This window comes from Anthonomus grandis, chromosome 3, assembly GCF_022605725.1.
Source record: "Anthonomus grandis grandis chromosome 3, icAntGran1.3, whole genome shotgun sequence".
NCBI classification, from domain to species: Eukaryota; Metazoa; Arthropoda; class Insecta; order Coleoptera; family Curculionidae; genus Anthonomus; species Anthonomus grandis.
The window spans coordinates 16,940,089-17,004,279 of NC_065548.1; the positions used below are offsets into that span (position 1 = coordinate 16,940,089).

Below are 64,191 nucleotides of genomic sequence, written 5' to 3' on the forward strand. Positions count from 1 at the left end.
AGATTCGTTTCGTCATAGTTCCAAATACAATTTGGCGGAACATCCTTAAGTTCTTCCTCCAAATTATTAAAATAATAAGATTAAACACACATTAAAACATTCTTCATCAGTGAAGAAAGGAACATCTCTTACTCAATAGTTTTATAAAACATAATTTCTTCACCGAAAAAACAAAGGTTCAAAAGAACATAGTATGCCTCTATCTTAATCTAGATATACAATTATTAAAAATCCTTATAAACTAAACAGAACCCTCAATGAAAGTACAAATAAAAAAAACACTATTACAATATATAATAAGTACTAAACAAACTTACACATAAATACTTCATAAAGCGTAGGATATTTTAGCTTGGCAAGTTTAGAAAAAAAATCATTATGACAGTCTAAAGGATTATCTAGAAGAGTTAAATTTTCAATTTAAATTTAATCACACTGTCAACTTCTTTTATGCTCTTTATTGGTAATTTATTAAATGCCTTGGGCGCCGCAAAAATTGCGCTCTTTTCGAGTAGGACCGACTTATGTTTCAAAATGCTAAAGTTATGCTGAGGTCTAGTTTGCAGACCTCCACTGTAATCTGAGTTCCTTGCGAAATGAAGACTGCAGGTTTTTGCAAATTTTAAGAGTCTATATTTGCAAAATATAAACTCTTAAACTAAATCGAATATACTGTCATTATAGTCGATTATTTTAAGTTACTTACAATGGTACTGCATGATCCAGAAAATCGGCACCGTCTAGTTTTCTGATCATTCGTTTTTGAAGAAACAGTAATCGCTCTAGATCTGAAGATGTTTCCCAATTAATATGATGACATATGAGCGTCGACTTTGGATATGCCCATGAATAAAAAGTCTAACTACACTCGTGATTACCATACGTGTTAAGTTACTCACCACAAAGCAGGATGTTGCCAAAACTTTTGCTAGGTAGTCGATGTGGGTATTCCATGACAGCTTGGTATCAATTTGAAAGAAGAATTTTGTACAGTTTTCATTTTTTATTGACTGAGTGTCAGTTCTTATAAGAGAACTTTGGCTGTTTGTAATAATTGAGTCATTATTTTTAAAATGAAGAACAGTAGACTTTTCAGCGTTTAATAATAATCCGTTGTCTTTGCACCAGCTTACAAAATTCATAGAAACTTCGTGGCAGATAGAGACTGCATCGGTGTTGGATGGTTGTCACACTATGATTGAGGTGTCGTCATCATGAGATGTCTCCATCTGTTATTGTCTGCGTGCAGCATTTTATAATTTCTGTTCTAAAAAAAAGATCGCAGATTGCCTTATGTATATACCATTTTTATTGATGTTTCTTGTTTTGTTGTTGTATATGTGTTATCTGTATATGTGCAATGCCTCCATTGCACATCTAGTTATGTTATGCACATTCTAGCACTGTTAGTCATAAGTTTTACGAAAACCTATACATTTTTTATATTACCCTTGATAAAGACGAAAAATATATATCGTGGAAACGTCGGCCAATTAAAAACTTGAGGTTTGATATGTTGTCTCTAATCCCGCTACCTACATTTTCACCATAGCATCTTTATTATTTAAAAAAAAGAAATAAATCCAAAATATACATACGCACTAAGGTTAAAATATTTTTAGAAATAAATGTATCCTGCCAAGTTTCATGTGGTTTTTGTTAACACATTTTTTTTTGTAAAATAAAAAAAAGAATTACCCCAAAATATGAAACCTTACCTAATTCTGGATTGTACAAATGCAATATGCGCTAACAATGCAGCATCCCTACCTACATTTTTTAAAATTTTGGAAGAAAAGCATGATCTGTCTTATTGCCAAAAATTATATAGACACTGCGTTTGGGATACATTTAGAAGGAGATCTTGACATGTAAAATACTAGTTACATCCGATAACTTATTTGTATATAATATATACATTAGAAGACCCAAGATAGAGCCCTTTCACTTCTTTAAAATATCCAGCTTTCCTGAAGTGATATTTCTATCTAAAGATTCTTTTTTAACAACTTGTTGGGTACGATTCAATAAACTCTCGCTTTACCCACTTCTTAGTAAAAAAAATTTCGTACATTAAACATGTGTAAAATCCCCTTTTCTTATTCATGGGAATTGTCGACAAATTGACAAATTTCCCCTTCATAAAAAAGGATGATCAATAATCCTGTTATAGTTGCCCTTTCAAATATTTTGCCCAAATAAAAATTTATTAGCTTTTAGTTGCTTGATGAACTTCTTATCTTTTTTTTTTGTAGCATCCATGAGTAAGTTGCATATTTAGTATCATACACTCTGTGATCGACATTCAGATTGATATTAAATTTCTGATTAGCCAATTAACAATTGATACAGTCCTTACCTATATTTTGAATACGCATTTGCCTCATGTTCATAGCTGACACAATTACCGCAAGTTTCTATTTTTTACAGTCTTTTACAGCATGACTAGATCTTTTTTAGTTTAAGAATCTAAGTATACCTATATATTCATAGCATCTGCATGACTTACATCCAAGAAATATTTTATTTTCTTTTCTGTAAATGACACTTGTATATGTTATAATTATTTGGAAAATATTTACCACTTTATTTAAAGCAAGCAGCTGAATTTTACTTTCCTTAGTTACAAGATTAGGATTTTACAGTTTTATTTTTTCAACTAATTCATGCTGATTAAATTGCTCCTCAAGTCGTAATTTTTATATTTTTTTTGTTCGGGATAAACGTTTAACAAATATTGCCAATTTTTGATTATATATACGCTGCATCAATCTTTCTGCTTCTTGTTCATCTCTGTACTGTAGCCTCACATCACGATCTTTAGCATTTGATATTTTTAATTTCAATGACGAGTCTTACCGGATTTACTTGCTCTTTTATTACGATTTATGTCTGCTTACTTTTGCATGCTGTAGTAGGCTTTACAACCACTACTATTTCTTTAATATCCTTTTCATAGTTATTAAAACCAAACTCTGACTTTTCGAGTTTTTGCTTACATGATTTAATTTCTCCAATTGTTTCCATTACCACATGGGTTTTTGCTTCCACCTTATTTTTTTTTGCAAGTACTAAATGTTAGACTATACAACCACCAAATAGCCATCATGTTTTGACATTTAATGACCATTTTTGCAACAGTCTCCTTTATTTCAGTACACTTTCTTTTGCGAAACAAATACTGTACAAACTTGTTGTTGTTAACAATAAAATTGTACAATTATCTTCCGATTATCATTATCACTTATTATCCGATTTAAATGACATTCCGGCAACATTGATCGTCAACAGTTAAAGTTCAACAATAGCGCGCACAAAACAACTGACCAAAAACTACAATGTTTATAATATCACTTTAGGCTAATTTAAGTATGTAGGGTCAAGAAGAACAATCAATATTCACACTCGTGTGAGAGTAATTTGGCCCCAAAATAGTTACATATTTGACTATATAACATATTTTAAAAAAAAGTTAAATACTCAAAAATTCCGTTAAAAGAATAATATTCGTTGGTGTTTGCAAGACCTGACAACGCTGCCAACTTTTAGTTTCTAAATTACTTTAGAAATAAACACCTAAAATATTTCTCATTTTACGCGTAAATAAAATTTCTTGGAGGATCGTAGGGTCGTTAGTAAAGGATTATTAATTAGGGCAGTCTAGTTGGGTGTATTTTTGCAACTGTAACGGTGAAGGAGAAGTAAACATGTTTTAACGATTTAAATTCACGGTTAATAAATTATATAAATTTTAAAAAAAGTCCTGTTATTCTAATTTTTCCGATAAGTTTTATTCAATTTATTGTTTCATTTAATTATAATTTTAATTAGATCCTAAATAATTTGTAATTTTGACAAAATTTAAAGTTTTCTGTACAGAAAGTATATCAAGGTTTCGACCATCAATAACAATTCATCAACATATTTTTTTAAATTTTTATCATTAGATTTTCTTTTCTTTTAAGTTTCTTATTCTTAATATTTGCAAAAAGAACTAATATGAACATTAATAAACCACTATTATTAAGGCCTATACAGTTTTATATTATTTTGATTAATATAATCTAACTATACCTAATTCCACAAATTATAAGAGAAAAGGCCATAAAAGCGACCGAAAATCTTTTGCCAGTTAAATCAAGGCAACAGTATGATCGGGAGTATGGCATATTTGGAAAGATGCCAACGCAATTGTTCAAATAACCGAAACCGTTCTAATGGCATATTTTCAGGAACTGGTAAGTTATTGATTTTATTTTAATAGGTACATATGTTTAACAAATTTTAATATTTTTAGTCGGAAAAATACAGTCCGAACTCTTTCTGGACCAAGTATTCTACCCTAAGGTCTACGTTAATGATCTATAAAAATATAGACATCTCGCAATACCATCGTCTCATATCTTTTTTAAAAGTTAAGTCGAACGGATATGTCCCGAAGAAGTCTAAAGTTTTGGAAGGAGAACAAATAATAAAATTTATTAAGAAGGCTCCTGATGATATCTACTTGGTACACAAAGTCATATTGGTAATGGGTGTTTTTGGAGGTTTAAGACGAGTTGAGTTGGTCAAAATGACCATTGATGATATTGAAGATAGAGGAACGGTCTTGGTTATAAAGGTATCAGAAACTAAAACTTCAACTTCAAAAAGTTTTACTATCATTGAAGAAGATTTAGGCGCTTTAAATTTAATAAAAAAGTACGCAGCATTAAGACCAGCTGGAATAAAGGAGCGAAGATTCTTTCTTACCTATAGAAAGAGTCGCTGTACAGTACAACCTGTTGGAAAAAATACCATAGGAAGCGTCCGAACATTGATCGCAAAATTTTTAAAACTGGATAATGCAGAAGCTTATACCGGCCACTGTTTGCGTCGCACATCGTCAACTTTACTTGTTGAGGCAGGTGCTTCGTTTAAAATGCTAAAACAACATGGGAAATGGAAAAGCTCTTCAGTAGCTGAAGGATATATAAAAGAAAGTATTTCATCCAAAAATAAAGTAGCCAAAATGATTGCCAATTCAGTTAATTTCGAGGTTAATTCCGTATCGACTATTGAAAATTCTTTAATGGACAATTTACAAACTATACAAAATAGCGTTAGTGCTGCCACCTCTACCATCACAAAAAACACCGACCATTCTATAGTGGGATCAGCTACATTTTCCGGGAGATTTCAAAATTGTAATTTTTATTTTGGAAATAAAGTTTAATTTTTAGTATTTAAAGAAACATTATTTTTTGTATAAAATGGATGTTTATTCTTTATTATGAGAGAAATAAAATTGGATAAGCAATAAAATTTCCCGGCATTATCATAATGCCCGCTTATAATGCCCTAGGTGTGATAGCAGGTATTATTGCTACATATTCCGTTTCTAAGGTATTATAAATCAATAATAGATAGGTAAAACATAAATAGCTAAAAACGCATATTTTATCGTTTTATCGTCTATTTAATAGCGCTATAGAGTAAGGGACAAGTAAGAACTTTTGTAATTTAGAATTTTACGATTACGTTAAAAATTCACGTATACTCTCTACTATTGCGCTTCCCGGTCTTGCATTTATTGCTAGAACTCTTATACCTATACTCACAGCAGCTTTAGCCTTTCCAGGGAGTGAATATCCTGTTTTACTTGCATTTTTCGGTTTTATGCCTTTTTAAGGGCTATGGAAATTGACTTAACATTTCACCATTGATGTAATGAGCTACTTATTGGGAATATCAGAATAAGAGGGAATTTAATTATTGTAAATATTAATATATATATTTCATAATTTGGATATAAAATATATTTGTGAAATTTCCTTATATACATATTATGTTGGCAGTTATTTGTGTTACATTTTTAATTTTCGGCATTTCAAGTTTTTGGTAATTTGATCTAGGACAAATATATATGTATATATATTGATTAAATGTTTTAATTAAACATTTTTAATTCTTGTTTATATAACATTTACTTCTTTTTAATTTTTGAAGAAAAAACACTGAGATTTATCTAAAGTGAAAGTATTGAAATTAAATTAAGCACTTCAGTTTTTTTTTTTTTGATTATGGGTACCTTGTTTGTAATGTTTTTCCTTAGAAAGTAATATATAGGGTGGTGAAAAGAAGTATAAAAACTTTTTAGGACGAAGTGCATATAGAGTTATTTCTGGAACTTATTTCGGTGCGGCGTACACATAATTAGTGTTATATTAGTAGTAATTTGGGAACTATAGTATAAAATGGAAACTTTTATTATTCTATCAAATATTTTAGTACCATGTTTCACTATTTTATAGAATATGCGTTATCATCTTATTTTTTAAAACTTTTCAAGCATTCTTTCTCTACTGCAGCTGGCTGATAATATACCTATAGTAAAAGCACCGTGTAAAATCAATATTGCATTTTAAAAAACAGGCAAAAATATAATTTATGTTTCACTAGAGATTTATATTTTGGCGCTTTATACCGAAAAATATTAAAGTCACGTTTTACGTACCTCGAGAAGTGGAAAGCCCATAATGAATTATTGCATTATATGCCAGAATTCAACGGGCTTATCATGGCGCTTAGAGGCTTATTGGCACCTAGAATTGACAAATTATATGAAATAATTATTGTAATATTAGAAATGGCAACTATCAAGGTATAAATTATCATATTTTTTTTAGTAAATTGAGATGATGATTTGAACAATAGCGATATTAACATTGTTGTATATATACACACCCCACAAAAATTATTGCATCACTTATTATTTTTTAAATATTTTAAATTTTTTGCCTGTTTTTTAGAAATTTTATTGGTATTGATAATTAAATCACCAAATAATACGACTTTTGTAACATTTATTTTAAATCAGTTCATTCTACAGAGGACAAACATTTTGATTTACCAAAATGTTTATGAATGTTTATGAACTTTATTTAAGCCAATGAATTTCTAATAGCGTGTGTCCACCCCTGGCTCTAATTACAGCTTCCATTCGTCTTCGAAGGCTTCTAAACAGGTTCTGGAGGTATTCTTGCAGCACGTTTGCCCAGAAGTCAAAAAGAACATTTTGAAGATCATCTAGTGTTCTTATTGGTGCTGGATGTTGCTAAATTTGCCATCCTAGATGGTCCCAGACATGTTCTATCGGATTAAGGTCCGGGCTACGTGCAGGCCAAGTTAGGGTGGGTATCTCGACCTCTTCTAAGTATTGCCGAACAACTCTAGCAGCATGTGCACGAGCATTATCATGCATTAGCACAGAATTATCACCGATATATGGCATATAGGGCACTAAATGGGGTTCTAGGATATCGGTTATGTACCTGTCAGCATTTAGTATTCCATCATTCACTGGTACTAGCTCCATGCGAGCCTCAAAAGAAATTCCTCCCCAAACCATGATAGAGCCACCACCAAAGCTTTCAGTTTGACAAAAATTAACCTGATCGTGCCGTTCACCACGTCGCCTCCTACTGATACATGCCTATCTGATGAATATAGACAAAATCTTGATTGATCCGTGAATAAAATATTGGACCAATCTTGAATATTCCAATTTGCGTGTTCTCTAGCAAATTGCAATCTTGCTACTCGATGTTCTCTGGTAAGACGTGGACCTCTAGCTGGCTCTCTAGCTCGTAAACCTGCTTCTCTCAGCCTATTTCGAACTGTCTGTAGGCTTATTCGGACATTACGAGCAGCCAACAGATCTGTTTGCAGTCTAGAGATGGTATGCCTAATTCTTAAAGCCGTTAACCTTAAGTAACGATCATCTACTGCCGAAGTTACCCTTCTGCGGCCTTGTCCGGGTCGTCTGGATAGTTGTCCTGTTTCTTGGTACCGATTAACAGCTCTGGATATGGTGCTTTGTTGAATTCCCATTATCTGAGCGACGTATCTTTGACTGCGGCCATCTTCTATGAGCGCAATGATTCTAGCGGCTTCTTCATTAGTCACATCCATTATTAACAATAAATTTAAATTTTCACTTTAGAATAACACTATTTGCTTAAAACGTTTTCGATCTCAATGCATTCGCCAACACAGGAATAATCTATGCGAGCATTTTTGCTTCAAAAAAATATGTAAGAAATTCCCATGATTTTTTATTCATGATAAGAAACCAGAAATATCTTTTAAGTTGATACATATACAGATTGTCCCAAAAAATATTAAAAATATCTTAAAATACTAGTGATGCGATAATTTTTGTGGAGTGTGTATAATTTTCTAATAATCCGTGTTTTATACCGCAAAAAAAGTAAACATAAAAAATATCAGCGTTCTCATAGTGATTGTGCAGATTATCATGAGTTTAGTAATTTAAGAGAAAATTGAAGAAAATTAAGGCAAGAGTGCTAGAGATATTATTTTTTAACTATAAAGAAACAACTTTTACTAATAATTCAAAATTTAATATCAAATATGGTTATAAATAATTCAGTTGCTGATAATGGTCAAGAGTTTGTTTACTTGTTTGCTACTTATTTGCTTAATACAATAAAACTTAAATACAATGTTAAAATTTCGAGTATATCCATACAGTCATATGTCTATATCCTTCTATATACCAGTCAAAAGTATTTGTCCAACCCTAACGAAATCCGAACTATAGGCGATGATACGGGTATATCACGTGTTGCTTCTATAAAAAAAAATGGCTCCTAACGATAATATACGAAACAAAAAGTAAGCCGAGCATAGACGGTTTATTAAACATAAACAACAATCGGTCGTAAAAAAGGGTCTAAATTTTCATGGTTTTAAGTGCACTTGCGGTAGGACGGCATTTCGCCGCCTTCACAAATAGTGGAAAAATCTAGGTTTTAAAGGCTTTTATGTTAGTTTATTTTATAATGATACATTATGTTTATTGAGGCGTTTATTAAAAAGTTATCTGATGGAAGCACATCTGCGGTATATAGGATATGCTAGTTTTGCATGCATGCACTAAGAAAATTGTTTGTTTTTGTCAGTAAGGAAATCTTAGGTTGGAAGGCTTTCTATAACATCACAGAGTATAGGAATGAATTTCATTAATAATTTTGTTTCTGTTTTATTCATTTTTAGAGAAATTATCTAGTGGGCAGTTGAGAAGAGATTTTATGGTCTTATAGATTTTAAATTTAATATAAATACATAGTTAGGATTTTAACTCTTATTAATAATACTTGCTAAATATCTTTTAATGATAAAATGTGTACTTTTTCTAAAAAGTAAAGATAATTTGAATATCATAAATTGTTAATACCTATATTTGACGTCTTGTGCATGCACATATGTTGCACGATATATACTGATTTTGATATTTCAAAAATTGTGAACATCTACAAATAAACTAACTAATAATTAATTACAGAGTTGACGTTTTAAATAAAAAAATAAAAATATCACTCTCATAACAGATGTATTATTGGGAATTATTTAGTAATTACTTTGTTTTCGTAAAAGCAATAATAATTACAGTTAAATATTCTTATTATTATAAATTACATATTTTATGCTTATATATACTAACAACCATCTGGTGGCCAAAAAGCAGTATAATACATAATAATAACATATTGTAAGTCATTAATATTTTAAGCCTAAAAAATGCCTGAACATACTAAGATACCAAGAAAAGATATCACTGGTATGTTATTGAATCTTATACGAACAAGTGCACTGAATAAATTATACCGTATTTTTTAATTTTATAACAAACTTAACTCTCCACTTATTTTATTTACATCCTCCTCTGGTCCAAATAAACTTAAAACTGTAATTGATCCACTTGGAATTTGAGTGTGACCCGCATCTCTCACTATGTACGCCGGCACTTTTGCTGCTTTTGCCTTTTCATATAACTCCAAAAGATGGTCTGCACTATTACCCTTCAGAACAATTTTCTTCTCCCTAAGAATTGCATTTTTATTTTTAATTTAACAATTAAAATCATACAGTTATTTACCCAACTTCTTCCCACTGACTTAATTCTGCTTCAAGATTTGCTCCCAACATTTGTCTATATAAACCTAAGCAAGCGTGACCTACTTGGGCAGCTATTTTTCCTGTGCCCATTTTTAGTGAGATATTTACTACAAATGTCATTTTTTGATAGGGAACGTCTTCATCTTCCCATTCTTCATCATCTCCTTCTACTGATGTAACTTTCACATTTGCTTGACCTGAAATATAGGGACTGATAATTTTTTAATTCCCAGTAATATTATTAATAAAATAAAAGATTAATTAAACTCGAACTTAGAGATTATATACACTTACTTATTTCTGATGGCTGTGAAGGTATATTTGGCATACCACCATCATCGTTACTAAAGATAAAATTTACTGCATCATCTATTTTGTTTCCAGTGCAAAATAATGCCTAAAAAGAGAACAAGTTATAGAAAAGTTTGTTATTTAATATACTATAATATACATTGTTAGTTATTGGGACTTTGATGTGTATGTTTTTTCCAAGTTAATAAATTTTCATATATGCATCTGGCCTTACTAAATTCACTTAAGGCTGGTTAAAAATAAGAGCCTGGAAATAAATACCTCTATATTAATCAAATAAGGGTTGGATAGTAAGCACTTGGAATTTAAACTACTTTCAATTTTTTTGATAGAAATTTAAGTGGGTGTAATATGCTATGAATATAAAGTTTATTTTTTATTATCTTAGAAAAATTACATTCGAAAACGTTATTTTATGATTTTACCTCATGATAATTATCTTCTTAAAAAGAACAACACTTATTGTAGTAGGTTTGTAAAGAAACTATAAAAGATATAAATTAATTTTAGTTGTCAATCACATAAATGTTTTAATTTTTTTTACAGAACTAATTTTGTAATAATTGGGTAGGTAGGTACTTACTGTTTGGGTAATAATTTGATACGTCTACACTTCTCTTATAACATTAGAGCAATAATTGAACATATACTGATCGATAATGTATTTACAAATATACAGAAAAATCATTCAAACTGCAGTAACTATACTACCAGTTTCTCGGATCATTATGATTCAAAATATGATGCTTTTTCAAGCACTTTCCAATATTATTTTCATCAAGCATATCCTCTGTGTTCTTCAAGAGTTAAAAATCCTTCACAGCAATAGGTCAATTCTGACATAAAAGGGTTCAAAAATTATATTACCGATTTGTATATTTGGGCAAAACGAACTAAATCAGAAGTTGCTCATCAGCATTATAAAAGTGAAAGAAAGAATTACCGCAGGTTTTTATCTAATTATAAGAAGTCAATAAACAACAGCAGGATTACAAACTCAAAAAATAAGAATAAAACAGCTGGGTCAATCATAAATTCTCAATCAAATAAAAGTAAAAAATCGCAACCAACCAAACTCAGAATTAGATCAAAATCAGAATCGGGTGAATTGGTAGTTGATCCGGAAGGATTGCGGAGGCTTTCTCTCAGCATTTTAAATTAAACCCTGATCCCGGCAACAAGGTTCGTGGGCAGATAGTGGATGATGTGCTATGTCCGGACACTTTATACCTGTTTCCTACAAGTGAACAAAAAAATCTTCAATATTATTATGCATTTACTCAATAAATATTCGTCAGGACTGGACGAAGTACCTGTTTTCTTACTAAAAAAGTTGCTAGCCTTATCAAAAAGCCATTAAATGTAATAATAAACTGTTGTTTTAAAAAAGGCATAATCCCTGACCAACTTAAAAAGGCAAAAATAGACTCTCACGAGATGTGTATGCCCTCAAGAAATAAAAAACTACAGACCGGTATCACTACTTCCGTCGGTGTCGAAGATCTTGAGATCGATCTGAGAGATCGATCTACGGTAGGCTTGTTGAGTTCTTAGAACAAAAAAGAGTTTTTTCTGCGAGTCAGCATGGCTTTAGGAAATCAAAATCTACAGAATTAGCAATCTTTAAAACAATAGAACTTATTGCAAATCAAATTGATAAAAACGAACAGGTAGCTGGCCTGTATTTCGATCTTTCAAGGGCCTTTGACACTATTGATCATGAAATTATTTTCCTTACATTAGAAAAATATGGCATTAGAGGTCAGGGTTTACAACTTTTAAATCTTATTTAAATAACAGAGAGCAAATTGTTGGTGTCACAGATGGGGGGAAAACGACATACTCTCTTCCAGCAAAGCTAACACAGGGAGTACCCCAGGGTTCTATTTTGGGCCCTGTGTTATTCCTTTTGTATGTTAATAACTTAAATGCAAATATATTAGCTGATCTAGTTAGTCAGTTCGCTGATGACTCATCGGTGCTGGAGAGCGGTTCCACCCAGAATGTGATCTCAATAAAATGCTCTCCAGCAGCTGAACAAATGAAAAAATGGTGTGAAGAAAAAAAACTGGCCTGCTTACATTTTCTAAATTCAAAAAGACACATCACTCTATGTAAAACTTAATGGAAGTGTTTGAGCAGTATTAAATTCTTATACGCTTGGATGGATGTATTAGTTACGAAAAACACATAAATTACTTAACATCAAAACTGAGCAGCCTCTGTGGTCTTATTCATAGACTCAGGGATCAACTATCAATAGAAACCATTAAGATTTTTTACTTTTCAAACATTCAGTCAGTGCTGAATTATGGCATCATGTTTTGGGGTAGTGGAAGGGATGCCCAAAATAATTCAGTGCATATTTAGACTCGTTCCCAACTCTCACGAGTAGTGTGGTATTTTGATGGTTTCGGTGTACTTACTGCCCCATCACTATACTTCTTATCACTTGTGATGTTCATTAAGAAGCATCCTCAGTTATTTCCAACAAATCAGGATGGGTGCTCACGAGACATGACGACCATAACAAGAAACAGAGAAGCTCTTGGAATACCTGCACACGGGTCAGCTTTCTTTGAAAGAAGCCCAAACTTACCGAGCAGTAAAGGCATACCACATGTTACCGGGCGGGTCTGCGACATATTCAGAAGCCGTAACTTATTTAAACAGAGTTTTAAGCAATTTCTTATTGAAAAAAGGTTCTACTCTTTTAAATTCAATAAATAAAAATGTATCTTTATGAATTACAGATTTTTAAGTTTTTGTGTTTATACGGGGTATTTGTTGATTTTAACATATTACTTTATAATTTTATTTATTTTGAAAAAAATTGTTTTAGATCTTTTTAACTTAGGTCATAGATTTTAATTCGAGTCAAAATTTGTTGATGTTGCTTTGTCTTTTATTAAGATTTGGATGGCAATAAAGGAATTTATTATTATTTATTATTATTATTATATTATGTGAATAATTATTAGCTGAATTAATAGCCAGCTGAAATTTTCACCACCAGAGTGTTAGAATATGTGACATATATCTGGGAAACCCTTACAATATTTAACTATGTAACTTGGTACTTACATAGATGACCTTCTATCATAGTGATAAAGAGACTGTTTAAATGGTATGATAAATAGACAAAAATTTATGTAATGGAGTACAAATGATCCCTATTTTATGAGAGGTAAGGCAATAGCTTGGTTCCATAGCTATTTATTATATATATAAATAACTTGATACATTATGTTAATAAATGCACAAGTTACCTTTTCACAGATAATGCTCTTTTTTATTTCACATCAGACACTCTTCTACTTTTAATAACATTAAATTAAATCAAGTCATGTATACAATTGGTGCCGCCTAAATGAACTAAAGGTGAATATTGCAAAAGACTAATTACATAATTATAGCAAGGAAAGAGATTATAGCAAGATTTATAGAAAGATGCTGATAAACCTAAACACAAAGTTAGGACAAAGCACTGAAAACGGGCGCCTAAAATAAAATGTTTAGGGATTTGAATAAGTGAAATAAGTAATGGGGTTAAATGAAGATTATTAGAAAATAGCCGACAAAGGTATTTATGATTTCACCAGATGTTCATCCTATCCAAGTTCTCAGACCAAAAGAATTTTATATAATACTTTTATACTACTACATTTTAATTAATACTAAACATATTTGTAAATACCTAGATAACTCTGTTTTTTTAAGCAAAAAGAATTATCTAGGCTTTAAAAACTACAGAATAGAGCAACCCATGTAATTCTGGGTTAACCATGGTTAGCTCCTACCAAAGAAATGTCACAAACTTTAAATTAGTTCCCAGTTAAAAAGCATTTATTCCTTAACACACTTACTTTTATCCACAAAATTAAATTTGGCAAGCACCACAATATCTATTGACCAAAGTTTCAGATATACCAATAATACACAGACTGTGTATTATAAAAGTGTGAATATTGTCAGAAATGCAATCTCTTACCATCACTGATTAAAGCTAAAATAGCATTTATTAACCAATTACAAGAAAGGCTGATCTTTACCCTATTATCAGATATATAGTTTAATTATGAATTTTATGATTGATATCTTATTGTGTCTTATCTTATAGATGTTAGAACTTCTAGAGTATGTCATACTGTATTTTCTGGAAAAATATTATCATCACAATGTACAATTCCTACTTTTAACTTAAGTCGCATATGCAAAGGATAGTTACCTACTTTGCACCCAAATTCTTCACCATGTTACTTCTACAAATTAAAAGATTGGACCAAACAGAAGTAAAATTTTTAATTTTGGCAAAGAATTAGGAGAATAGTTCTTTGATAATAAATACATTTTAATTTTTTCAAGTTTCTGTAAATTTTGGAACAAAGAAGGGATTTGTATTTTGTGCATGTTATAATGTCTTTAACATACAAAGGTCATGATCAGATCAATGATAACATAACCACTGAACTAAGAACCTCATAACTTGTATTCATGCAATAGTTTCATAACACACGTCCGAGCATCTAACTTCTAAACTAACTTTCTCTCAAAAATCAACTGCAAAATTTACATATCATCGAGTATTGTCTTAAAACATGGGCTAGTTGTATCTGAAAGGATCTTAATTAAGCAATATGAAATACATTGTGTAGGAATCCTAAATTACTATTAATACAGAGAGACTTGAAATGTTTGATAGTTTAATAAATATGTAAAAATTTTAAATCCTAATCATTAAATAAAAACAATTAATATCCTACTTCTTTTGCAACATTCTCTGCAATTCCCATAGAAAGTAATGAATTTAGCATATCCGGATTGGGTTGAAAGTCGCTGTCTCTGTCTGTAGCACTCATTTTGTAATTATTTTAAGCTTTAAAGATTATTGAAAGAATTAGTTGGACTTTTGGTTCTAAAAATGAAAATTTTAATTCAGTTATAATTTCAAGAAAATTCAATAAATTTGAATCCTAACCCCAATTAAACATGCTTGACAACTTCCGTCATATTTAAATTACTTGACAGTGTTGCCACTTAGGAGAATCTAAAGTAGGTAAAACGGAACGGCGATTGACGAAATAGGGCGAGGTAGAGAAATAGAGAGCGGATTGGTCAAATTCGACTTAAAGGATCGACCAACCAGATTTTATTTATTTAATCATAGTTGGAATAAATCCATAGTTAGATTATACCTAAGCTCTATTAACTTATTATTTATAATTAATATACTTACCACCCGATTATGTTTGCTTTTTCAGTCTACTACCTTATATTACTCATAACATTAATTTCTGTCTCGAAAATTCTGTTTTGACTTCGAGCTAAAGTTAGCTCTTTGCCCAGTTCTCGTACAATAGGCGATATAAGACCAATAAGCATTCTTCCAATGTTATCGACTTAAGGACAACTCAGTTTTATTAGTGACACAATCAGGGTTTAGATCGAACCACACCTGTTGTACCCATTTGCTTCTAGGCTGACGATATTTTATCGGCATTTGATTCTAATAAACTAACATTAGATACTCTGAGCCATGATTTTCTAATAAATATCGTTCTTTTTGTTGGTTTAGGAGAGGCAGCATGCGCCTTATAAATGGTAGATCTTAAGGATAGGTGCCAGGCTGTTTTATATAATGGGGTAAATTATTTATTTTTTTTTGGAGATTTCTTCTGGTCTTCATCCTTGGTCACGTATCAAACATCGCAGATATGTTTAAATCATCGAAGTAGGACTCTTACGCTGATGATACTCAAATATATCTATTATTTGATGCAGCTAAAAGTTCTCAAGCAGTGGCTGCTATTAATTATAATGGTTTTACCTTAATTTTTTCAAAGATTTAAATCTTGAAAAATCAGCTTTTATGGTGATGTTTACAAGCAGGATAGCCGTAATAGTTTTTTACAAGACTGTAAGAACTTAATTTATATCAAAACGATCCTTTAAAACTCCTTGAGCAGTACCTGCGATGCAGTAACTGCGATGCCGTGTATGGTCCATGCTTAGAAGTTCTGAATGAAGTACAATTCAGAAACTCGAAATTGCATGCCTTAGAATAATGTACTTTATAAAAAACGCAACCCCATAAGACAAAAGCGTAGGAAGCCAAGTCGTTGACTATACACAATAGAAAGGTTTTTCAGTCATCTTATATTTTTTCTAAATAATTAATTCAAGATCCCCATCTTATTTATACAATAAAATAAAATTTCGCACAGACGTTTACATTACTACGTATAAATATTGTAATATTTATACTCCTATAAACAGGGAGGCTAACACAGCCCCTTCACTCAACCGAAACTTATGAAATACGTTTTACTATAACCTTATAGCAAATTTAAAAAATTATAAATATAATTTATAACGCCCAAACCTTGCATAACACTATTAGACCCTCGAAAATATTGACAATAAACAATTTCCTTAAAAAATTGCGAAATTCGCAGAACGTTTTTTCCCACCGCACACCGTACTTTTGTTATACGCTGCCTACCTCGCAATTATCAATATGGCGGATGAGAATATCTGTAGATCTAGAGCCGTAGTATAGTGTTTTCTATATTTTTTATATTTCTTTCTTTTCTCTAATATAGTATATATAATAAATTCTAGATGTCTGGGTGCTGAATCTCGACTTAATTTTGTACCGTGAAATGGGGTGAATAGAAACTGCTGGGTGAATAGCAACAAAAACGAGAAACTTCTTTTAAAAAAAATCAACATCAACCTCCCAACGCTTCAAATTTGTTCTCAAACGGTCAACAGATGTCGCCATAACTACTTTAACAGGCCAAATATGTTTTATGTTGGCAGCCCTGATTGCACCCTGATACCAACCACCCGTCGGAGTGAACAATGTGCTTTTTTCATTACTAGCAAAACTTTATTCACAGTGATTAGCTAAAAACAAGTAAGACATTGAGTTTTTGGTTAAAGTAGCTGTAAGATGTCTGGTTTACATTGCCTATTTCAGAAATTGCTTGTCTTGCTTATTTTTTTTCCTATGATGTAATATAATACATAACGTCACTTTGAAGTAATTTTGGGGTGAATAGAAACACGCTGTTTCTATCCACCCCATAATTGTTTTTTCTTTTACAGGAAAATGCCTCGCGTTTATAAACCAGACCCTCGAGGTAAAACATATAAGAAGTATTGATGAAAAAACTCTAAAAATAGCCCTTGCTTCAAACGGGATGAGTTATAGGGTGGCTCACGAAACATACAACATTTGGATGTTAGGATGATCATAAAAAATTACCTAGACAGTAGAGGTAAAACAATAACGAGATTTAAAGATAATGTCCCTGGCAGAGACTTTGTCTATTATTTTTTAAAACGTCACAAAAATTAAGATCTAGAATCTGCCAAAACATCAAGTGTTCAAAAGCTGCTGTTTCTCCCAATACTATCAATGCTTATTTTGGCAATTTAGCCACGGAGTTGAAAAATGTATCGCCATCAAACATAATAAATTACAACGAAACAAATTTAACTGACGATCCGGGTAGAAAAAAAGTAATCTCGAAAAGGGGCTGTCGCTATCCAGAACGTATTTGCAATACGTTGAAGTCAGCCGTTTCTATTATGTACGCTGCTTCAGCCGATAAAAACCACCATACGTGGTTTACAAAGCTAAAAATTTGTATACATCTTGGATAGTTGGAGGACCAAAGGACGTCAGTTTTAATAGAAGTCCATCAGGTTGGTTTGATGCGATTTCCTTCTCAGATTGGGTAGAGAGAACTGTCATACCTGCAGTAAAAGATCTACCGGGAAAGAAGTACTTAATTGGCGACAATCTGAGTTCACATTTTCCTGCAAGTACAGTATCTCTTTGCGAAGAAAATAATATTTCATTTATCTTCCTCCCTGCTAACTCAACTCTGACCCAGCCTCTGGACGTGGACTCTTAAAACAGCTTGGCGACAAATCCTTGAAAAATGTTAAATGGGAGCTGGTTCAAAGCATTTCACGGTTCCAAAGGACAGATTCCCTTTCTTGCTAAATGACTTGTTAAAGGCTATTGAGCCTAATGCTGGAAAAAACATACAATCTGGGTTTAGAAAGTGTGAAATTTTTCCACTATATAGGGATCAAGTCTTGGGACGCCTTCCGCAGCAAAATCTTGACGAGACAAATGATGAGAATCAGAACATTGAAGAAGGACTTAATAACTCTTTGGTAAACCTTCTAAGAACAATGAGATATGGCGATGGTCAAAATGTGAAGAGCCGACGTCGTAAAATTCAAGTTCCTGCTGGCAAAAGGGTTACAAGTGCAGATTTTGAAAGCAGATTTTGAGATCAAGAGGATAATGATTTGGAAAGACGGATGGACACCTTGAATGAAGATTCAGACCCGGAAATGAATTTGCCCCTTAGTAATTTCATGCCAATAATGGCAAAAGCTCAAGATCATTTTTCAAGTGAAGACTCTGAAATAGAAAAAGATCAAGATCATTCTTCAGATGCAGACTCAGAAATGAACACTTCACTACCAAGTTTCACCGATAAGTCCGAGAATAAGTTGGATACAAATAATTCATCAGCATCAGTCTGCTTTGAGGGTAAATTGTTCCGATGTGTTTCTCCTATTTCGCTTGAATTAATAGATAAAGGAACTTGGCTTCTGGTGTGTTTTCCAACAAAGTATCGAAATAGACAAAGAAATAAATATTTTATCGGACAAGTCATTAATATTACAGAAAATGACATTGAAGCCACCTTCTTAAGAAGTCGCCCCAACCAAACACTCGTCAGGATATATTTATGGATTTCCAGAAGTTCCGGATGTTCCCACCTTTCATTTTAGCCAGGTTGTTGGGAGGTTTTCCCAGTTGATGACGAGATAGAAGCATCTACGTCAAGAAGAGACATTTTAAATTTTAATTTGCATCAAAGTTGTTTAATTTAAATAATCTATTTAAACTTGTTATATTTCTATAGAAATAAATTTTTTTTTAATAAAATTGGTGTTTTTGTCAGTTTTTTTTTGTGTATTTATATTTTTTTATCAATTTAAAATTTTTTTAGATGTTCCTATTCGCCCTCCTGTGGGTAGAATAGCAAATTTGACCAATTTAACTGGGTGTTTCTATTTGCCCCACATTAAGGGTGAATAGAAAAAGAGCGTTTTTATTTTTTTTTTGTGGAAAAACCTCTATTTAAAAAAAAAATATTATGCGCTTTTTGATCTACAAGTCGAGACCTATAGATTCGGAAAAAGGTGACTACCATGTTAGCAACAGAGTAGGAAAAGTCCGAAACTGTTTCTATTCACCCCATTTTACGGTACTCAACTATGTGTTAATTTTGTAATTTGTAAAATTTTGATAAATAAAAACATCTTTTATTATTTTGATTGAAAATTATTCTGACATAAATTACAGTCTTAAATCCCTTAAGTTTAAATAAAGAATCGTTCAGGCAAAATATTTATAAAATTATAACTAGAGATTTGTATATCAATCTTAAATTATTTTTTTTTTGTTATGCAGATGAAAGATATTTGGAAGAAGCATTAGAAGCAATTGTCAGAAGTAGCCGTTCTCTCTTACTCAGACAGCAAAAAATTTCTCCCATGGGGACACTCAAATTGAATTTTGACCATTCAATAAAATTGTCAACTGGACGAATAATTTTTCAATTGAAAGGGATATATAAAAAAGCATGTGTGTGCAATGGTCTTTTAGATGAAGTCATCTAGAATATTTGTGAATGAGGCAGTCCTTTTATCATCCATTATACAAGGTGTTCAAAACAATTTTACTTTTTACGTTTACAATTTTATTTTGTATATCCAAAAAATTTAGAATCAAAAATGCATGGAGGTCTCCTAGATAGCACAGAGATACCTTTAGAAAGCCTTAAAGTCATCTTATTTACATTATTACCTTAAAGACTTTTTATGCAATAAAATAAATTATTAAGGTGACAAAAAAGTATTTATCTTGATATTGCAATTTTTATTGTTACTGTAAACACAAAAAAAATTACAAACATGATTTGTAACTCATAAAAAGGATCAAAGTTTTATTAACTTAAATTATGTTTTTAAACTCTTCTACATAATTACAAAACCTCAATAATTCTAATTATGTGAAACCTCAAGAATTTTAAAATAATCTAAAAAAGAAAGGACAACACATTTAATAAAAGAATGCTTACATAAATATTTTTTTGTAATTATAAATAAATAAATAAATAATGGCTTTATTTGTACTTTTCAATAGTGTACATAGTCGAAGTCTAGCCAAAGGCTAATCTACTTAACCTATTTAAAAAAGTAAGCAAAATTATTTTAGATAGCACAACAGAAAGAAAAAAATTAACATTTGTAATGGTAACACTAATATTAATATAAAAATAAACAGATATACACCCATTGGTCCATAAAAATCAAAAAATTATAAAATAAGAAATACCTACTGATAATTTAGCTATTCTGTTTTGTTAAAAAATGCAGCTTTAGTTTTTTCTTGAAACCCGCTACTGACATTTCTTTTATAGGATTCGGAACAAGGTCATTGTAAATTGCCACAGCATTATACAGAAAACTACGACGAAAGAAGGCTGTTTGATATCTAGGAATTGACAACTTATTTATAAATCTCAGATTTGCATCATGTAAATTTTTCCGAAAAGTAAGTTTTTTGCGGAGGTAGGGAGGAGTAGACGAAAATTATATTTTTATCAACACAGCTTCTCATCCACAACTTCGAAGTTTTTCGAATCTTAATAAGTTAAATTTAGAAAAATGACTCCTTATAATAATTTTTACTTACCAATATATAAATTTGCAACTCTCACAAAATCTATGGATGATTGTTTTGCCTCAACTAGCTTTTCTTTAAAGTTTATTCATTAAAACTAGTTTATTTTGCAACTCTTCTTTTTATTTTGATAAGATCCAAGACCTAAAAAATTATGGTCCTACAGGTGTTTACAATACCGTGTCGTTCGACCTTAGACCAAAGATAAGTATTAGAAGTATTTTTAAAATATTATAGTCCAATGACTTTCCTTTTTTTTTAAGCAATTGGATTAAAAAATTCATATTTTCATCATACGTGCTCTAAATTTAAGAACTATTTTCGACCAGAGATGGACATCCTATGTATCTATAAAAATAGAGTCCAATTTTCTCAAAGAAATCTATCCACTGAGTTAAACTCAACCGAACTAATTACACTTTTTAAAGCATCTTTTAGAAGGTCAATAAAATTCCATTTTACAAATACAACTTAACTGAATCCATGGACATTTCGAATTAGTTTGGACCAATACTGGACATAAATTGAAAGATGTGTACTGTCTGACTAGAGATCTACTCATATCTCATCATAAGCCCTATAGATTTGCAATAGATAGTGAAATCGCATGGACGTGTCAATATAAAAAACAAAAACTAAATATTTTCTTTAATTTTCAGCTGTTAAATTTCTAATCACATTCAGTTTTTTTTTGTGAACTCTGGGGTGGAAAGTCGAAAGAATTAGAATAGGAAGAAATTATAAATTTCTATGTCTGGATGTACTACTTTGCTTTTAGTTTAATATATTCATATAAACATTTTTAAGATAATGTCTTATTTCCTTAATATAATCTGATTTTACAGAAGATATATGTTCCAACCAAATTGTAGTGAATTCTTATTTAGTTTAATTGTTTAAATACCCTTACGAGTGACTACCATTGAATAAGCCATAGCTAAATCTGGCATCAACGCTTAACTTGTATTTGTCGACAACTGACGTAAGTCAGCTGATATGTTTCCTGATTTTTATTTATTTACTATTTGATCATCATTCGTTAAAATGAAAACCCCGCTATAAAGCCAATTTATTTAGGCTGTATATGTTACCTACCCTTTAAAATAATGACTGTACATAACATTTACATTTTCGATAGAGTAGGAACGTTATTATATTACCAAGAATGGAACAGGTTGAAGCATTCAGGAATGACCAAAGAAGAGGTATTATTATAGACAGTTATTTTTTATTATTTTAATGTCTATTGTTCCTAGATATTTAGCATAGTGCTTTATAGTATAGATGAATTGTTTTTTACATTTGTCATCAAATGGATCCAAGGTCCTCCACACATTAATGCAAAACTTTATCCTGATTTTCCACCAAATAACATAGGGTAGAGAAAAACTTATAGGATATCTTTATCCTTGTAAGTGCTATCCCACTGTTTGACTTTCATCTTGTCATAGGCTGAGTAAAATACTTATCAATAAGACCAAACATATACCACATCTATGCTGGGATTCGCATGTTCAGTATATAACAGGAAACATTAAGGCATTATTAAGCTGTCTGTTAAGGAAAATAGTACTAGTAAACTTCCATGAAAAAAATCACTGATTAAACCTATATTAAGGTATGGGATCTCAATTTGGACATGTGCAACTATTTTGGAACCCTTAATGATAACTCAATACTGTAATTGAAATTGTGTTTGTAAAACCAAGAGACTTTTCCTTTCAAGAGTCTTTAATTTTATTCAAATTAACTTTGTGATTTAAAAACACACACACCATATATTAGCAATATATGGTACGCATTTGTCCTACAATATACCATTTTGTAAGCACATAACTCCATACCTAAGTAAATATTCAATTTTATCAATGGCTAGCAGACATCAATACCATACACTTTGCCTTATGCACAGAATTATTAAAACAGGTTAACCACTCTATTTAAAATGGCTTTTTACTATGCAGGAGCACTTATATACTAGATTTCAAAATAATTACAAAATACCTCAGCATGAAACAGCTAACTTTCAAAAATCTTTTAATTTTGTTGCAGTTCAGTTATGGGATGACCTTCCAGATAGTGTAAAACATTTATCTATGTACAAATTTCCTAAGTATATAAAAATTCAATTACTAGTTGACCTGATAAGTTGTTAATAAGCTGTTGATTATCTTTAAATTGTATTTTTTTTAATTGATAATATCACTGCTCTGTCGTCAAGTTCAATATCTTGTTCCTTGCCACCGTGGTGCCCTATACCTTGGCATTGCCAGTGTGGATTTCATAAAGCACCGATCATACTTCATTTTGTTCCCTGACTCTTAGAGACTAGACAATAATAATTATTGGTTATAAATTCTATGCCTTGGTCTTCCGCCCTCAACCGACGTAGTTATTAATTTGTTTAGGTCTGCACCACTCACATATGCTTTATAATGCATTTCTTGTGGATCAGTTTTAAAAATCATGGTATAAGTCCTTATTTGTTATATTATGATTTTTTATTACTAATATTGTTTCTTAAATATTTAACAAATCAAAACATTTTAATTTAATTGATTTGAATATGGAATATGTCTATACAAAAAGCTAACATGTCAATACTAAAAAACCTTTTAACAAACATCAAATTAGAATCAATTTGGGAAAGCACTTTAGAGTAATAGATCAATTAATCAACATTCAATAGTAGGTATATGAGAGATCAACATATCTTGCACAATCAAGTAAAGATGATCAGTAAAGGGAAAAGATTTGTTGATGAAATAAGAAATTTTATTTGTGAGACCAAATTTTATTTTCGATTTAGGCTAAGGGAGGGAAGGAGAAATATGTTTTCTCAATAATAGCTTAAGCTTGTTTAATATTCCATGATAATATTAATATTGATTCTTATGATAAAGTAAATCATAAGAATCAAGCATACACAGGTGTTGCACACCTAGAAGCTTTCTAATAGAACTATTATACCATTCATTATTTCAACTACTTTGTTATTTTTGGAAATAATTGTCGAAATATTTAAATCTTAATGTAAATATTTCACAATATCGATTTTTATCTTGTAATAATTTATTTTATTTACTGAGAGTTGTGATAATTGAAATAAGGACACTATTTCACATCATTTGCTCGCAAAATTGGTTTCTTCAATCAGGATTGTCCTCATTTAATTCATGTATTACTCTAATTTTATAAGGGTGGTATTTATTTGCTTTTAAGATGCGTCTTACTGACGTTCCTGCTATATTATTATCAACTGAAATTTGTGAAGTTGCATTGTTTGGATTTTCTTCGACGGAGAGCAGAACGTTTAATTTTGTTTCTTCAGAAATTTTTGGACGACCTGGTCTTGGCAAATCCCTAACATGACCTGAAGGTATGAATTTGTGCTCTATTCTACTAACTGTTGACTAAGAAATAGGATGGTTTGGGTATTTGGCATTAAACAGTTCAGTTACTTCTTTTTGCGTGCGCACTCGATCCCCGTACCGTAGCACCATCAAAATTTCAATTCGTTGGGTTTCCGTTAAATTAGTCAGAATTTATTCTGATAAAAACTATTAATTTTCGAACTGACAGTGACATTCGAAAATGGAGATTCTTTACAAGTGCAACCATGGAAATAGAAACAATTGGCAGTGTTTATAACATTATTTCTATCCTCGATTTTACTTTAAATTGTAAATAGACGTACTTATTTGTTTTCTTGTTATTTAAATGTAAATATTTCGGAAACAGTTGAGTTTTGAGATAAGGTGTGTTATACGAAACTTGCTTGGAATTTTGCCTATATTTCATAAATGCAATAAGAAATATAGCATTCCATTTAGAAAAATGACCGATGACATCATATCTTTTTTTTTGTTCCACCCTGTATACAGAAAATTATGTGAAATAATGCGCAACTTAAATAAAAATCGACGGGTCCGAGCGTTTTCTCAAAAAATCATGTCTCTAATTTTTATCGAATTTATGCGGAACTTTAGGCGGTCACTGTATATTATTGATATAACCAATACTACAAAAAGGATTTTTTATATGTTTTTGTTGCTTCTTCTTGGTTATTTAACTGGCATATTCCTCAGCTCTCTTTGAATTTCACCTTAAATCTAACTATTATAAATAATTATAGTGAATATGTTAAGCTGTATCACATTATGCCTTATTATTTATTTTAGGAAGCCAAACTTACATATGGAATGTTATTTTCAATTAAGTCCTTTGTGAATAGAATATCTCCTACAGATACTAAAGAAGGATTTCTTTTCTATAGAACCTCTAAATACAGCTTACATTATTTAGAAACACCATCAGGTTTAAAGTTTGTTCTAAATACTGATAACCATTCCCAAGGGATCAGAGATCTGTTACAACAGATTTATAAGGAAGTAAGTGATTTTAAATCTATATTTTGAATAATTAACTAACCATCTGTTAACGCATTTACCTACATTAAAATTCTACATATAATAAATGTGGTTTTTATGAAATTACACTGGTGACGATATGGAACAAATTCATTTAAAACTTTTTTGAGATTTCAAAAAGTAGATTTGACATGACCCTTTTTAAAATACAACATATTTTTAATTGAAATTATAAATTGTAGTTGATTTTCTATGACACAAGACTCGTGAGAAAGATATATTTGCTGCATATTTTAAGTTACTCACTTTTATTTTTTTTACATGTATAACTAAGAAAGTAATAAAATTTTCTGTTTTAGATTTTTGTTGAATATGTTGTTAGAAATCCATTGTGCAATTTGAATGAACCAATACAATCGGAGCTCTTTAAGACGAAGCTGGATGCTTACATTAAGCAGTCCTCTGTATTTTTAACAAAGTCTATGTAAAGTACACCTATTTATTAATTAATATCAAGGTTTCTTGTTTTGTATGATTTGTTATAAAGTTGAAATGTAAGTATTGTGTTTTTTTTTTTAGAAGTATGAAATATTTCTATAGTAGTTTAATTTCTATAGTATTTAATATTCTATAATAGTCATATAAAAATATTCTTGCCTATCCTCATGCTATTATATTCATAAAACGCGATTTTATTGTTGTTTCAGACGGAAAATTACCTAAGATCCTGCAAATCAGTGCACTTTTGCACTGCATCATAATAAATTTTTGTCAGGAAAAGGAAAAAATGCTTTTTATTATACATTATAGTCTAGCTATTTAGAAGAAATCGTTTTTTATAAATACATATTCTTATTGAAATATAGAAAATAGATTTTTGCGAAGAAAACGTAAACATAAAAGACGCGAAATTTAAAAAAACTTAATCTTGGTTTAATCCTACAAGCTCTACTGTACCCCTCTGTGCTATATAATATCTGAAGTTCTTACATTAAACCCAATATGACTGTTATGGGTTTCAAAAGTTCAAATCTGACTCTTGAATTCTGAATTGACAAAATTACTTCTAGGGCAGTTTTAGTAATATAAGAAAGGCCCTTTTAGGAGTATTCTAATTATTTTGTGAAAATATTTTCAAAAGAATTTAACTGTCCAAAATCTGATTAATTTAAATTTAAGGTGCTTATCCATTCTTAAAACATTCCTGATTTCTTGAGAGCATATATCGCAACATCAAAAATTCATAATATTCTCTTAAGGTTAGACTGCAATATGTTAAATGTTCTTTTTTTAGATTTAATCATCTTAGTAGAGGTTGATAATATAATTTTCAACGAAGTAATTAAAAGCATAATCCAATATGGTGCCCATGAAAGAAAGTTGATGATCGCTGAAGGCGCTAACGTTGTATTATAAATTTTTAAAAAAATTTAAAAAAAGTTTTTTTTATTTAAAATTCTAAAAAAGTTTTATTAATTTTATTCTATTGCTTCAAATATTACAAAAAAATATAAGACAATTTTTGAATTTTTGTTTATGTTTTCAGACTTTTTCGCAAATATAATTCCTAAACTGCAGTATCAAATTTGGCAACTTTGACATAAACTAATCAATAATGTTTCTTTTACGGTTTCCCAGATTCCAATGGTCACCCTTGAAGTTGGGACACCCTATACTATACAATTCTGATGATGCCGTTATGAGGGCGAAACATGTGACTCCTGGCGGAATTGGCGGTGATGCCATGTCCGGCAACTCAGATCTGAGTTTCAGAAATCAATGTAACACTTTGCAATAATAAAGTCACAAGTTAAAAAAAAAAAAATTTTCTCTCCTCTTGACTAACTAGAGACTTTTACGTTATTTGTTTACTTTAGCATTCTATGCAGGTTTTGTATTAAGATCTAGTTTTTCTAGTTTTCTTTTGGAAGAAGACAATTCTAGATCGTTCTTAGTTTGCTGGAGGTTGTAGTTGTGACCGCAAGTTGTCCTTGGAACTTTTGGAAATTTTAGTGTTTATAGGCGATCAAAGTACTCCAGTTATGTTTGAAATTTCGGTATAGTTCTACTCTTGTTTGGAAACTGTAATTTTGCGCCGAAGGGGATTTTATAACAACCTCCACAGAGTCCAGTGGTTTATTTAAGACCAAACCTACTGCCTCGAATTCCTTAGTAGTACGTTTTTGGTAACCTCATTGGTTTGCGAGGTAAGACTAATAATTTTTACTTGATCTCATTTTAATAGAGGAAATTTCTTTTATGTTTTGTCTTGGTTTTGCATTTATCGTGGACTCCGATTTACCCTTTGGGTAAACCTTTTTATCTTTTGGAATTTTGCGATACTTGATGTACCTGTACTGGTGGTTGAGTTGAACCCTTGTTATCTTTTGGATTCTCACCGCTGTGTCAGCTATTTTCCTCGATTGTGACGAGCTAATCTGAAACATCTTACCGCTGTAGTGGCTGGAACCACTTACAAGAGAAGTGGCGACTGATTGATTTCTACACTCGATAGCAGCTTAACCATTTTAGCTTTAATTCAAGAGTAAAAAGACACCTGTTGTTTTACTTATTTCTTTTTTTTTACCTACCTATAATCTATTTTGCTTTAAATTGTATATTCTTGACTACATTTAAATCTCTCCTTACCTGATTATTGACCTTGTAGGTTACTTGCTTTGTTAAGTGTACAAATAAATTGTTAGTTGCCATGTTGGTACTACCTGTAAAGCTCGTATACTTCAATACTAAGGGGGTGAAACAAAGTTAAATTTAATTTTTTGTTTATAATTAAGAGGTACATACATGTTTACTGGGTGAGTCACTATGGTGTAAAGCAAATATTTTAAGTAATTTGATTCTGATTCCTCTTCTACACGGGTGCTTCCTTAAGAGTCAGAAGTGACCTTAAATTATTGATCTGTAAAATATTGAATCTTGGCTTTAAGTTTTCTGTATTTTTCTCCTTTTAGTAAAGTTTTAAATAAGGCCCTAGGTTTGGCGCTCATTAATATTTTGAGCTTTTTTCTAGTTAACTTTTGTTTAGTTTTAATTCAGAAAAACCATTAAAATTTCGGACGTAACAAACTCACCCCTGAGTATAGAGTTTGAGCGGTTATTAGATATTGAGTGGTTGAATTTTTAATTTAGTGAACGCATAACGGCATAACAACGACCTTTCAGACCTTTAAGATTTTTCTTTGTTTTTAATCATAATCGTTGATTGAATATTACCAATATTATCAATCAACGTCATAATCCTTTGCCCTATTTAGTTAGTTAAATATCTTAAAATGTATAACTTTAGTATTTAACTTGGTTGAATTTTTTACCACCACTAAGAAAGAAAAATTTGCATCAGATATTCAAGTGGTAACTACTGGAATTTAAGATAACTTGAATTTGATCGAAATTTGGATTTCTTGAATTCAAGGGTATAACAAATAGCACCCAATGTTTTTTTTTAATTAAGAAGGTTGTATATATGTAAAATTATGAGAGTTAGATAATAGTGTGGGGGAATAAGGCCCATAGGCAATGCAGAAATGCAGCGATGGATCCCAAGCTATGTCGTGTCCAGTGTTAATTTCGACATAGGGTGAGATTGCGCTTACTTAATTTATCCGTAAGGAAAAGTAATAAATGAAAAAATCTAACGTTCACTAGAATTAAGAATTATTTTTATTAAATTTGATGTAAGAGCGTACAGGAAGTAATTAGGGGGAATTATTTTTGGGTAGCCGGCATCAGCAAGTGTTGTCCGGTCAAACAATAATCTACGTTTTTTTAACCTGAAAATTTATATAAAAAACTTTCAGTTTCTCTCTTTAACTCCATAATACTGAAGACACTATGAAATGTGCAGACGGAGTTTTATGATCGATCGGGTTCTGTGAAATTTAACAAGAAAATATTTTTGAGCATTTAACAGGTAAAATTAATAAAACAAGTTTTTTAATTAAATACTTAATAATAAATAATCTAATATTATGGTTTATATTATTTTTTGTTTGGGAGCATTTATGAGTTTCTTTTACTATTAAAGCTGTAGTTTTTATTTCCTTAATGAGATAAATCTAATAAAAAGAAAAATATTTGAAATCCTAATGTGTTTATTTATTTTGGGTAACTAATGGGTAGCCTAGCTTTAATTATTTTTGAAACAAACGGTTAACAATAGTAAATATTAAAATCGTCCGTTTCGTGAATCCGCTATGGCACGTTTTCAAGCTTAGTGTAGACCTGCCCTTAGCATAGCTACGCCGTTCCGCTTTTTTGCGGTCCTATGACATATGACACATCTGAAGTTGACAAATTTTCCTCTTGTTTACATTTTTCTTATTTTTTCATTCTTTTGTAATTTGTTTCCTGTCAAAGTAAAACTAGAAAAAACATTATGCAAAAAGAAAAGCATACAAATAAAAGAGAACTGAACAGGAACCATAGGAAGAGAAAGCATAGCTCAACATGCTCGGATAGTTCATCCAGCTCAGACTCTGGAAGTGATTCCAACACTAGTTCATCCAGTAGCAGCTCCGAGGATGATAGCAGGAAAAGGAAAAGATCTAAAAAAATGATAAAGAAATCAAGAAGAAAGGACTGCTCTAACTCTAGTACTCCCAGTACCCCTAGGTTTTCATCAGATGCCTCTACTTCCCAGTAAGTAGAAATAAAGCAAAATGATATCTTACAATAAATATTTCTTATAGTTCTTCTAGTTCTTCTGAATTGTCTGAGAGTGGACATAGCTCTTCTTCAAGCCATAGTTCCTCTGCTCAGAGTTCTTCCTCAGATGATATCAAAAAAACCAAAAAGAAATATAAACTTCTTTTAAAGAAGAAAATCAAGCAAAAACAGAAGGCTATTCAAATTGAAACCAGAAAAGCAAAGAAGTTGAAAAAAAAGAAAGCTCGCCAAAAAGAATTGAAAAGAAAAAGAGCAAGACAAGAAGCCAGTATTATTGCTACTGAACCTGTGCCCGAAGAAAAGGTATATTAAATGATATTGTTGAATTAGTAGGAATTTATAGAAATAGTATATTTCATATTAACAGAAGTCATATGCTTAATTAGGCATTTTTGTTGTTCTCTTTGTTATTTATTACTTTTTACATATTATATTAATGGGTGATGGCTGGTATTTATTTGAGTCACATAGTTTTTCTTAAAGAAATATATTTGTGAACCTGAGTAACTTAATGCTGTTTGAGATGAAAATGATATTAGCCCTTCTTCAGGGTTCTACAACAATTATAAAATCTACATATCTATATTATGATCCCTATAATTACTTAACAATCGCAATTAAAAACTAATAGTTAAAAATGATTAGTTTTAATATCTAAAATTTGACCAATTCAAATGGTAAATATTGTCGGCTTGCAGCAAAAACTCACTAAGTCAATATTTTCAGATTTTGACATTTTGATAAATATCACTAAGTCTAATGTTGTTCTAACACTGAACCAAATATTAAACGCTTAAAAACGCACTAAGTACCAAAAAAGAAGTCCGTAAAAATCACACACAACATAATATGCTATTATTTTAATGTGAAACATATTACAATTTAAATTAGATTATAGTTAATTTGGCTTACATGTTGATACGTTTCCAAAAAACATTCAAAATTTCTTCTAAAATACCCCACATCTCCTTGCATATGAGCATTTATTTTTAGTCCCATCCTACATAAATAACATCTAGCATAAACTGCAACTAATGGATTACCTATGCCCTTTATCATTTCAGTCAGTCTTGTCAACGCCTCTGGACATTCACTAAAATAGTTATTTATAAATCTTGACTAGATCTCTTTCTTATAAGAAAGGCAAGAATAGTTGGCTTCTGTATGTCGACCAATTATTGTATTCAAACAGATAAGCGCTTTCGGTCCTAACAAAAAAAAAAAAGTAATTTCTTTAAAATTTAACTGTTTGGTCCATTGCTTTGTGCTTGTAACGAACTTTTGTAAAAATACATTTTTAAAATTTTCAACATTTTTAATTGATTTAACTATAGCTCTGTGCTAGAGGAATATTATTCCTTTACAATTGATAAATAAAAAAATTCATGTAATTCTTGCGAATTACTTCAACAAATTTTCTAATTTTTTAGATGGCAGTAAAGAGTAAGGGGAGTTAGATGGCAGTAAAGGAAGAGTTAGGGATACCCTTACTCTTAAGTCTATTTAAATAAAATAATTGGACGAAATACAAAATTCATTTCTATTTCTCATAAGCTTACTTAGCAGATATAAAACTGTAAGAGTTCAACAAAGCCATTTCAATATAAAGACGAGGCACAAGTTCTCTGATTGAAGCTATTTTAAAGAACCAGTTTAGGCATGTTTCTTTGGCTTGATCAGATACCATGTTGGGTGTAAAGTTTTCTGGTAAAGGTATAGGGTTTTGAGAACCAGGTCTAAAATAACGTTTTGTTAATTTAAAACAACAAATCGTAGTCATAAAGCTTTACTTATAATACATAGCCTTGGAATGTAACCTGTCATACACCAATTTTCCAAAACAATCTAAAATGTCTGTGATCAAAACAAACTTGCTAGGATAAAAAGGTAAAACGTCAGTGTCAGCTAACATTTTGGCACATTGTATCGCTATTTTTAAGGCTTTAATTCTCTGCTCTATGTTCCAGGCCAGAATCAGTTCTCTACAAAGAAATAAAAACTAATTGCTAAAAACTATTTTATTATAAATTTACTTATGTAGTTGATCTATTTTAAAAATATATTCTGTCTGTGACAGATCCAGCTTTCTCTGTGGCCCCTCCTCAAAACTGTCAAGCTGTTCCAACCTGTGTTGTACTTTATCCACTGCTGTGCTTTGAGCCTTTACGGCAACTATTGAATAACTACATTTAGGTAAAATATTATAATTTGAGCAATAAAATATACCTTTTTCGCCTTCTTGCAAAAAACTAGTCACCATACTTAGCTTTTCTGAGGTAGTGTATTTTTGTAAAATAGCCGCTTTTCTATGTGACCAGCTATCTTGCCTTTCTGATTTTGGGTTTGATTTGGTGCTTTGTTCTTTATATTTTATAGCACTGTCTACTGTATCCTAGATAACAAATAATTAAACAAATATCTCAAGAGTGATATTAATAAAAGTACATTTTAATACATATTGGGAATACTGCATAGAAAAATGTTCTTCTGGCATAAAAAAAGTGTAAGTATTTAAGTATTTTACTCACCATCTCTGCAGCCATTTTAGATAATGGATCCATTTCTTCAGGAATAGCAATTTGTGATAAAGGATCCAATTTTTTTAAAGCTTGTGCAAGAGGTTCTGATATAGTTGCTGATGTAGAAACAGGTGTTGCTCTTCCAGTACTAGGACCTGAGCCAAGAACTCTTCTTGGAATTCTTCCTACCACCTTTATATGTACGGAGATTTAGCATCGCATATATCAGGAGGAAAAAATATAAGCCAGGATTTTTATATGAATATATTTAAAATACTTATATAGACTGTTACTTAATGGTATGTCATAATTTATCTGAATATCTAAGTATAAAAAAAAAATACTTAGATATTATTCGATTCAATTCAAAACATAAAAGGCTTCTTTACATTATCAAACAAAAATAAACAAAATAGTGTTAAAATAACAACAAAAATTGTGTAATAAAATGAACAAAAAGTAATAACAATTTTAATATAAGACTATTACATGATTTATAAAAAATGTTGGAAATGACTATTTCTCGGCTCATCGAATTACCAACTCTTTCAAAAATTCCATGCATGTTTCGTACGTCAATAATTCTACTTCTTAGTTCTTCTAATGTCACAATTGATGTATGACAGGCCAATGTTTTTAGGTGTCTTCACAAATAAGAAATACAAATTGTAAACCATATGTTATATACACAATTAAAAGTAATTTAGTTCCACCAACCATTGCTGTTAGGACACTCTTACCATTGCTCTTATATGTTCTTTTTATTTATACTGTATTAGAGTAGTAAGAATTTTGGTCGTAGTTAAAAAAATAAAAGTTATAAGTTTAAAGTGATATGCTTACTTACCAGCATACTTTTTAATGGATGATCAAATGTAGGCTCAGAATGTGCATACAACTTCCTTATTCTCTTATCTCTCAAAGTAGTCCTGTAAAATAAAAAAAAATAAAATTGAAAAGGTATATAATATCGAGTAAGGTCTAAATTCTTTTAAAAGGCACATATTCTTGTTATACCTATAAAAATAAATATAATAAAAGCCTATAAGAATTACTGGATGTGAAGGATTCATTAAGCCTGTTTTGAGTTCATGCAAAAACTCACTAAGTGACTTAGTGAGTTTTATATAATAAATGTGGTGCCATCACTGGGACTTAGTGAGTTTTAAATGTCAAAATAAAATTCTGTTTTCTATAAAGGTACTAACAAGATAAGAATTTGTCAATCATTTTTTATGAAAACGCTTAATATAAATAATGGTCCTATTTTGACAGCTTTTAAAAAGAGAAATTCTTTGGGTGTATTCAAATGTGAAGATGGAAGAGGAAATAAAACTTTCGATTCTGACATAGATATTGTAAAGTTTCCCATTCCCACATTGAAAGTTTTCCAACAATGGAAAGTCATCACAATCGAAAATCTTCAAAACGACTCTATTTAGATAGTAAGCTATCAATCTCAAAGATGTACGACCTATACCGGGCCTACTGTTTAAAGAATAATTTTAAATCAGTTTCTTCCCATGCATAGATTTATTTATTTATTTATTTATTTTTTATACACGGGATCAACTTCATTACAAAAAATATATATATTTCTGAAAAAGAAATAAAAGCTATACTACCTAACCACTAATTACTAATTAACAATAATTATCAGACTTAATCTTAATACCAAGGATAATTAAACCGTTTTACAAGTAGTAACAATTCTCTCAAAATCAGAACAATTAACAATGCAAAATTAGCTAAGAAAAAACAAAATATATTATTATCAATGACAATGATCAAATGTATTTCAAATTATTAATCATGGAGCAAAATTAATTCAAAAAACAAAATCCTACAAACTCTTAATAAGACTCCTAAAATGCAATAAGGAAATTCCCAAAACTTCAATTCCAGTAGAGTTTACCAGCCTCAAGGTCCTTTCGACAGGCGAGTGCATAGCATAGTTGGTACGATGATAAGAAAAACAATAGATTTGCCCTCAGATTATGGTATGGAATATTAAATGAAATCCTATTAAGTAGTTCGGGACAAGTCACAAGGCCATTCAAAAGTTAATAAATAAACACCAAATCATTCTCAGTGCGTCTCTTAAGTAAACTCCGCATATTCAGCAAGTTCATTGCTTCATCATAACAATGGTCATTAGGAACTGGAATGCAAAGTTTATAAAGGCAGAATAGTAGAAATTTATTTTGAACCCTCTCCAGTGCCATACAATTATTCATGTACAGAGGAGACCAAATTATTGATCCATACTCCAACAAAGAGACAACAAGTGATAGAAAAATTGTTTGCACATCTTATAATATTTCTTTTTTTAAGCCAAAAAAAGATCAGTGCGCAACTTGTAATCGGTATCAAGATTCTAACATTCAAGACCTCTGTAACTTGGAAGATACATACCAAAATCATATTACTCGGAAAAACGAAGCAGCCCGATCAAAAGAAATTGATAAAGCTGCTTTAGAAGACAATTCTGCATTTATCATGGTTACGTTCGATTTACAATCTGTGTTACAGATTCCATCTTCCGATGTTTCACCGATGCTTCAGATTTCAGAAAATACAGCCTGGTATTCTTGAATGCCGCTATGATTATTTTGGTGAATATAAAAGCATTAATATTGAAAGAAAATCGAGAGCCACTCAAAAAATTGACTATAGTACCTTGAAAATAAGCAAGTTGTACAAAACTATGCTGCCAATATCCGTTAAAAAAAAAAGAAGACCTTTTAAAGTTATGCGAAAAAGGAGTGATACCTAATGAGTACCATGGTTGATATAAATCGCTGCAGACGGGGAGACGTTTTAGTTCTTAGTTACATTATGTTTAACAAAATTTATTATTAGGTTTTGTATTTTTTTTTAAAAAAAAGGTATATTACCAAAAAAAGTTTACTAGTTTTTCAACATCAAGTTTATTTATAAAAATTAACTCATTAAGTCAGTAATTTGACAATATTTCATATAAAATGAAAACTCACTAGGTCACATTTTATATTTTTCTTTCCAATTATTAATTAACAAAATACTACTTTTTCATTATTATTTTACTGTTAGTTTTGAAATAACACACAAAACCATATTTTATTGCCGGAAACTAAAAACTACAAAATGATTTTTTCCCAAAACCACCTAAACCATCAGCATTAGTAAACTATTGATTTTTCCAGAAACTATCATTTTTGACTTGATGAATGAGTTTTTGCAGCAAGCCAACGATATATAGTTTTAAAATATTAAAATGAAAACAATTTTTAATAAATAATATATGTTTATGTGACCTTCATAAAACAAGAATTAAATTATTTGAATGTGTTCCTTAAACTAAAAAAAGTAAAACTTACATCAAAAGGGACAATTATTCAAATGTATTTACACAGAAATAAATAAGTTAAGGCCTTTTGTGGTAAATCATGAAACATAACCTTGACATAATTTTAAGATGTCTATTAAAGGTATATGTTTTAGAACATACAAACAACCCAAAAAATTAGTATACAGGTATCCAAATTAACCCAGTAATATTTCACAAAGCAGTTCTGAAATTGGTTAGATGATGTAAAACAAAAACAAAACATTATTTTTCTACTTAACTCCATAAATATTTTAAGATAATATTTTGGATTAAATCGTAATGTTATGTAGGGGATATTTAAAGAGTGTTCAAATTCAATTTTTGAGTTTTATTAAATTGATTAGATTGGAATATGATGTGCTCAAGCTACCCATGCCTTGCTTTTTGTTAAAGTTGTTTTGTGTTTTTTTTTATGTTTATCATTTCTCAAACTAAACTTTTATTGTAGTTGTTTTGAATATCGATGATCTTAATCACATCAAAATTAAATTGGTGCAATCCTTAATCTGCATGTTCTGCCAAAGCCGTTTTGTCTTTTGACAGTACTTATATTTCAGGCTTAACACTTTTTTTGTATTCCATTATTCTAGTTCTTAAATAATGACCTGTTTGACGTGTATGGATACTCTGATAAAAATCTATTAATGGGTTACAATACTTACTAACTAAAAATACTTAATTTAAAAATAGTTGTATTACTTAAAAACCTTCAATACAAAATTTTCAATTGATAAATAGATTATATCGTGGGCGTACAAGGAAAACCCTGTAAGTCCTAAAACTAAAAATGTGAAAAAAAGCGATTTTAAACTTTCAAGTTTTATGTAAAATCCAATTTTATTTTGTATGTTTGCTAAATGCATTTTTTGGGTAGTAACATCTGTTTAGAGTTAGTTTAGGTTAAATTAAAATACATTATTTTTTAGAACAAATTGTTTATTAGCATTTTTAAATAATAATTGCACTTAATGGGTTTTCGCTGACAAACTAATCACATTTTTTGAGACTTATCAGATTTTTCTTCATAAACTGTATTAGTTTTTCTGAACAAGATAATGAGAAAGAGGCTCATTGTCGGAATCGGAATCAGTTTCTTCATCGGAAATTCCAATACTGGCTTCTTCAATATTTTTTGCAGTAGAAAGAGACTGGTACCACCCATGGAATTCCGAAGGAATAGCACCACTTTTGCATAATTTCAAAAGATCTTCTTTTTTCTTTGTGCTTATCGGTAAAGGGCCCTTTATATAGTTTCTCTAATTTTTTTGGAATTGCTGGTGGTCTACCTTTTTCCCTAATTCTAATAACCTTATAATCACTGCTATGTTTGTATTTATATTGGATAATATCAGGATGCAATTTCGAATACCGCAAACTTATAATCAGTAGCCAATTGACTGTTTCCCCTCCAATATCTTTAGATCTATTTTTAATAAGCAAATCGGATGATTTTTTTAAATCGTAGAATTCATTAAAACGTAATTCTTTAACATTGTAGGGTTTGCTCCGCTTATTACGATTTCTTTTTGATCTTGCGATGCGGAAAATATGAATCCAATCTTTAATGGTATACACTGGTACGTATTTTTTTGCACATTCAATGGCGCTGTGCATTGAATCCACTTCCATATAGCAATGGCCGCTCTCCAAAAATTTGTGTTCAATTACCTCGATATGACACACATACACTAAATAAAACAATAACGCTGCTACATATTGGTTTCTATTTTGACCTCCACATGTATCGGACCATAGCGAAACCTCTTTTATATTTAGTGGCAAATTTGTTTAATATTCAAAGAGACAGGAGCCGATTTCTGAACTTCCCCTTTTGCCGTTTAGCTCAGTCCAGCAATAGCAAAAGGCTCTATTTAGAGGAGCTGATTCATAAATGGTAAGGTTGTAAACACAAATTTTTCATGAATAGTCATTGGGCTAACATCTGAGCACGGAATCTGCAACACAGACTGTAAGTCAAATGTTACTGTGCAAAAACTTTCTTCTCTTGTAGCCCTATCCTTATCTTTAATTTTTTCTGCATTGCAGTCATCCTTTCTTCTTAGATGACTCAGGTAAATCTCGTCATATTCCTGTTGTTGGTCTGCTGTCACAAATTTTTTCTTATTTTTTTCGCATGTCTGGCAGATATCCTTTTTGGGTTTAAAAAAGGATAAATTATACTCTTTTCCAAAAATTCGTTTGTAAGTAATAAATGAGGCAGCTTTTTTATTTTCTTGTCCACATTTCTCTTGATATAAAGAGTACATCTTTGATATTGAAAGTGTGCTATCCAAATATTTCTTCTTTGATGATTTCCGTGTGTAATGGGATTCAATTGTCGGGAAACTTTCAATGTGTAATTTCACGTCGATAAGAATACTGTCAGGAGTTTTGTTCCCAGGTTTAGATTTTCCTCTTTTATCTTCTCCAATGTAGGTGCATCCAAGATTGTTTTCTGTTTAATTTAAGCATCTAAACATTCCATTGTCACTTACCTGCATTTATTATTTCTCCAGAAGAACTATGTGAAGGTGGTGTTTTATTCCGGCAAAAATTGTGAGAAATTTCACTCTCTTGGCTTTTCTGACAAGCTAACATAATTTTCTTCGTTCTAGAACTCATTTTGTTGATAAAATAAAACCAAAAACCGTCCAAAACTAACTAACAATCTGATCACTATCGGAACATGCTACCAAATAATAACAAAATAAATAATGTTTTCTAACCTCATTTATTATTGGATTTAATGGATTTTTTCTGAGTGTCAAATAATTTATAAACCAATTAAGTGCACTTAATAGATTTTTCCGGAATAATATTTAGTCTCTCCGGACAACAACTTGGAAGCTAGACGTATCTCTTCTATTTGAACTATATTGGACTTAACGGGTATTTAGTATGATAGGTTATATTTAAATGAACTTGGCTATGCAAAAAAAAACGATTTTTTGAAAAAAGTGTACTTACAGGGTTTTCTTTGTACGCCCACGATATACATTGGAAAAATAGAGAACTAAATAATGTACTTACATGTTTAGAAAAATTAGAAAATGTACCAAATTGCCCACTCTTTTGTACTTCACAAAAAAAGAGTCTATTATAAGTTGTTTAAACAAATGCAACTAACTAAAAAATACTACTAAAATGCTTAAAAAAATGAAAAGTATGGTGACAATAATATTATCAATAAAAATGGTTCATTAACTTAACAAACATTGATTTTCTTAATGAAATCTTAGGTGAAAAATGTAATATCCCATATGCACCTATTGATATTCCTTGTAACAGCTTATTATTAACATAGATTATATTCTATATAGGCCAAATAAATGATCAAAATCTAAAAACTGAAAAAAAAATAAAATCATTAACATAATAAATCACACACACAATAGAAGCATTAATAAGGTAAAACAATAGAAGACAGAACATTTTTAAATTAACCAAACATAATTATTACAAGAGCAGATAAGGAAAATACCATTGTGGCAATGAAAGAGGATTTCTTTAAAAAAGCTAATTCACTTTTATCCAATATGAATACTTGTATACCTCTAATAATAAAGACTTAAAAATTAACATTCAAACTAAACTTAATAAACTTGTTCATAACATTTTTCCATCTCCTACACCCAATGAGGTTAAAAGATTGACATGCATAAATGAATTGATGCATAAGATGTATTTATTACCTAAAATACATAAAGAAAATAACCCACTTAGACCTATTGTCAGTTTTGTTGGTTCTCCAATATACAATTTCTCTGAATTGCTACAGTACGCATTTGATCAAGATCAGTGTTACACACAGAACTTTTTTAAGATTACCTCTGATCTCCGAAATTTTTTTATTCCTAAAAATTATTTACTAATTTCCTTAGATGTAATTTCTTTATTTACAAACACTCCAACTAACCTCACAATAAAAATATTATTCAGAAACAATGGCCGAACATTTAACCACATTATAATCTCTCAAGAGAAAATTTTTTCCAACTTTTAAATTTCATTGATAATAATTATTTTAATTTAGATGGTAAATTCTATAAGCAAATTTTTGGTTTAGGTATGGGAAACTATTTGTCACCAATTTGTTCAGACATAATCCTGTCAGAACTTCAAATAGTCTTTTCTTTTCAAATAGAGTTCTTTTCTTTAAAAGATACGTGATCGATATTATTACTTCTGTCCCAATAGATGAGATTCAGACTATACTTCGGAACCTGACTAACTTGTACATTGACAATAATTTTGTAAATATAATTTTCTCCAAAACATGAACCCTTTAGCTTAAAAAAAAGGACCCAATTAATAAAAAATGAGAACCATAATTATTATACTACAAAAGGTATTTGTAAGTAGTAGTCCATTCTTAATAGTTTGGATAGATGTTTGACTATTTTTATCTAGTATGAAACATAAATTGGAACTACATAAACTCTGATAAATTTGTTATTTATTAGATTTCTTCAAAATAATACTAGTACAGCTTTTGCTATTATAGAGTATCTAAAACCAGCTAAATAAAACCATGTTTAAATCTTAATTGTTTATTTCAAAAAATTAGTATAATAATAACTCAACATTCTTGGAGGATTTAAAAAGAATGAAGGGAATTAGGGTCAATTGGGGTAATTGTGGACGATATTTAATGTTTTGACTTGCTAAAGGATTTTTGTGGACATCACGCATTATGTTATATATGTAAATTAGCAGTCACATAGCTCATAATATCTTCTTTGATAATTACTAGTGGTTTTCTGTAATTACAAGTCACATTAAGATAAAAAAAATATATTCAACATTCTTGTCCGTTTACATTTGCCCCTACTCTTTAGGGGTAATTGTAAACAAGCATCTCTTGACATATTTACTCTACCAGAAAAAAACCTGGGGCAAATGTAAACGAACTATATAAAGTCGGTATGTGGCAAAATATTTTTTGATATAAGTCGTGTTTACATTTACCCCAAAATAATGTGACCTTAAAGGTTTTGCTTGCCATATAAATGAAAAATCGAGATAAAAGTTAATATTTTCCAACAGTTCTGTTTATTTTAACTAAAACGCTAATCAAAGAAATTTATTCTAAGTATGTAATTATAATAATATTATAGGTATAAAAAATTAGTTTTGCTCATAAACAGGAACTATTGCTGGAAAGTTGTATAGTATTCTCTCTCCCTTCATTTGAATGCCAGGATCGGGAAGCACACCAATGATTTGATTCAAGGTTATATAACTGACATCAGTTTCAACAATGTTGAAAAGCATTCTTGATACATTCCAGGATGTAAGACCAGTCACTTTGATTTCCGTTAATTTTTCATCCACGGCTTCAATTAAACACGCATATTTAAAAAGAGTAGTCTTTCTCTTTCCACTTTTGAACTGCACAAGAATACATTTCCCTCTTTTAAGCTCTATATCTTGTTTTTCCGGTTCTGCCCAATCTATTTCATCATCAGTATCACCTAGATTTATTTATTTCTCCATCAGAACTTTCTGACTCTGCAACTGGTTCACTTCTCATTTTTTTCAATTTCGGCTCTAACTTTTTGTTGTCCGTTTTCGGATTAGCCTTTTTTTTCCTTTATTTTTCTTCTTCTCTTCTGCTTCTCTTAGTCTTTTCAAGACTTGGTTGGTTGTTAATACCTCTCCATATCTTTGTTGCTTTAATCTCGGTATGACTTGTTTTTTTCTCTCCAACAATATCTTCACGGCGGCTGAGTGGCAAGAAAATTTTGGTAATTTCTGTCGATTTACTGATAGACGATGACGTCGATGGTTGTGGACTATGGGTAGATGCCACTAATAATTTTTGGTAGTCAGTTGACGATGTAGAAGGCTGCTGTCGGCATTCAGCTGATGACACTGAATTATGTTGACTACAACATGATGAAGTTGAAGGCATTTGATCGTCGACCGTGGGTAGAAGTGGGTTTGGTTCAGAAATTGCAACAACAGTTGATTTAGAGGATACTGGTTGGATAATAATAGCATCGGATGTTACAGATTTCGGAGCTTTGAGGGCAGCTTCGTATTTGGCCAAGTCTTCTGGTGTAAATTCATTTTGTGGGAACTCGAATGGAATTTGATCAACTGGGTATACGCCAGTATTTTTAAATCCAGATATAATATTGCTAGAAACCATAGACTCTTGCCAAGTAATTCCAAGTAATTCGGTAACTTTTTCCTTAGTTAGCCGTCCACACCCTCGTCCCATTTGTTCCTTACCAAACTTCACCAATTGTTTATTCCAGTTCACCTTTAAGGGTCCGAAGACACACTTGTTCAAAGGCTGAGGCTTATCCGTAAGATGGCTTGGAAACTTTATCAAAGTAATATTGTTGTGCATTGCCTCTTCAATAATTCTGACGCTCATATGACTGCTGTGACCATCATACAACAGTTAGAGCTGCTTGATCTAGAAGGTTTTGGGAAGTTCTTAAATCTTTAACGTGAGGTATAAACCCTGTCGTAAACCACTGGAAAAATTGCGGCTCCTCCATCCATCCATTAGTGGAGGCCGCATATAGATCGCTGGATAGGCGCTATTGGAAGTCCAACGAGCCTGAACTCCAGCTCCCTTGAATACGATGAGCGGTGGAAGTGCTTTTCCATCAGCAGAAACACATCCTAAGACTGTCGTCGACTCTCTTCCAGAGCCTCCAGATATCCGGCACAGGGTCTTTCCTTTCTCTCCAATTGCCCTAATACGATAGGGATCATTATTAAAACCTGACTCGTCAGCATTAAAAATAAAGCTTCCTTTATCATCTAAATTATTTTCATGAATGATTCTTTTCAGGTCATCAAAAAAATGGTAGGCGATCTCAGGTTTTCTAGCATCCTTCCGCAGTTTTTGCAAATGTTCCGGTTCCTTAAGAGACAGTTCAGGATGTCTTCTTCATGAATGAGTAGTACCAGTCTTCTCCCGGTACTCCATTTTTAAATGGTGTTCTTAAACCTTTTGCATTTACATACTCTCCAACCAGTTGTCTAAGTTTTGCTTTGTCACATGGTAAACCCATCGCAGTACGTGCCAATAAACATTTCTCTATTTCATTTTCGATATCTGAGGATAAAACTTGGGAACGTCCACCCTTTCGCACATTTAATGGAGTCTTTCCTCCTCCTATCGTTTGGTAAATAACTGATCTGGGAACACCATAGAACGTTTCTGCTTGACGATACGTTTTATTTTTATTTTGGACATCTGAAACGGCATTCGCAACATCTTCAGTTGTATAAGAAGGTGCTTCTTTTTTCCTTACATAAGTACGGGGCATCTTTACACTGCAACAAGATAAAGAAATTACTCATTTTACATACATTATCGGCGAGACACTAATTTTATTATGTTTACAATTACCCGAAAAGTGTGTATACATTTCCCCCAAGAACAAATTTATTAGGGGGAAATATAAACACTGAATTATTTTACTGATTATAAAATTTGTCGACAGACATTTAGGCGTAAAATAGACACAATAGTATAACAAACAATGTCCAAATGAAATATCTAACTTACCTCGATGATTTGCATTCGAAAACTTCAGTGCCGAAATTCAACATAAAACCACCAAACACATCAAATTGCATCAGCCAACTAATGCAAGAAGAGCACAAACAGGAGTAAAGTTTCAAGGGAAACCGAGTTCGCCCGACGTCGGCACGACTCGAATAGTGAGCTTCGCGTCAAATTTGAAATCTAAATGTTGTTGTGTTTCTTATTTTAGATGTGTCTACAATTACCCAGTTTACATTTACCCCAATTGACCCTATTAAATTTATTACATATTTTTTTAAAACTTTTTTTAATAAGCCAAATACTTAACCAAAACAATTCTTTGGCTTTGAATTGATTATATAATTATGGTTTTATTGATAATTTAAGTTATGTAAAGTAATACCTCTTGTATATCCTGTTGACTTGTGTAAGTTTTTGTTCTAACACCAATAAAGTTTCAACATAGCCAAAAGTTATTAAAACTTGACATTGCAATACAGTGAAAGCTCTCCTTGCGGACAGCTCCTATAAGCGGACAGCTCCTATAAGCGGACATCTCTTTTAACCGGACAAAGTTCCTGGAACCGAATTTCAGCATATCATTTTCAATGCTAAATGCATTCCGATAAGCGGACGCTCTTATAAACGGACGCGGACACTAGATTTTTCTGTATGTGATCAAAAAATCTCTTATAAGCGGACGCGAAACTCTAATACCCAGACGATTTTTAGTTCCGCTTATTGCAGTGCACATAATAAAGGAAGATATCAAGAGTAAATGGCAATCGGGAACTAATATAAATCAAAAGAAGGGTTTTTTAAAAAAGGAAGGTTTTGCTATAGACAAAACATGTTTTAAGTGGTTTGTGAAAGCTAGAAGTCAAAACATTCCAATCTTAGGGCCGTTAGTGAAAATGAAAGCTAAAGAAATCGCCATTACTTTGGGCTATAATAATTTCAGTGCGTCCGACGGGTGGCTGCAAAAGCGGCGCAAGAGACATAGTGTGAGTTTCAAATACATATCTGGCGAAGCTGCTGCAGTAAATCAAGTTGATGTGTCACAATTGTTGGAGAAACTTCCGTCCATGTTGCTTGGCTACAAACCAGAAGACGTGTACAACGCAGATGAAAGTGGACTTTTTTTTCGCGCATTGCGCGACAAAACTCTGTCCTTTAAAGGAGAAACATGTGTGGGTGGAAAGTTGTCTAAAGATAGACTAACCATTTTATTTTGTGCAAATATGGCTGGTGAAAAATGCGATTTGATTGTGATCGGGAAAGCGGCTCGTCCCCGTGCTTCAAAAAACGTTGCTATTATGGATCTACCAGCAACTTGGACATCCAACAAAAAGGCATGGATGACCCGAGATATCATGTCTGAGTGGTTACTGGAATTCGACCGGAAAATGGGAATCCAAAAAATGCAAGTTCTTTTATTTTTAGACAATGCATTCTCTCATCCTCGTGATCTGAAAATGAAAAATGTGATTGAAAAATTATATTTTTACCGCCAAACACAACTTCAGTTTGTCAGTCGTTGGATCAAGGTATTATACAGAACTTTAAATTTTATTATCGGCATTTGACTTTAACACATATTTTAACAAAAATTGACGATGTCCAAAGCTTATCTGAGCTTACAAAGTCTATTAATGTGTTAGAAGCTTTGTATTTTATAAAAACAGCATGGGATAAAGTAAATTCCTCTACAATTAAGAACTGTTTTGGCAAAGCTGGATTTAGAAATTGAGTGGATGTGGCTCAGAATTTGCTGAGCAAAATTATTGCGATGCTGAAGACGATCTGCCCTTAGCGACACTTGCTCAGTTACTACGACATGCCAAACATTTAGGAGTAGCAGACCCCCAGAAAGTAGATGATTTCCTGGCCTTAGACAATAACATAACAACAGAAGAAAATGCCATTGACAACTTTTCGAATTTGGATGTAGAAAGCCCAGGCCAACATGAATATGGTAGTCCAAACGACTCAGAAGAAGAAGTGGAACTGGTGGACTCACTAAGAGGTTCAAAAACTATAAATTCATATGGTGAAGCTCTAAATCATATTTCTATATTGCAAAAATTTGCCAAAGATGATTTCACTGCATTTCAACATTTAAAAAATTTAGAAAGTTATTACGAAAATTGTCTCCTTCAGTAAAAGACGGTGAAATTTCGTCAGACAAACATTTTAAACTTTTTTCAAAAAGCTAAAGAATAAGGTTTTTTTTTAATTCTCGTACCATGTATTGAAGCATTTATGTTTTTGTATGTTTGATAAATAGCATAAATACATACTTTAAAAATGTGGCGAGTTTCTGTTTCATTTTCCTCATGATTATGTATTACCTCATTTCCTCATGATTATATATACCCCGTTATTTATACTCTATACTCACATACTCTCTTTTAAACGGACACCTCCCATAAGCGGGCAAAAGTTACGGAACCGTGAGTGTCCGCTTATGGGAGCTTTCACTGTATTTAATGCTAGTTTGGTTCATTAACTTTTAATAAACTAAATGTATGCTTATTTTTAAATATTTTAATTAGTTCTAAAGCCTTAACACTATTTATCACTATTTTTAAGATTGCGCAAAAGAATAAATTGCAGTGCTATGCTTTATTATTTTATGAGTATGGTATATATCATGCAAATAAAATATCTTTAATATTTTCACTAGTGCCTGTATCACCTTGACCAGTTTAGCTTGTCACATCTTTTTATAAGTCCTCTAATATTTATTTAGTTTTATGAAAAGGTAAAATTCAAAGGAGGGTACACTAATCTTAAATAAATCATACATTAATAAAACACATCTAGTGGTATCTTGCTTCTCAAATTTCGTATAATTAATTGGTAGTAATTGGACACCATTTTTCACAATAAGCCAGAATAAAATTAATAAAAGATCTGTAAGACCATAAGGCCTTATAAAAATTATACACTATGATTATCCAAAAAAAAAAACAATTAAGTCATCAGGTTAAAAGAAAGGTATCCAAAATGCGGCTAACTCTTTACAAATACACAAAAGATTAAAAAAAAACTAATTTAAATTATGAAAATTTTATTCAAATTTATGTGTCTGAAACATGGTATTCATGGTATTTTTGGGATTAAGAATGTAATAAATTTGTGATTATATTAACTAAAAAAATTAAATGTTGAAAACTTTTCAATTGTTTAAATAGCACAATAATAAAATTAGCAAGTAGTTCAAAAATAGGCTCTTCTAAATTACCACTATGTGGTATACTAAGTCTTATATGTCTTTATATTATTTTCATATAACTGTAAAAAAAGTTATATTAATTCTGTCAAAACATGCAGATTTACTCATTTAGTCAAATTTTAAAGCTAAAATATTTAGTTGCACAGATACAATTTTTTATGTTGGTTTAAGGGTCCAAAAAAAAGCAAAAAGAAAGAAACAAGTAACAACCATAAGGAAGAGAAAAATGAGGGATCAAATGATATTCCCATAGAATTAATGGACAAAAGTAAAGCCATGGCTCCCATGAGAAAGGAGGAATGGGAAAAAAAGCAGAGTGTTATCCGTAGGGTCTATGATGAGGAAACTGGACGACACAGGTATCACTTTTTTGTATATTTAGTAGATAATTATTAGAAGTGTTTCACAGGTTTTATAAAAGTAGATTCCGCATAACCAAATATACAAAAAATGTTATTTTTAACAGCTTTCTGAAACTGCAAAAATTTATCTACTTAGTAAGGCGATAGATGAAATAACTTTTAGTAAAGATTAGTATGTTAATATACAATCTGAGTAATTTAACATCAAATTTTAGTTAATCAGCTTTTATAGCTGACTTACATTTCTGTCCACTTTTGGGATTGACTTAAAAAACTTTAATTTTTAATTATTATTGGAAAGAATTTTTATCTACTTATAATTATAATATAAAAAAAGTAAATTAAATATATTTTTTTTATTTCAGACTTATAAAGGGAGATGGGGAAGTCTTAGAAGAGATCGTGAGTAAAGACAGGCATAAAGAAATTAACAAGCAAGCTACTAAAGGGGACGGCGAATATTTTAAAAATAAACTAGCTAACAATTTAAAAAAATAGTAAATATTTTACAGTTCAGGTTAGTAGTTGTAATTAGTTGGCTAAATATTACTTTTTGTTACCTTATGTTAACAATATTTTTTAATATTGTTTTATTTTGTAAGTTTTACTTTAACGTCTGTATGTTCTTAATATACATACAGCATAATAAACTTGTAAAACATTTAGATCAATAATATAATATTGTAAAAATTATTAATATTTTTAATGCTATATGTCTGTGTATTTTAGTAAAAAAGCTATTAAAATTGTAGTTGACGATATTTGCTTAGGTTTCTATTTTAAAACAAAAAACTTGGTGATCCCTTGTTCTCTGGTTAAAAGCTTTAATAAGCAGTGGCGGCTCATGTGTTTTTGAGCAAGGGAGACTACTGATATATATTTAAGAAAATGAAAAATATGAAGAAATATCATATGTGCCAGTGAAAAATAGAATTGCTATGCTAAATATATTTTGGCAAAACTGATTATTATGAGAAATTATGGTCTGTTTTTGAGCTACACTGGTGGCCAAAAGTAGATTGACAAATTCCATTTTTATGGATATATTTTATCTGAAGCAAAGGAAAAACCGGTTCAGCTTATTAGTGTTCAGGAATGTAAACAACATAGTTTGAAGAAACAAATTTCATAGATTTTTATTGCTTGCACTTTTTTTCAATTTTTTTTTATCAAATTCCAATAATTTTGTTTGACTGCTAGGTGGCCAAAATTGGATTGACAAACTCATATTTATTCAGTCTCTAAGTTTTATGCGTTGGTTTCTGTTGATTTGACTTTCCTTACTATTAGTTTTGAAAAATATTTACAATGCCACGTGGTATAACTTTATCGATCGATATTAAGATGCGAATAATCGACGATTACCGGAAAGGGGTTAAACAGGCGGATATTGGTCGAAAATTGTCTCTTTTGAGGGCAACAGTAAGTCAAATAATAAAAAAAATTGATCTGCGTGGAAGTGTTGTTCCTCTAAAAAAAACTGGCCGACCAAAGAAGACCACTAGTCGTGTTGACAAATTAATTTTGAAAAAAGCAAAACTTGACCCATTCGCAACTTCAAAAGAAATCAAGCTGCATTTGGAAGAAGATGTGGGTTCAGTTAGTTGTCATACCACTAGAAGGAGACTTCAATATAGTGATTTAAAAACAAGACGCCCTGCAAAGAAACCACTGCTAAGTTTAAAAAACGTACGGGCGCGATTGAGCTTTGCTTGAGGCAAAAGATATGTTAGGCGTCCTGTGAACCAAAGGTATGATCCCAAATATACGGTGTCCACAGTCAAGCATGGAGGTTGTTCCGTGATGGTGTGAGGGTGTTTTTCGGGCTATGGGATGGGTCCAGTACACTTGATAGAAGGCACGATGGATCGTTTCATGTATAAAGACATACTGCAGGATGTTATGGTACCTTACGCTGATGAAGTTATGCCACTCAACCACTACTTTCAACATGATAACGATCCGAAACACGCATCCAAGGTCGTTAAGCAATGGTTGACCCAAGAAAAAATTAATGTTATCAAATGGCCGTCACAGTCACCGGACCTAAATCCGATCGAGAACATTTGGGATTACATTGATCGTCACATCCGATGTAAAAATGTCAAAAATAAACAAGAACTTTTTGAAGCTTTGAAGGCATGCTGTATATCCATTGACAATTTAATTAGGTCAATGCCCAAAAGGTTGGTGGAAGTGAGAAGATAAAGAGGATATGCAACGCATTATTGAATAAAACCCTTTAATTTTTCTATACTTATTTTTATTTTAGTAAGCTTTGAATTTGTCAATTTAATTTTGGCCACTTGAAATAATTGTTTATTTTTTTAATTACGAATAAATAGTTTAAATATAATTAAACATTACAAATAGGCTCCGTTGTTTTTTAAATAGGTACTGTCCCACCTAATTTATCATTTCCTAAACCGTGATATAAACAAATTTGAAAAATAAGTAGTTGTCAATCTACTTTTGGCCACCAGTGTATATCTACAGCTACTAAACTCTGTTTTCTAAAAAAATTAGATTGCATGACGAAAATATACCTATACTGGATTTAAAACCATATAACATTAAAACCCCGATTTTGACAATTATCTCAGGATTTTAATCTCACTTATATTTTCATCTTTTATATATTTTTCCACAAATTTGTCTCTATCTTTCATAACTGCCTTTATTGTATCTGTTGACCAAGGACAACTTTTGTCAGGGAAGCGTGCTGATCAAATAGTTTCAATATTTGATAGTTTAAATAATTGATTTTTTGCTCGATATCAGTGATAGAGAATATCTGATGCCAATACACTTTTTCCAGATCCTCGGAAAAAAGATCACCATTAAAGTTCCTAAAATCACGATAAGTCATCACCTTGGGTGGATGCTTTTGCAGCCTGTAGGCAAACGTGGTGTAGGTAACCGTATGATCCGATATTAGGTCAAAAAAAAAGTAGTCCAGAAGAAGTTACTGGACCATATAGGGTAGTTACATATGGCAGCACACTATCCCAGTATTCCACACACAACTGCAAGTTTCAAGGCATACATATAAAAACAACCACAACAAAGTTTTAGCTTACTCACCTGTAATTCCAGAAAGATCAATTCGACCTCTTTGATTCGGGGATAATCGCTAAGAACAACTTTGACCTGTAAATCCATGTGAACATTACACCCACACCAGCATTCCTTACCTCACGAACCAGCGTATACAATTTATAATTAGGTAAATAAACCAGTTCAGTGGGAATATTTCCATTTAGCCAAGTTTTCGTAACTGCAAAAATATCGAATTTACCTCCGCTAACCATATCTCGTAATGCATTAAAGCCCGTCGAAAGAGAACGCACATTTAAGTGACTAACTTTTAATTGATGCATTATAAGACTACTCAGCAATTCCTTCTGCTTCTCACAAAATACATTTACATTGTGTAGAATAATTATATAATAATAATAAAGAAGGTTATTTAGCATAATAACTACATACATTACAATAATTATAATATAAAGCAGTACTGAAGTCTACAAAGAAAATAAACTACAATAATAATAATAAACCAATGAAAGTTCATTACATACAGGGCTACATTAGGTATAATGAGTGGTGATCAGCGTAATGAAAGACAACGTACACAACAATTTTTGGTATAAATAAAACCTAACCTAGGATAACACAAATGGTATAATAAAACGTATAACTAAAATCATAAAAAGAATATAATGTACAACACAAAAAAAAATAGAAATACTCTTAGCTATCCCTATTTAAAAGATGTTTTCTCAATAGCTTCCTAAACTGGTTTACATTATCACAGGTCTTAATTATCATAGGCAATTTATTAAATTCTATTGAGTAACAAGCGATGCTTCAATTTAAATATAAACAAATAGACATTAAACTTTATACGTTTAGTAACAGACATCATATTTGGGACACTTAACATACATTTAATTGGTGTATATTGATCATATTTTAAAATCAGTCTCATAGCTCTATTCTTTATTACTTCAAACTGGTGTATTTTATATTGTGGCAGATTAAACAACAACGTGGAGCAATATTGCAAATGCGGAAATTTATCAAAAGCAACTTTGTGTTCATGGAGAGATTTCTTCCCACTCTGGTGATAAATCCAACTTTTTTGGAGAATTTTCGCATGACGTAGTCTGCATGTGCATAAAAGTTTAAATTGGCATCTAGAATAGTACCCAAATACTTAATTTCACTCTCATAAAGAATGCTGTCCCCATTTACAGTAATGCTCACACTATCCATGTCTATTTGATTAAGTCGTGACTTTTTGCCAAATATGCAAAATTTCGATTTAGCTGTATTTAAACACAATTTGTTAGTGCAAAGCCAGACAAATAAAGTATTCAATTCATTTTTTAGGTCGATTTGCATTTGCTGTAAGTTTTTGTCTATAATATACACCATTACATCATCTGCAAATTATACCACCCTACACTTTTCAAGAACTTTTACCATATCATTAATGTACAGTAGAAGTAACAATGGTCCTAAAACAGTTCCTTAAGGCATACCATAATTAACAGAAACACACTGAGATATACTATTTTTAAACATTACACGTTAGACTCTGTTGGACATATACGACATAAACCAACTCAAAGCATTATCCCTAATTCCTAATTGCTGTAGTTTGGTAATTAAAATTTGTCTATCTATGGTTTCGAAGACTCTCTTAAAATCTAAAAATACCGCTAAAACAAGATTATCACAGTCGATAGCTTTGACAAAATCATCACAAATATTAATGACAACGGATTCACAAGAATGATGCTCACGAAATCCCGACTGTCCAGGAACAATTATTTTGCCTTTATCACAAAACTCAACAAGTTGTTCCTTAACACAATTCTCAAGGAGCTTTTCATAGACAGGTACCGTGTGAATGGGTCTAAATTCATTATGCAAATTTGTGTTTTGTACTTTGGGAACAGGAATAACAGTAGACAGTTTCCAATCATCTGGGAAAGCACCGTTAGACAAAGAATTATTAATAATTTCTAACAATCTATTACGAACCACATGAGAGACATCACAGAGGACATGTTTTGATATACCAGATTCACCACCAAAATTTTTTAAGTTTTTTAGAGTATTTTTCAATTTTAACATAGAGACAGGTTTGAATTTAGAAAAAATGTTAAACACGGGGGGGACATACAACATTATTTAATCTGTTTCCGTTTTGTGGTACATTATTTATATTCTCCACACTCTCTACAAAATATTTAATAAATCTGTGGGATATAACTTCTTCATCTTGGAGTATTTCTAAATTAAAATTAATTTGCTCCGGTAGTGTGCTAGTTTTACTCGGCAACAGTGTTTTCAAATTCTTCCGTAGTTCCTTCAGGTTCTTTTTATTAGAATCTATACATTCAAAAAAATAATTTTCTTTCTCTACTCTGATTTTGTTAACTGTAAAATTTCTTTTAGCCTTATATTGATTCCAAGTATTTTCACTTTTATCAATTATTGCCCTCTTATATAAATTATCTCTTTCACGCATAAGTTCTCTTATCTCTTCGGTTATCCATTTTTTATCCCTATATTTTAATATTTGTAAACATTTAGTCCTCGCGCACATTTTATCTAAAATACTCTTTATGTCATTCACAAAAGAATTAGCCAATCTATTTACATCAGAGATACTGTTATTCCACTCAAACGCAAGAAGTTCTTCCTGTAATTTTACAGAATTATAGTTCTTAAATGATCTTTGATACGATACAAGTTCTATATTTTGATCTTTTATATTTAATATCACGCCTAATTAATGCTTCTCCTGTTCTACTGTTATTACTTGTACATTGCTCTAATTTATACCCATCTATGACCAGCTCACATGACTCAATATCGGGAGTTACGTGAGTCTCGCTTACAAGAATGATCTTTGATTTCCAATCATTAATTAAAAGATTAATGTGATCCTTGTTGTTAATGTACCCTTGACAGTTAAAATAAACCATGTTTACATTAAATATAATAGTTTTATCTAACTGCTATATGTTCTACCTGTTCCTTTGTTGGTCTTCAATCTTTTTGTATGATTCACACTTGTTCAACCCCCATACAGTATGACCAACATCCAAATTAAGGCCATATCTTTGATTAGACATAACACATTTAACAACATTTCCATTACACTCCTTAACGTCATGATCACCACTACATTTTGCACATGTTTTACTGCCTTTACACTTTTTTGCCATGTGTCTATAACGGCAACACTTAAAACACCGTTTAATATTATAGTCATTAAAAACAACACAACGGTTCCACCCAATATTCATTCTTTCCCTCTCAATAAAATGGTTATAATATATGTTAGGGAGTCCATTTCCATTATTACATTAAACTTTTTATCTACTATCTTAGTTTTACGCAGAATATTTAATTTTGTTTCTAAACTCCTACGTATATTATTTTGCTTTTCAATTTTTGCAATAATTTCTGCATCATCTAACATCTAATTATATATGTATATTTTGTATTTTTAAAATTTCAGTTCACTGTTTTACTTTCAGGTTAGAAAATATATTTTTTTTACAGGGAGTGTAAAAAAATGTGTGCCTTCTCTTACATATTGTATACATCACATACCCCAAAACAATAAAGAAACTTTTTATTATGCTTAAACGTTTGAGGTAGAAATATTTTTTTTTACTACAGTGCGTAAAGTACCTCATTCTACAAGTAAAATTGACAGTTACTTGGTACAAGGACTTATTCGTCCTTACTAGAGATGTGCGGATAGTATCTACTCGATACTTTAATATCTGATACATGCGAAGATTCGAAGTAATCGAATCCTTCGACCCCAACTACTCGTTACTCGAATACTTTTTTAAATCCCAAATTTCCATGTCACCGGTGGCTGCTTATGCGTTCTAAATATATTTTATAAGTAAAATATGGCAATATTGTTAATAAAATGAAATAAACCGCCGCCGATCGGCCAAAAATAATTAATAATACCTATTTATTTACCCGGCTTTGTCGCCACGCACTTGCTTGATACTTCGATACTTGATACCTATACTCGATACTTTTACCTTGTTCTAGGTAAAAGTATTTGAATTCGTCCGTCGTGCCCGATTACTTGTTTACTTTTTATTATCATAAGTATTAAAGTATCATTTTGTAATATCTTACTAAAACTTGATAACCCTCTATTATACTCAAAAAATATAACAATCGCCAATAAGCCCTAAATTTAATATAGGTATTCATACCAAATCTTAATATTCGCCTGTATATTCACAAACAACTAGTCAAGTCATGATTACTTTGTAACGAATACAAAGTATCTGATACTTTGATATAAAGTATCAGTATCTACTCAATACTTATAAAAGTAATCGTTGCGCATCACTAGTCCTTACAATAACCTAATAGCAATAGACAATGAATCTTTAAGTTTTCAAGCGCGTAGAGAATGGTTAGAATCATTTAAAAAGCGCGTTTCTTTGTTTAGCGTTCACATCGCGAAAGAATCGGCTTCAGCAGATCAAGCTTTGTCGAACTAAACTAAAGAACTAATAGACAGTGAGGGATATAAGCGAGAACAAGTCTTTAATGATACTGGCGTTTTTCGGAAGAGAATGCCTACTCGTAACTTCACTATCGGAAGACGAGAAAGCGACGTCAGGCTTTAAAGTAGCAAGGGATAGGCTTAACTCTTAAAGTAACGTTTCATCTGAGTATATGTTAAAATCAATGCTAGGATAAAAAGCTCTTGATCCACGACCTCCTAGAAATAAAAATAAACACGATTTACCAGTAGTTTGAAGAGACCGTAGTAGAAGACCGTGTAGTTATCGTAGACTTAAATTTACTCATATCTTACACTAGATGGAAGTAGCTCCTTCGTTGACGATTACAGATAGTTGGTAACAGTTTAATATTACTTACTGCACTGCCATTGTCAAATAAGCCACTGATGAATTGCGCCCATCAATGCATGTTGGAAAAATCTCTGATAACTTCTATAGAGAACCAGAGGACCCTAAAGATCAAGTCTTTGAGCCACGGTACAGGATTATCAAAGCAACTTTTTTGTCTAATAGGTGAAAGTTGTCTAAAAGTGTATTATGCTGTATAGACTTATTGAGAGCGTTTTGCAGTGTTCTAAGCTTTAAGGGTGGGACCTCTAATAATGTAAGCTATCTCATCTAAATTTCTTCCAGAGTCTTATGCTAATTAGGAAGATTTTTTTTGTTTTTATTGATAATCTGGAGTTGATCTTTTTGGTCAAATAACCTTAAGTAATTAAGTAATAATTAATATTTTTTTTACTGAAATTGATTCAAATTCAAATTTAAATATATTACTTAAAATTGTACAGTATTGTTACAAAGTTAGTGTTTGTGCCCTAAGTCACAAGTGACTTGTCGGGACACAGTATTTCAGAATACAATAATAATTTAATAATAAATTTGAGAGCTTGTTATAAAAACCAAATTAAATTAAGTTAGATTAAATTTGTAAAAGTAATATATAAATTAATTCATTCTTTTATTCTATCATTAAATAATATTTGCAAATATACCTGTAATTATAACATTTTTTTACATTAGAAAAGGTAGCTTTAATAAAATATTTTCATAGTTACACCTGATCCATTCGGTTATGCGTATATTAAACAGTTTTTTTCTTATAGCCTTAAAAGCGTGTGGTATAAAATTAAAGATTCTTGGCCCCACATAAGATATATGACGTTGACAAATTGTAAAATCTACCTTAGTCAAATAAACATGTTCTCTCGTGACAGATCTAGTAATATTAAGGCGTTGGGGTAGAATCTTATAAATGTTTTTATTTTTCATAAAGTTAAGGGTGCTCTTCAGGTAAAGTTCTCTTACAGTGAGAGCACCACTTTCCAAAAACAAATTAACTGTTGGGTATCTTTTTGGTTTTTTATTTATTATTTTTAGTATATATTTTTGAGTGATAACCAGGTTTGTTAACATTGTGCTACACGCACTACCCCAAATTCTTATACCATAATTTAGAATGGATTCAACCAGAGCCTGATAGACCATCTCCAATAACTCACGAGGCATAAATTCGCATAGTTGATAAAACTTATAAATTGTTTTCCTTATCTTTTTAGTTATGTAATCAATGTGCATATTGTATCTTAAATTTCTATCAATATAGACGCCGAGGTATTTTGTGTACGAAACTGAAGAAATCTTAGAGTCGCAAGTAAAATTTTCCATCTGATTTGCAAAACAAGGATAAGTATGTATAGTTAGTTCCACAGGTTCTTCTTGTTGATTAGTGTTATAAATCGAGAAATTTATAAAGTGGGTTTTATTACTATTTAGAGTTAGAAGATGCTGATCCGTCCAAAGTTTAATTAATGTGATATATTTTTCAGCTAGCTTTTGCACTTCTGACCATGATTTTGCTTTTACTAGAATTACTGTATCATCAGCGTAACAAATAATAGAACAATTTATTTCAGGTAAAATTCTTGTAAAGTTGTTTATATAGATCAAAAATAAGAGTGGCCCCAGGACTGTACCCTGTGGCACACCACATTTAACTGTACCCATCTCTCCAACAAGATTATTAATTTTTACTTGTTGTGATCGATCACTAAGATATGATTCAAAGAGTGCTAACTCAGTACCTCTTAAACCTACGTCACCCAGTATTTGCAAGAGAATGTGATGTGCCACAGTGTCAAAGGCTCTTGCGAGATCAATAAAAATGCCTAAGGTCTTATAACCCTCATTAAAACCATTCAATATTTGCTCTGTTAATTGTTGAATTGCATCTTCAGTGCTCATTTTACTTCGAAAGCCAAATTGAGAATCTGACAATAATTTATTATTTTCGAAATGTTTTTCCAATTTAATTTTAAAGCACTTTTCAAGTAATTTATTCAGGGTACTCGTTATTGCAATAGGCCGATAGTTTTCAATGCACTGGCTGTCACCAGACTTAAATATGGGAGTTATTATGGAGTTTTTCAGAATATTTGGGTAAATGCCTGTTTTTAGTACTGGATTTATCATGTGTAGTAAGGGCTTCATTAACGCTATATGATTGTCTTTAATTATCAATGCAGAAATACCATCGTTTGTACATGAAACCTTGCTTTTAAGAGAATTTATTTCCATTATCAATTCATTTACCGTGATTTCCGAGAAACTCGCTGGATTACAAGGAGTAGGCTTACTAAACACATATTTATTTTTAGGTATTTTTTCACTAAGGTTTTTCCCGATATTACAGTAATAGTTCAGAAATTTTCGAGATATTGTGTCCTTTTCAGTTACTTCATTACCATTTTCAATTATAGATTTTATAATTACATTTTTATTTACGGTTTCGTTGGTTACTTCCCTGATGGTTTCCCATATATTTTTTTGTATCGTTTATGTTTGTATTTAATTTGTTTTTAAAAAATAAATATTTAGCTCTTTTAATTCATTTAGTGAGGACATTTCTGTAGAGTCTGTAAGTTTTTTGTGTTTGAAAATTTAAAGGATGTTTCAGGGTCAGCCTCCTTAGTTTATCGCGATTTTTAATGGAATTGATGATCCCAGAGGTAATCCATCCTTTTTTTTACGAGTGTATTTTATAGTTTTAAAGGTGGTACAATTTTCAATTATAGTTCTCATGGTTTTAGCAAAATTATTCATGCAAATATTTGGGTCATTACATTGCAATATAGCGCCCCAATCAAAATTTATCAGACTGTCTGCTATTTTTTGAAAGTTAACAATTTTTTTAGTATTAATTTGTACCTTTTCCGGGTTATTACTTTTGTTTAAAAACTGCATGCTCAATAGTGTTGGGAAATGGTCCGTCAAACCACTCATTATAATATAAGAACTGACAATTATATCGTTGACGGTAGTTTTTAGAAACATGTGGTCTATGAAGGTTTTTGCATTTCCTGCTACCCGAGTAAAACCATTTATTTGACTAATGTATCCCATGTGATTCAGATAGTTGAGATATTCTGTAGAGCATTGAGTGACTTTATTCTCTATAATATCAATATTTATATCTCCACAAAAAACCTCGACTGGACATCTCCGAAAGTTTATTTCGAATAAAAGCCTTATATTATTGATAAATTCTGTTTTGTTTAAACTAGGAGAGTTATATAATGCGATTAGCCCTATTTGTACATTATTTTTAATCAAAGTTACTCTTAAAAATTTAGAGAAATTTACAGTTATAATTTCGGATTTAGGTAATAGCGAGGTTCTAACATATACTATGGTGCCATCATTTTTGTTTATTTGACTTTCATTATAAAAAACTTCAAAATGATCCAATCGAAAATCATTTAAATTATTTATCTTATGTGTCTCTGAGAGCACTATAATATCAAATTTTTTATCAGTTGCCTCAAGGTATGCCACCAGATCATCATAATGAGCATTAATGCTTGAGATGTTAAAATGTAATTAATTAAGGCAGTTAGAATTAGTTGGGGTATTTATATCCCCAATATGATTGCAGGTCTTAGTTTCAATAACTTGATAGTCATCAAGAAGATCATTATGATCCAGGTTATTTAGAGAAGTATTCATATAAAATTCATATAATGATGTTTGGATTATCAACCTAATAATCTTAGTTTAGAAAAAAAAAATACATAAGTTTTATTGTACTGTAGTTTTCTTAAAATCAAACATGATTCAGAAGTTCCAATAGTCTTAAAACTCCTTTATTTGTTTCTTTTGCCAACGTTATAACATCATAAAAAAATCTTGCTTTTTAACTAAGAAACTGAAGAAATTTAAATGGAAATTTAACAAGAGCTTCCACATATCTACTTTTAAAGTTTGGCACACCGCCTGCTAAATACCTTATATATTAAGATTACTAAAAGTCCTGCAGTATATCGTCAGCAAAAAAGACCTTATTGTTGAGAGGGGTTTCTATGTCAGTAATATATATTAAAAAAGAAGAGGACCCAAAATAGATCCCTGAGAAGCACCAGGCATATTTGATACATATAATAAAATGCCTTCAGAGGAAGTTTGCTTAAATTCAATCTGAAAAGAAAAGTTTATTTTAAATTTTTTAATCAGTGTATCAAAGCCATAATGCTGTAGCTTTAAGAGTAACGTTTCATGAGAAATGCAATCGAAGGCTTTGGAGAGATCAGAGATCACAAATGGCTGATATTGTTGACCTTCGCTACCTAAAACCAAATTGTTTGTGAATAGTTGGTTTCTTTTAAAGTAGCGTTTTGTTTTTAAAAGTTCAAATATCTTTCATACAACGGAAACTAATATAATGGGCCTATAACTGTTCGATTTCTCGCTGTATTACCTTTCGTATGAATCTCTGGATATTTTTAAGGACTTGGATAAGCCATGTGACTTAACTGTAGTAAATTGTACTAAAGTCAAAAATGTCTTGCCTCTTTTTTTATTTTAAGCTGTTTTACCTCTTACAGTAAAGATGACTTGTCTGAAGCAGAAACCAGTATAAAAACAATAAACAACTACTTACAACTCTTGATGTATCACATCAAGTTTTGTCAAGTCAGTCAAGGCTCAACAGAAGTAGTCTATGGTATATTTATGGTAGTATTATGGTCTATGACATATTTTCAAAACTTAAAAAATTTAACGTTTTTCTATTTTATATAGCCAAGTGGATAAATTCAAACACTGGTATTTTTTATGAGAAAACTAATATTATAAAAGTGTTGATGGTAAGTTAAACACTCGTTTTCTCCACTGAGAAATGTTTTCAAAATTTTGTTCAGTATAACCATAACTATATGAAGTGTCTAAAAAATCATGTTTCCTTCTACTGTTTTGTTAAAATTTATATTACAAAATAATTAGATTGACAGTCTAAAATTTCGAAGGTCTGGTTCACTTTATCTAAAAATCACCAAATTACATTAAAATTGCCATTTGGAGAATGTAGTACATAAACAGTAGAAATTTCTCCATCAAGTGACCGCACTTCACAGAATCAATGACCTGCTTGACAAAAATTGTTACTCCATCATGATTTCTCTAAATTATTGAGTAGTGGGAAGTTAATGTATATCCCGCAATTCGAAACCTGAAAAAATATATTTTTAAAAGAAAATTACACAATAATAACGACAATTAAACACCACCCTTTACTTATTTTGTCAACTAAATGTAAATACATTTTAGAGATTTTTGCTTCAACTGTTTAAAATACAAATTGATAGAAAAATAAGCGAAGCCCAATATTTTCCCTACTTTATGGAAAAAAAAACTAACAAACATTGCAGGCATTTTCCAGTTTCCAAAACACACAAACAAAACCAACACGCAAATTATATTTATTGAGCGGATTTCTAAGAATGATCAATGAAGCAACATATAACGGCTCTAAATAAAACAGAAATGATTTAACGTCAACATATAAGTGAAAAAATAATCGATATTTTCTTCATTAGCTGCTAGAAAGAAGCGTTTTAATCAATTGTCGACTGGTGAACACTCCTTCAGTATAGGCTTAGCGAGGTAAGAACATGAAGGGACCTAATAAATTGAAATATTAGCTCAAAATTCATATACATTATTTTAAAAAAATTAATATTTTAAACTATTAAGGTCTTTTCAATTTATAAATTTCAAGATTTCTCTATTTATTAAAAAACATATTTAATTTAAATAGTTTAGTATAACAAATGATTTAAATTAGTTTTTGCAGAATGATAAAAACTAACTGGTTTTTTGAATTTTTCATTTCACTTGTGCTGTAAATTTTTGATTTGAGGTTTAGTAAATCTATAAATTAGAAAATGTTTACAAAAAACTTAACTTTTCAAGTAAGCCCCATTTTATGATATGAATAGAATAAGAAGCGTTAATATTCTAGCAACTGCAAACTTTTTATTTAATCATGGGTTAATTTTTATCATGTTATACGTTAAAAAAGGATTCATATACTTTATTTTAAAGAGGTTTATTATTCCAAAGTTTATATGAGTACAAGAGGTTTTATAAAAAAACACGGTTAAAGGAAATACATATAAAAATAAAATCAAAAAAGGTGTAAAGATATTTTTTCTTTAGTTTTTTTGTACAAGAAAACTATTAAATTTTCCATTACTTTATGTAAAGTTGAATATATATAATTATATTTATTTTTTTGCTTTCTGGCAGCTCTAGGATTTATCAGAAATATTCATATTCATAATGATTCATTCAGGTTGAGAAGGAACTAACGACTGAGCTGAATTTTTTAGTTGATGTGTATCATATTCTAAATATTTTGAATTTCCCATTCTGCTTGTACTCTGTTTCTCGTTAATTTTTTTTACAGGACTACCTGCGTTAAAAACCCATTTTTCAAATATTCTTGTATAGTTTTTGATGGATTAATTCGATGTAAAGTTTTGTATTCCAAGGAGGCATAAGCCTAATGTGGTATACACTGTCTGATGATTTTTCGTCAATTGTAGCAGAAGAAAATGTTTTCCTTGCATCCTCATCAAGAGCTGCCTGATAGTGCTTCAATATAACGATATCAGGTATAAATATAAACAAAAAATATTTGTCAGGAATTTTTTTTCCCATTTCTATCCTACTTATAAGTAAAATATAAACATGAATAGTTCAAGACCATCTCGATATATACCCAATCAGTCATGTCACTAATTCCTTTTGATTCATTGACTTGTCTTTTTATATAGAGTGACATTTTGAAAACTTACTAAAAAAAATAAAAAATTGCATAAAAATGTTTTCTGAGGAGGTGGAAACAAAATACTACTTACAGTCTTAGTAGTAAGAATATACCACTTCAATGAAGAACTATAAGGTACTTGAGGGGAATAAGGCCTAGCTAAGAAAAAAATTGAATAAAGTGAAAGACTGTAATTTTAATATTTAGTTTAATATACCAAAGTGCTTATAAGGTTATATTAACTTTAACAAACTTAAAAAAATAATCTCTAAAAAAAGTAGAAAACAAAAAATAAATATTAAGAAAAATAACGCAAATCGGCCTTATTATCCGATGGAGGTTTAATAAAGCCTATACATAAAAACGGCACAACTCGTTAATTGGGCGAAGTTTAGCAGCCATCGGGACACTCAAAATCATCCATGTCATTGACTGTTAAGCCAACACATTCCTCATGGTACCATTTAAGACATTTGCTGCACTGCCTCATATCGGCCTGCCTGTCTTCCTCACATCCATGGCAATACCATTCGGTACTTAACTTTTCCCTGGAGCTTTCAATATCTTTATTCAATTTGGCATGACTTTTGTTCTCCTCGGTAAAAAGATCTCTAGTGACTGGAGTTCCTTTGTAGTTTAGAGCTTTTTTTCGATTTTTTTTAGGTTTTTCATTAGTTTTTACTGGTGTGGGCAAAAGCTCATTAAAAGAAGTGACTTTTGTTGTTCGTCTCTTTAATCCGAAGTCAGAAGAGTAAACATTGGAATAGGAAAATTTGCCAGACTTGTTGGATGCCATTCCAGACGGACCAGGTTGAGGAGATTCAGGTGGACGCCTATTTTCTTTGTTGGTATCATCCAGTGCCGGTACGTCTGAGAGAATTGAAGGAGCAAATGCTGTTTCTGGAATTGCCTCGGGATTTAATGGAAACAGACCAGTAGCCTTAAAACCGTTTGTAATGTTACTATGTGTCATGCATTTAGACCAAACATTTGAAAGTATGATGTTAAAACGTGATTTGGTCAGCTTTTTGTTAGGATTCTGATTCTAGAATAATAATACCTCATTATCCCAATGATACTCAAATGAACGATATACAGATTTGTCGAGGGGTTGAAGCTCATGTGTTGTGTTCGATGGCAAACAGTAGAGATCTATATCAAGTGAGTCTCCAAGATCAACAATTGACAAATCAAGATGACAAGCTGCACCATCAAAAATTAAGAGGTTCCTTCCTGGACTTTTGTATCAGGCTAAGTGCTTGAGGAATTCTTTAAAAAGTTGGTTAGTCATGTAGCCTTTACTTGATTTTTCCACTAGAGTTTCTGGTGGCAAATTATCATGTAATTCTGGCTTTAGCCTCTTTCCTTTAAAAATAATCATAGGAGGTATTGGTATTCCAAGGGCATTGACACATCCTGCAATTGTCACACTCTCTGCATGTTCTGACGATTGAAAGTGAACACGTTTTACCCCTTTCTTAGCTAAAACGGTTGGGTGGTGGTGAATAGTCAAGCGGCATCCTTTTTCATCCATATTATAAAGTCTTTCAGGGTGATTAATTTTATCAAGATCATCATACATTTTCCCTATTTTTGAAAAATGATCATCAACTATAAATTTATTAAGTTTTTGAGCCCTAGCTGGATTCATGAACTGTGCTTTTCTTTTAGAAATTACAGGATTTCTCTTAATAAAAGCCTTTAGCCAGTCTTTACCAGCAAGTTTTGAAATTGTATTAAATTGATGAGCAATTTTATTATCTTCGCAGAATCTGAATACCATTCGACGAAGGATCCGTGGAGTCACAGGTAGACCTATTTCACTAAATCTTATTATTCTTTTAACGAGATCAGCTTCTTGTTCTTCTTTTAAAATAGATTTACGACCTAGTCTTTTTATTAGGATTCCATTCTGAACATGATTTCTAATGGTTCTTCTGGGAATATTAAACCTTGCCGCAGCCCCATATGTACTCAGAGTACCGCGTTGAACAGATTGAACTGCTGATATTAAATCCTCCTCGCACCAAGGTGCCCTTTTAGTAGGCATGATGTTAAAAATCACTGAAAATAAAACGAGAATAGTTTAGAAGTTTAATAATATGTTAATAAAAACATTAATTTGTCATGAGGATAATAAGGCCTATAGCTTATTTTTATAGGCCTTATTACCCATCCATGACGAAATATTATGTAAATTTATATAAATTATGTCGGCTAACCGAACCGAACCGAAAGGCCTTATTACCCGACAGGCCTTATTACCTGCAGGTACCTTAATTCTTTCTAAATTGAACTATGGAAATTTAATTTTTACTCTGCCATCTTACACGAATTCAATAGAATTCTTGATCTAATTGAGGAACTTGATATAAATTTCC

At 31.1% G+C, this 64,191-nt stretch overlaps 4 protein-coding genes across 7 annotated transcripts; 2 read left to right on the forward strand and 2 right to left on the reverse strand.

Annotated features, from left to right (window-relative positions):
* Positions 1-9,383: 9,383 nt before the first annotated feature.
* On the reverse strand, positions 9,384-15,284 carry LOC126734527 (probable peptidyl-tRNA hydrolase 2). Of its 2 annotated transcripts, XM_050438201.1 has the most exons (5): positions 15,254-15,284; positions 15,039-15,190; positions 10,258-10,360; positions 9,944-10,160; positions 9,384-9,888 (listed from the first exon to the last, which is right to left on the reverse strand). In XM_050438201.1, the coding sequence occupies exons 2-5, from the start codon at positions 15,132-15,134 to the stop codon at positions 9,687-9,689; spliced, it is 618 nt and encodes a 205-aa protein (XP_050294158.1). In that variant the 5' UTR covers positions 15,135-15,190; positions 15,254-15,284; the 3' UTR covers positions 9,384-9,686. The 2 variants fall into 2 exon arrangements, with proteins under 2 accessions (XP_050294158.1, XP_050294157.1); XM_050438200.1 differs by lacking the exon at positions 15,254-15,284 and having other exon boundaries at positions 15,039-15,247.
* A 6,771-nt stretch (positions 15,285-22,055) lies between these two features.
* Positions 22,056-26,216, forward strand: LOC126733988 (trafficking protein particle complex subunit 1). 2 transcript variants are annotated; one of them, XR_007659918.1, is made up of 4 exons: positions 22,056-22,263; positions 25,240-25,449; positions 25,788-25,982; positions 26,136-26,216. XR_007659918.1 is itself a non-coding variant. In XM_050437494.1 (3 exons), exons 1-3 carry the CDS (start codon positions 22,165-22,167, stop codon positions 25,914-25,916), a joined length of 438 nt encoding a protein of 145 aa, XP_050293451.1. In that variant the 5' UTR covers positions 22,056-22,164; the 3' UTR covers positions 25,917-25,986. The 2 variants fall into 2 exon arrangements, 1 of the variants encoding a protein (XP_050293451.1); XM_050437494.1 differs by lacking the exon at positions 26,136-26,216 and having other exon boundaries at positions 25,788-25,986.
* A 3,521-nt stretch (positions 26,217-29,737) lies between these two features.
* On the forward strand, positions 29,738-47,877 carry LOC126734242 (ADP-ribosylation factor-like protein 6-interacting protein 4). Of its 2 annotated transcripts, none has more exons than XM_050437778.1 (4): positions 29,738-30,087; positions 30,147-30,417; positions 46,926-47,113; positions 47,482-47,877. In XM_050437778.1, the coding sequence occupies exons 1-4, from the start codon at positions 29,825-29,827 to the stop codon at positions 47,612-47,614; spliced, it is 855 nt and encodes a 284-aa protein (XP_050293735.1). In that variant the 5' UTR covers positions 29,738-29,824; the 3' UTR covers positions 47,615-47,877. The 2 variants fall into 2 exon arrangements, with proteins under 2 accessions (XP_050293735.1, XP_050293734.1); XM_050437777.1 differs by having other exon boundaries at positions 29,741-30,087; positions 30,138-30,417.
* Positions 31,551-39,117, reverse strand: LOC126734241 (VPS35 endosomal protein sorting factor-like). Its single transcript, XM_050437775.1, has 7 exons — positions 39,034-39,117; positions 33,481-33,562; positions 32,643-32,825; positions 32,341-32,506; positions 32,148-32,286; positions 31,905-32,096; positions 31,551-31,850 (listed from the first exon to the last, which is right to left on the reverse strand). Coding segments are annotated over exons 1-7 (945 nt in total). The 5' UTR covers positions 39,036-39,117; the 3' UTR covers positions 31,551-31,669.
* Positions 47,878-64,191: the final 16,314 nt, after the last annotated feature.

Excerpts from the sequence above, each read along its gene's own strand:
- LOC126734527 (XM_050438201.1), bottom strand. The coding sequence starts at position 15,134 with ATGAGTGCTACAGACAGAGACAGCGACTTTCAACCCAATCCGGATATG. Across the intron at positions 10,161-10,257 it reads TTCACAGCCATCAGAAATAA|GTCAAGCAAATGTGAAAGTT; the intron begins GTAAGTGTATAT and ends CCTATATTTCAG. Across the intron at positions 9,889-9,943 it reads AGTCAGTGGGAAGAAGTTGG|GGAGAAGAAAATTGTTCTGA; the intron begins GTAAATAACTGT and ends TGCAATTCTTAG.
- LOC126733988 (XM_050437494.1), top strand. The coding sequence starts at position 22,165 with ATGACTGTACATAACATTTACATTTTCGATAGAGTAGGAACGTTATTA. Across the intron at positions 22,264-25,239 it reads CAGGAATGACCAAAGAAGAG|GAAGCCAAACTTACATATGG; the intron begins GTATTATTATAG and ends TATTTATTTTAG. Across the intron at positions 25,450-25,787 it reads TACAACAGATTTATAAGGAA|ATTTTTGTTGAATATGTTGT; the intron begins GTAAGTGATTTT and ends TTTCTGTTTTAG.
- LOC126734242 (XM_050437777.1), top strand. The coding sequence starts at position 29,825 with ATGCAAAAAGAAAAGCATACAAATAAAAGAGAACTGAACAGGAACCAT. Across the intron at positions 30,418-46,925 it reads AACCTGTGCCCGAAGAAAAG|GGTCCAAAAAAAAGCAAAAA; the intron begins GTATATTAAATG and ends TGTTGGTTTAAG. Across the intron at positions 47,114-47,481 it reads GAGGAAACTGGACGACACAG|ACTTATAAAGGGAGATGGGG; the intron begins GTATCACTTTTT and ends TTTTTATTTCAG.
- LOC126734241 (XM_050437775.1), bottom strand. Across the intron at positions 32,826-33,480 it reads ATCCATTAAAAAGTATGCTG|GTGGTAGGAAGAATTCCAAG; the intron begins GTAAGTAAGCAT and ends GTACATATAAAG. Across the intron at positions 32,507-32,642 it reads CTAAAATGGCTGCAGAGATG|GATACAGTAGACAGTGCTAT; the intron begins GTGAGTAAAATA and ends TTTGTTATCTAG.